The sequence below is a fragment of the Alnus glutinosa genome, chromosome 4 (genome assembly GCF_958979055.1).
Source record: "Alnus glutinosa chromosome 4, dhAlnGlut1.1, whole genome shotgun sequence".
NCBI lineage: Eukaryota > Viridiplantae > Streptophyta > Magnoliopsida > Fagales > Betulaceae > Alnus > Alnus glutinosa.
This window is the reverse complement of record NC_084889.1, coordinates 25,904,536-25,976,624: the sequence shown is the minus strand read 5'-3', so window position 1 is coordinate 25,976,624 and position 72,089 is coordinate 25,904,536. Positions and strand designations below refer to the sequence as shown.

The following is a 72,089-nucleotide window of genomic DNA, read 5'->3' as shown; positions in this document are numbered from 1 at the left end:
CATAAAAGAAAACTAAAATAACAAAAAGAGAGCCAAAAATAAGAATTTTTTCTTTCTATTTTGTTATTTTTTTTAAGAAATGTAGCAACCAAAAACGAAAGTGAACCAAATAAGAGAAATGGAAAAGAAGAAAAAGAGGGAGACGTCCAGACGAGCCGGGAAAGAGTAAAAATTGGGAAAGATAGAGAGTACAATGTGAGAAACACATCAACATCTCCAGATCGAGACTTTGGTTGAGGAGCATATATATAATATTGGCCGTAACTAGTACGACACGATGGCAAAAATCAAATGGGCTGAATATTGACACTTGGACAATTTTCGGGATCAAACAGATTTGAAAGCTAGTGTATTAAAGGAAATGATCAAAAGGGATTATAATATTGAGCTAACTTTGTTGAGCTGCCACCGAGCAAAGAAAATGGCATTAGCAATTCTGTTTGGGAGATATGGTGAGCAGTGTAAACACACAAGGGAATATGCCAATGTAATACTAAAATGGAATCTTGGTAGCTAAACTTATGGACAAAGGGATTAAAAATTCTTCCAAAGGATGCATGTACCGCTGGCAGCTTGTAAGCGGCAATTTTTAGATGGATGTAGGCCCATGATTTGTGTGGATGCTTGTTTTTGGAAGCACAAATTTGGTGGCCAACTATATGCAGTTCTCGATGCAAATGACAACATTTTCCCGATAGCATATGTGGTATGCGAGTGCTGAAACCAGAGACACATGAATGTGGTTTTTGAGTATATTGTTGGAAGATATTGGGTATCTATGGGAGCATATATGGTCATTCATATCTGACAGACAAAAGTTAAAAATTAATGCAATTGTCTTATTACCATTTAAATATGACCAACATTATTTTAACATGTCATTTCTGCTAAGCAAGGGTTACTTGATGCGTTGGAGGATTTGATGCCTACTCTGAAGCACAGATTTTGTGTCAAACATTTGTATGCAAATGTCAACGGTAAAGGGTACAGTGGCAAGCAGTTTGAGGATGCTTTATGGGGTGCAGGTCGGGCAGCTAATGAAAATCAATTCAAGAACTACCTGTTTGTTATTAGTGGTATGAGTGGAGATGTATTTAATTATTTTGAGAAAATAGACCCAAGGATGTAATCAAGGCATGCATTTAGTGTTTCAATGCATGGATTTCGAAAGCAAGAGAGAAGCCTAAGCTAACTTCCATGGAGATGATAAGGTGGCAACTGATGAATAGGTTCAATAAAAAAAGGGCTGAAGTAGCAACCAACTAGCATAATTTGCCCTAAGATTGTGAAAAAAATTGGATAGAAACAAGTCATTAGTAATTGGGTGTATGTATAAGGGTTACTTTTGGTAGCAATGCTTAAATTGTGTAATGGTTACATCTATGTGTTCAAGGGAATTGTTGTAATGTGACATCTATGTGTTCAACTGAAATGGTTGAACTCTTTTGTGTTTGAAAAGTTAATTTAGATGTAAATGTTGTAATAGATGCCTAGACCTTTTATGAATGGATTATGCTGTGAATATTTTGTCTTCAAAGAGAATTAAAATTAAAATTAAAAACCATGATAATAACAAAGTAAACATAAAAAAAGAAAAAAAATCTCTTACCCTAGAGATGTCATTTTCTTTTTCTAGATACTTAATGATTTCCAAGTGATTATCATCTCCCTTTTGCAGGTGCTTAACCCTTTCCACACAACTGTCATTTTCATTCTCCATGTCTTAATCCTTGCCATGCGTCTGTCATTTTCATTCTCCAAGTCCTTAACCTTTGTCGTAAGTTCAGCAAAGATCTTTATACCCCTTGCACAAGTTCGTTTGTCGAGCCATTTGAAAAATTGGCATGCTTCTTTTTTCTGCATGTTGGAGTATAGCATACCAGTCAATAAGATAAGTTAAGAATTCATTCAGAATGGATTAGGCTTCAATATAATGATATTTTCAAACTACTTCAATCATAAAACTGCCAACTCTTGAATCATAGGTGGCGCAACCCCAAAATTGAATGTCAGGGTTTTCTTAGTTTTTTTTAGAAGTCTTCAATGGTGAAGTAAATCACAAAAACATACCGAAGACATCTCACTACAGCCCACCGAAAAAGATCAAGATGATGACTACATTTGCTTCAAAAAGTATAGAAAAATAAAAAATAAAAAAAATAATATTATTCCACAACATCCCCAAAAACTAAATTTATGAACAGGGATTAAGAACATACCTTATATATTCTACAAGAAACTTCATTTCCTTTCAAAACCCGTAGGCAACTTGATGATCCCATTCCATCTTGAGTGCGTCTTCGGTCCGGTCGTGGCAAAAAACCCATGTTTTTTGCCCACCAATGGACGATTGACACATCAGCAAAATACCAAAAAATGAAATTACACTGATCTACAGGATCCCTCTCGGCTGTCACAAAGAAAACCTTGCCCCATCGCCCAAATGACGATCTGCAGCCCCTAAAGAAAAACTCCAGCTGGACGCTACCACCATCGACTGGCCAGACACTATCGCCACTGACTGGCCGGACGCTACCGCCACCAACTGGCCGAACGCTACTGCCACCGACTGGACCAGACCACGCCGCGAACACCCATCTGCAGCCCCAAATCGAGGTCGAAGCTCCACTAATCGTCGCTATACCATGATGGGAGGCCCAGAGGACCCCTTTGGAGAGGCAAGAAGTTGATTGGGAAAGAAGCGCTTTTTGTGATACTAGGATTGAAGAGGTTCAAGGATGACGAAAAGAAGCTTGAGAAGTTCATCAAGTCCCACGTGCTGAGGCTATTGAAGTTGGAGATGATTGCTGTTCTCGGTGAGCTTGAGCGCCAGGAAGAGCTTGATTATTAGTTTGAATTGTGCTATCTATTTCACATTATCATTTGGGTTGCTATTAAATTCTACTTTTGGGTTCTTGATTGGTCACCTTTTTTAACTCTCTCTCCCACTCTACTGAAATGGTCATTTTGTTGCACTGATATGTGAAAGCGATCTTCTTGATGGGGAATTTACTTCATACAATGTGAAAAAGAGTAGTTTTGTATGATAGCCCTTTAAGAAGAGCAGTAGAGTGAGTATGCCTTGCAAGTGTTCGATAAAATGCTTTTAAGGAAATGTCCGCTCTTGGAAACCTCTAACATGCTTTGATTTGATAATGTTCGAGGATTATCTTACTTTCCTAGTAAACTTTTCAAATCACACATTTTTGCTTCTGATTGAATGCCCAATGATTTTTTTTTTTTTTTTTTGGTTTTTGTGGTGGGCTAGGGGGGGGGGGGGGAACAGAGGTAGTTTCTTGTTCTGTAGTTACTGAGGATGCCTAGTTTGATGCTCTGATATTTAGACATAAATGTGTGCTACAGACTAAACATGTGTTTTGAGTACATATGTTATCTGATTAATACTTAATTATGATATTTGAAAATGAAAAACATTAGAGCTTGTATGAGTAGTTATAGTTGAAGAATATTGTTATCCTCTTGCAGGATCGCTAAAATGAGTCCTAATAGTCATGCTGAGAATGAAATGGTAGAAGATAGACATGTCGAGAATGAAATAGTTGAAAATCAAAATGATTTGAAGCAGCCAAATGTCCGCCTTTCTTCATTTAATGGTCCTACGGAACCATGTCTTGGTATGGAATTTGATGAAGTAGAAGATGCCCATGCATGTTATAATGCTTACGCAAGACGAATGGGTTTTAGCATTCGAAAAAATCATTCTCGATTATCAAAAGATAAGTCATTAATTAGGATAGAATATGTTTGTTCAAGAGAAGGATTTCGTCAAAAAAGTTGCGAAGAGAAAATTTGTACAAATTCAGAGCGTCCAGAAACAAGGATAGGATGTAAAGCAATTATGGGTTTAAAGAAAGTGGAGTTAAGGTGGATTGTATGTAAGTTGATAAGTGAACATAATCATGAGCTCCTTTCTCCTAGAAGTACAAATTTGCTTCGTGGACATAGAGTGGTAACACGTGCTCAAAAAAATCTTATAGATACCCTCAATGAGTTCGGTGTACCTCCAAGGAAGATAATGACAGTATTGAGTAAAGAATCTAGTGGAAACCATAATGTTGGTTGTATTGCTAAAGATATTCAAAATTATGTGGGCAATAAAAGAAGATTTCGTTTTAAAGAGGGAGATGCACAAAAAATTTACAACTATTTTCTTGAGAGACAATCCCAAAATCCAGGTTTTGTGTATGCAATCCAAGTAGATGAAAATGGATGCATGGGCAATTGTTTTTGGGCAGATGCTAGATCACGAGCTGCATACCAATATTTTGGAGATGTTACTTTTTATGCAACTTACTTGACAAATTGTTATAAGATGCCTTTTGTTCCTTTTACTGGAGTTAACCATTATCACCAATCTATGATGTTTGGATGTGCTTTGCTTGTAAATGAAACAGCTGAATCTTATGCATGGTTGTTGAAAACATGGCTTAAGGCAATGCTTGGATGTGCTCCTTCTACAATTATCACAGATGATGACAAAGCCATGGCTAAGACAATTGCAAAGGTACTACCAAGTGTCACTCATAGATTGTGTTTGTGGCATATTTTACAAAAAGTTCCAGAACATTTGGCTCATATATATAATAAATATCCATCTTTTCAAGGAGATTTCCATCATTGTATTCATAATACAATCACAATTGAAGAGTTTGAGATGGAATGGAGTGAAATTGTTGGCAAGTATGAGTTGGTAGAGAATGATTGGTTGAAAAAACTTTATATACGACGTGAAAAGTGGGTGCCGGCTTACTTACGAACCACATTTTGTGCCGGCATGTCTACAACTCAACGGAGTGAGAGTATGAATAAGTTTTTTAAAGATTATGTTTGTCCGAGCACAATGGTGAGTGAATTTGTCTATCACTATGAAAAAGACTTAAATGTGCGGTATCTTAAAGAGAAAGAAAAAGATGTGAAGACAAAAACTTCTAGATCGATTTTAAAAACGCTTTACAAGATGGAAGTAGAGGCGGCAAATATTTACAGAAGAGAGTCTTTTTTGATGTTTCAAGAAGAGCTATTTAACAGTCAAAATTACAAATCATCTAAACATCGAGAAGAAGAAGGGACGAAGATATATAGGGTGACCCTTCATGGGAGAGAAAATCCATTTTATGAAGTTGCATTTGAAGCTCTTGAAAAGAAAGCTACTTGTACATGTCATAAGTTTGAATTTGTTGGAATTTTGTGTATGCACATTCTTCAAATTTTTGTGAAGAAGTCTTTGGTGGACTCTATTCCCCAACATTATGTTCTAGAGAGATGGACGATCAATGCCAAGAGTCGCATTATAAATGGCATATCTAGTGGTGATATACAAGTAGAAACACAAAATTCTTCCACCTTGATGGGAAATAGCTTAATGTTGCAATTTTATGAAGTTGTAGAAGTGGGGTGTCAATCAAAAAGAAAATATGAACATCTTGGCATTGGTTTAAAAAAGCTTTATCACGACCTTTTGACAATGAATGATGATAGTGATAAAGATATAAATGATGGTGATGAAGAAAGTGCCGAGGATCTTGTGTTAAATAATCAAGTACTATCAAATCTTACATTTACTTTACAAGATCCTCTACATGTTCGATGCAAAGGAAAACCCAAATCTGTGAGACAAAAAAGTTCAAAAGAAAAGCAAGCAATGAAGAAAAGGGCATGTACCATTTGCAAGAAAACAGGACATGTGAAAACCAATTGCCCTTCACATAAGCAAACAAGGTATTCATTCTTATACATTATGTTATTTACAATAATTTACATTAACATGCATTTTGATTTAATTCGCATTAAAATCTTCTTTTTTATAGGAATATTTTGAATACCAATATGAGGCCAGCTAATTTGGGGTTAATAGATCAACAAAGTTTAGTAGAGGTAAATTTTTATTATAACATATCCTCTATCAAGTAATTTTTTTTTCATTATCTAATCTTCATTATTTGTGAATGATTTACAGTGCTCTTTGCCAACTATGGGGTATCCCTCTACAATTACATTTGACATGTCTCAAGATCTTGTTTGTTCGTCTACTACAATTGATATTGATGCAGATAACGTCAACGCCTATGAAAATCTTTGAAGTTGCTAATCTTTGTGCAGCGTGGTCTTTTTTGTGATGTTGTAATGCACAAAATTTGGTTGTATGTGGCTCTATGTGATTAGTTTTTTAGTTATGAACATCTACGGTAAATGAGTACTAGATGTGCTTTTGTATATGTCTACAATTAAGTTAGTATTTTGGGAAGTTCTTAATGCATTGAAGTTGTAATTTTCAACTAATTTGTGTATATGATAAGAGGTTTTTTGCTATTGATTTTGGTGGAAATTTGCTGAAATTCAAAATTTTATACGTGGCTTTTACTAATTTTACACCAATAACTTGGATGTTCAACAATGATGGTATAATATGGTGGAGAATTGCTGAAATTCAGGGTCTATGCTGTCTGCGTTAGTTGATTAGACAACATAAGCTATTAAGACTAAACAGCACAAAGGCAGTGATAGTGGAGGACCTCACGTCATTAAAATTCTGCTGCAAAGGAAATGGAGAAACATGCGCTGTGTCATCCAATGGAATTGGGAGATTTCCTTGGCATTAGTAGCAGGAGAAATTTGTGGTTCTCCAAGTCCACCACTGAATTCTAATCAAGCCAAGAAGCTATCCTCTAAATAATTTCAATGCAATATTTGAGTTCATTATGTGTTGTTATTGAGCCAAAATCAATTATGTCTTCTCCCACTCATTCAAGTCAAATAATAATTTGTCAAGAGAAATCCCTTAGACCTCTAAATAACATTAAGCTATGTTTGATACAACATTGATTTACAACAAAAATAAGAACACAAGTACAATGTCGATTTACAGCATCAAAAAACATAAGATACCACATACACCTTGGGTACCTGAAATCCCAAGTCACAATAGAATCCAAGAGTGCACATGGCACCCCCATCCAACCTAACAAGGTCACCCCCAACCCAACCTCAACAACCAAAGGAAGGTTCTTAGTGTTCAATGTCCACATCTAATGGAGCCTCCTCACAATTCAATGTCATACTCTTGAAGTATCTCCCAAAAAACAGTGAGCTTCATGGAACAACACCGAAAGGGAGGGCAATGGCATCTCCCTTCTTTTGATTCAGGAAGGACAATTCCTGCTATGCCATTTCCTATAGAAAAGAAAAATTAATGAAGAGCAGGTTAAGATAAAGACTTGAACAAACAAAATCAAATCAGATAAGCAACCTTAGCATTAGCATTACTAACACCCAAAATCCAGCCATCATCCACTTTCCAAAATCCACCAAAAATCAACCCAAGAACTACTGCCCATAAGCATAAATTCCAAAAATTTCCCATCAAGCAAAGCTCCCAACCTATAAATCAAGCCCCCAATTGAACCCATCTGGTTATCCCCAAACAAATCAAAAGGAGGAAATATACTCAAACTTCTAAACACATTGATTCGGCCAAGACCCAAACACTTCCAGAAATTCTATACCCATTCGGTTCTACAAAAACATCAAGGGAATAACCAAAAATCAAAGACTTCAAGAGAACCAACCCAATCGGTCAACATAGAAAAATGCCCTAAAATTTACCCTAAATTCACATCTAGCAAAGCCATAGCAACCCACACCATAATCTAGGTCTATACTCATTTGGTGTTACGAAAATCATGAAAAAAGGCTAGGGATTTTCCTCAAAAACCATCTTCTTGGCCGGAACCCTCTTCTTCTTCTTCTTCTTCTTCTTCGATCTCTCAGTTTCAGTCTCTCTCTCGTGGTGGCTCTCTCTCTCAGAAGATCGGTCTCTCTCCCTCTCATGAGAAAGACAGATCGGTCTCTCTCCCTCTCATGAGAAAGACAGATTGGTCTCTCTCCCTCTTAAGCTTGAGCGCCAGGCCGAGAAAATCATGAGAAAGACACACAGAGAAAATCAAAGAGACAGAGAAATAGACGGAGAGTTACCGGTGTGGGATTTTCTCAGAAGTCCCGGCGTGGGCAGCGGCTTTCGAGCGGCGGGACTGTTCATCTGGCGAAGGCAGCGTTCGTCTCAGAGTCTCAGACGCATCGGGGAGAGAGTATGAGGAGAGTTTCCCAACTTGTAGGCTGTAGCAGACGAAAAAAATCAGGTGTTTAGCATGTATTTGGTTTTTTTTGTTTCAAGCTTACGTGCCAGATTGTCATTGGCAGGCAAAAAAACCCCACTTTTTGCCACGACCGAATTGAAGTTATACTCTTTCATCTTTTTGTGTAATGTCTAAGAAATTAATTAGGTGTTAAAAACATGAATTGGAATAATTAAGTGAGAAATTAGGAAAAATAGATAAAAAAACACCTAGAAACGTTAAGAGGAGAGTTTCTATGTAGTTGTCTGGACAGACCAAAATGTGTGTCAGACGGGACTTGCAGTAAGCCCCGATTTCTACACATGTCCGGACGGGCTTTCTAGGGAGTTCATATTTGAGATTCCATGCACATACGCCTATCTAGACGGACGATTTTCTATTCTAGACCGGCTTTTTAGAAATTTCATATCTGCGATTTCACATACGAGTGTCCCCACAGACCATTTTTTCCTGTCCAGACAAGCCGCGTTTTAAGATATTGGCGAGCTCATTTCTCTAGTTGTTTTCTCTCTCACACGATTTCTCTCTACTTTCTCCTAGGGTTTTGAGCAAAACCCTAGATCCTAGTATATTGAAGCCTCCATACTCAAATCCAACTTCCGAAACGTAATCCTCAAAGCAAGATCTACATTTTCACCGATTGGTTTGAGGTAAATCTGAAATCTTAGTTTTTCCTAGATTTCTGTTGATTTTTTGGGGGTTAAGTCTAATCTCTCGATTTTCTTTAGGTATTGTGTATTTTGAAGTGTTCTACACAATCTTCAAGCATTGGGTATTATTCTTTGTGTCTAACCCCAAAGATTATCTTATAGGTTAGTATTGTTAGTTAATGAGTTGTCAAATGGAACCCTAGAAATTCTATGGGTTTTCCATGGGTTTAGTTCTTGAGCGATTCAAGAACTAAATGGACTTTAGAGTTAGAAATGTTATGTGTTAGAAGTAATGTGTCATCACAATGTATTGTACAATGGTTCATTCTGTGGCTTACGAGGATGATTTCTTCATAGCTGAATTGTCAAGAAGCCAAAGTGAGTATTCTACTCACTGAGAAAAGATATTAAACTTTTGATAATTCTGTTGGTAGAAAGATATAGTATTCTAAATTTGAGCCAATGTTATTTTAGAAGGATATATGCTTATGAATGTTTTCAACACTTTTAATTATGTTGAGAAATGTTTTGAGGATGATTTATGTGTTTTGAGATATGTTTATAAAGTGATGTAATGAGATATGTTTTTATAGGCTTTATGAGAAGTTAAGTTTTCATGGTATGTTTGAAAAGAGTATATGAAGAACATGATGTTATTTGAGTATTACAGTATCAGTGTAAAACTCTTAGGATTCGTCTATGCCAGATGTTCATTTTGAGCTCAATCCATGTAATTGATATTGATAATATAGATGTAAGTGACTTTATATTGCATCTTATCTTATTGTTGGTTGTATTATGTAGGTAGGCCAAGGTGGAAGCTTTGGCGATTTGCTCATACCTTATTACCTATGGTGTGATTCCAGTAGAACAAAGACTTTTTTGGATGGACTAAGTAAAGCTAAGATGAACAATTTTAACTGAAGTGTTTTTTTGTTGTTACTGTGATTGGCTTCATTTTGTTGGACAAAATTACTTCTATGTAATGATGCTTTTATATAGGGATTCAGCTATTCAGAGTTCTTTTAGAAGATTCTACAGAGGCTACAAGTTAGTGAAATCAGATCTCTTGCAGCCGTCCAGACTATATGGTATACTGTCTGGACGCTCAATTGTCCAAAGCATCATCCGTCCGAATGACGAGAACTTTCCGTCCGAACCATCCTCTGTGTAAAGAAGCTTCGAACTGTTTCAGCTTGCATCCGTTCGGACGTTTCAGCAACACATTTGAACGCCACTCAGTGTTTGATCAGCTATGGGTTTTCTTTCCAAAACACAGATATGGGAAGACAGGATGTGAATTCCCGTTTGAATGCGCTCATCCTTAAGGCAAGTCATGCATTCAAAATCAAGACGTCTGGATGGCAGTCTTCATGGTCTGGATGCCCGAGCTTCATATATGGAAATTTCATGCATTAGATCAACCGTTCAGACGATACATCCTATGGTCCGAACAAGCCAAGCCTTGATATGAAAATTGCATGCAGCTAAAGTGCGACCGTTTGGACGACCGGACAACATTGACCAAACGCGACTCTAATTAGGAAAGAATTTCTGCAAATTTTGGAAAGCCGATCGCATAGTTGTCCATTCGAACGCCATTTGCCTTCCATCCGGACGGTGCCTAGGTATTTCAAGCCAGACGCTCATTTGAACCTGCAGCCTATAAATATAGGTCCCTAGGATTGAGAATTGTTTGAATTCGGTATTGAATTCCGTAGTGCTTAGGGAGTTATATTTTAGAGTTATTGTGCTGAGTTAGTCTCTCTTAAGCCTTTGTTGAGCTGAATTGAAGTTTATCTTAAGGGTTGGTCCTAAGGTAAAGGATTCCATTGAAGACCCCTTCAAGTAGGAGACCTGTTGAGAGGCGTTCGTGTTGGGGTTACACGTTAGAGTTCAAGGTATGACCACTACATAAGGTTATGTGAGCGCTACTGCTTTGTAACTAGTCTTGTCTTCTAAATAGTGGATATCCTAGGTTTGTCTGCCCCGGAATGAATTTTCTCTTAATTGAGTTTTTACTTCGTCAACAAAATATCTACTTCCTTTAATTTCGCATTTTAATATTTTGTTGCACACTTTTTGTACACACTTGTTAAAATTAGAAGTCATTTTAATTTTCACTTTTTTTTTATTGAAAATATAAAAAACCAGACTCCAAACAACACCTAGAATGGGGGTTGAATAGGTGTATGACAATATAATGAGAAATTAAAAATTTAATCAACCACAAATAAACAATAACCAAAATATGAAAAGTAATAGAGCAATTAATACAGATACTTGGTGACGAAGTAGTAACTCTTTGAACTTAAAGAAAAAAACCACTACGGGATATTCAAACCAGAAAATCAATCCAATATCGAAGAATCCATGAATTACAAGATGTTAATGCTCACAAAACCTTTGCAGTCGTCATACTCTTGAATTACAACAAGTAACTCACTTGTCTACTTCTCTCCCATAACCTCTAAAGTGTTTTTCTTGATCTGCTTAACTGGTACTTCGGTTTGCTTCAATTCTTCAAGTTTAATGGTTAAACAATAATAAAACTCTAAAAGAGATTTAACATTAATGTTGGAACAGTTTTCAGTCCGGTGACGTGTAGATCTTTGATTCGCCGTGTTCTTCATAATCTACAAGGAATAACAAACAATGCGTCAGAGGGGGGGTCTCCCGACGTCCCCTTTCCGATGCCTAAGTCAGTGGGCTATTTTGGAGAGTATTGAGAGTCGAGAGTTTAGTATATTTTCAGCACATATTCAAAGTATATTTTGTACCTGGGGTAGCAGCTTATTTATAAGCACATAATTCTCAACCGCATTGTTCCACCTTTATGTCATGGGTGAGTGGGACCCTTAGTGGGATGAGATAGAGGTTAAGTGGGAGAGTGGGAGAGTGGGACACTTACTCCTCATGGGATAATGTACTTATCCAATGTGTTCCAAATATAGCCTTCAAGATGTTATAGGACTCTGTTAGGCCCTAATGATTGAGCGGGTCAAGTTTGGGCCAGCAATATCAACTGGGCCCTGGTTCGGGTATTGGCACATTTGCCTAGGGGATGATAATTTCCCTAACAATTAACAATCCAAGTCTAACACTCTCTCTTAGCATACTGAATTCTAGAGTAGAATTCTTAATAAATTCGGGCATGGAAGTCCCTTTTAAATAGACCTTTGAAGAAAACCCAGTTCAAGTTGGAATACGATTTTAGAAAAATTCGCCCAGATTTTCGGTCTTATATTTCGATGCGATTTTGGCATAACAAACGTCCGAATTAAGGAACACTGATTTAAGGAATATGTATTTCCTTTTGTATTAGATTTCCAACGCCACCGATTTGACTGCAACCCAACACTTGAGCCAAAAGTTATGATTAAAATACGGAAACGTGCTCAATTTGGAATTGACAAATCCGATTTTAACTCCACTTAATGAAATTCAAATTTGCTCATTTCCTTGATTGACTAGGCATTTAGGCTTAAAATGTTTAACCACATCTTCTATGTCTTCTAATTTGAGTTGGATTTAGTCTTGGATAAAATTCTTCACCGACTTAACCAGTAGACTAAAACTTTCAGGTTACTACCAAATAAATCTTGACACCGAATTTGCTAATACTAAAAACCTAACATTTATGATTGATTTCTTAATTGGAATATTATTAGTGTCTTTTTATTGTGATTAATGACCTTTAATGACTTTTTTTTGTATGGTCGATGTTTCTAATGATGTAAGGAAGAATTATGCCTCATCAAAGTGAATTAAGTTTCCATTGCTTATAGTGTAACGAACATATTCTGTATTATTCTATTGGTGAATGTATTAACAGGTTATAACAAATTTGGTTATACTGGACTTTGGCCAGTATAAACAAATATTTTGAATTGTTAAACGAAATCACCGTCGTTGGAGTTAAACGCCAAGAAAGAATTATGTTAGTTTTCTCGCATTCAAGAAAGTAATTTCTATTACATCAAAAAAGAAAAAAAAAAAAAAGAAAAAAAAAAAAAGAAAAGAAGAAGTAATATCTAGCATTTAATTCATTTAACATGGGATCAAGATCCTCTCTAGTTGAAATATCCGGCTCTTCTCCAGTTGCTTTCAACCAGAGACAATCCTCGTGCCAAGAATTATACATGCAGTTTTGGCATTTAAAACAAGCAAGAAAGCTACTTATTTTTTGTAGAGATGCATCTAAGAAATTTCTTCTCACTTGTAATTGTAACCTTGTAATATTTCAGGCTTTGGCCATATATTCCCACCGAACCCGGCAAAACTGACCCATGTAATACACGAGTTGTCGGGAAAATTTTTATCTTTATTAAGTTTTTCCTCAGCAATTCGAACACAGTCGTATGTAACGACTTAAAAAAATACTAACTAATTTGCATTAATACTTCGAAAGAACTAATCGAGTTATAATTAAAATCCTCTAAAATAGTTTGTAATATAATGATTAGGGAATGGCAGGTTTGATTTGCACTTGAATCAAACCAATACATAATCTAACTCAGACTACGTGTTTCATAAACCTACAAATCTGAAATCTCGGCTCTTAAATTATTTTAATTGTGAGAATTTACCTTGAAATTAAAATGGCAGGGATTGTATGAAGGAAATTAGATATACAAATACTTCTTTCAAATTGAGTTTGAGATTTCTTTCTATTCAGATTATTAAACTAATATTTGTTTTAAGATTATGTGATTTTCACATCTATTTTTTAGGACAGAAATTTCCTACAATCTAATTTGTAGAAAATTTCATATAAACCATATCGAAAGATTAACATATGTTTATTATGCTTCTCATAGGATAAAAGTAATTCTTACATTCATTTTAAAAAAAATATACATGAGAATCACATACTTTTTAATTCTTTAAATGTAATTTGATTGTTAATTCTTCTCGTATTTCCATTAGGAACTAGTCAGTGTTGTACTCTCCTTATTCGTGGGGAACCTTAATGGTAATGAAATTGGGTATTTTGTTGCTTCTTATATCTCATTTGGAGTGTTATAAAAATATAATTATTTAAAATGGGAAAAAATATATCGTGCCTGATTTTTGCCCCCTTTTTTTTTTTCGAATAAATACACAAATCACTCGAGAATTACCAAAAACAAATTAGAAAATGAAAAGGAATTAAATTCAACAGGAAAATGAAGACAACAACTACGGATGGTAAACATACTTCCATTTGGTCAATGAAAACGGCCCACAGGGAATGATTGCCCATTTGTTTATTTCAATACATGCTGATATTTTGTAAGTAGTTCACATGAAAGGCTGTGACCGGCCTCTAGTAACTCTGTAATTTCGTGTTGAAATTTCTTCAATTTTCACATTCACAAGTGATGGATGGATAGAAGGCACGATGAAGAAGAGAATATGGTTGCATTCTATGAAGCCTCAATGAATGGGTACAAACTTATATTTATAAAGGAAAAAAATTTAATTGATATAAAAAAAGATAAATGAAGCTATTGTGAAATGTATTTGGATATGAAAATAAAAAGTAGTTTTGTTATCTAAATTTAAGAAAAATCAAAGGGAAGCTGTTGTGAATGTCAAGTAAACAACAATAAAATCAAGTAGGGGTGTACAAGCGGTTATAACCGGCGGTTATTGGCTAAAATAGCTAACCGCTAACCGCTTAGCGGTTATTTTATTTTACCAACCGCAACCGCTAACCGCTTAGGCGGAAGCGGTTATTTTTATAACCGCCGGTTAGCGGTTATTTTTATAACCGGTGGTTTAAAACAGCTTTTAAATTCCGGTTTTGGGTCGGGTTTATACCGGTTTTGGGCCGGGTTTAGACCGGTTTTGTGCTATGTTTACACCAGTTTTGGGCCAGGTTTACACTGGTTTTAGGCCGGTTTTTGTACAGATTTTAATTTTTTCAAGAAAAAAATTTAATACTTTTTGGGCCTTTTGTCCTTTGGTACAAAATTAACAAATCTAAATACAAAATTACAAATCCAAAACATAAACATAACCAACTCCAAATCTAATTTTTCAAATCCAAAACCAAAAAATTACAAATCCAAACATATTTTAAATTTCAAAACTAAACAAATCCACATACTCCAAATTCCAAAACCAAACAAATCCAAATAACCAAATACTCAAAGATATTACAAATCCAAAATAACCAAATAATTACAAATCCAAATAACCACAAAGGCACATACTCCAAATTCTAAAACCAAACAAATCCAAATAACCAAAAATTCAAAGACAAAATGAAATGGGAAACCCTAAATCTAAATGATTTAAGATGCATTATATATATATATATATAAGTCAAAACGGCGTCATTTTGGGCATTCAGCAATGCCCAAAACGACGCCCCTATCACAGCATCCGCCAATAATTACCCATTTGCCATCCCAAGTTTATATTTTTTATTTTTTATTTTTATTTTTATTTTATTTTAATATATATATATATATATATATATATATATATATATATATATATATATATATATATATATATATATATATATAAAAGCAGTTAGCGGTTATCGGTTTTAAGCGGTTAGCGGTTTTAAAGCGGTTATAACCGCTCCGTTTGAATACCCCTAAAATCAAGAGTGGTATCCTAAAATTAGGGTAATACTTTGCTTCTCTTAACATTATTTTAATATGAAAATAAAAATCAAAACTAAAATAATAACACATTGAAGGGGAGTTAAATAACTGTATGCCAATATAATGTGAAATTTAAAATTTACCGACCATACAAACATTTACCAAATATGACAAAAGCATTAAAACAATTATCAACACAAGTAATTGGGTGTAAGAAGTGTAAACATTTTGAATGACTCTTTAAAAGTAAAACCATTCCGGGATAGTGAAACCTATAAAATCAATCTATTATAAAAGAATGAAAAATTACAAGATGTTGATACTTACAAAACATTTGCAATTGACACATATAAGAACTAATAATCTAGGAAAAAGATGAGAATAAGAAAGAGATATAGAATTAAGGTAGTTCGGCCTATAACCTACGTTCACACAGCAAAGTTTTTTTTGAAAATATGAGAAAACCCAAGAAAAAAAAAAATTGGCACATAAAGGATATTTGTGAGCATTTTGATTTTGATTCTGATTGAAGATGTAAAAGATTGAGAGAACAAAAAAAAAATAAAATAAAAAATAAAATAAAAATTGCACATGATCAAATCCTGATACTATGTAAGAACTAATAATCTAGGAAAAAGATGAGAACAAGAAAGAGACAAAATTATGGTGCTTTGGCCTATTTCCTACGTTCACACGTCAAAGCGTTTGTTTACCTATATATTTCCTTGATTTATTTGTTTATATATAAGACTCTATTTTTAAATAAAGAGTATGAACATTATAAATCTTTTTTACTTTTACATTAATAATAAGAAATATAATTTATCATCTTATAACTTTTCTCTCTTGAATTTTTGTAATTTTTGTCTCTTGAGTGCTTGTCAATTTATCTCTTGAATGCTAGTAACTCTTTTCTCTTAAGTTCTTGTAACTCTTGTTTCAATAACACACCCTTGTACTAGACAAGTGACCCACTTGTCTACTAACGCAATACTTCTCATAGAACATCTAGAAAATCTTTCTATTTGATCTCCTTTATCAAAACTTTGATAGGCTTTATTTGTTATTGTTGAACGGTTGGAGTTTACAAAAAAAAAAAAACAGTAAGAGAGAGGTAATTGTAAGCACAAAAATATGAGTTTTCTCTCTTCAAACACGAAGGAAAGATCTTTTCTTCTTCTTTTTTTTTTTTCTTTGGGAATATTACCCGCAATCCTTTGCTCCAAAAACCCTTAAATAAATTTGATAAAATTGCCTCAAAATCAGAAAATTGGTTTCCAAAAAGTGCAGATTTATGGTGTTTGTTCGTACGAGATTGCAGATACGTTGCAAACGAGGCATTATGCCAAAAACTCATATGCAAACCCGTCCAGATGAGTTTGCAGTCGAGCAATTTTGTCCACGTTTTTCGTCTTCCCTTTCACGATCCGTCTTGACCTTTAAAAAAAAAATTAAAAAAAAAAAAGAAGAAAACTAGAATTGAATAAGTTTCATGAAATAAAAAATTTTAGAATGGGGAGTTAGGGAAAAGGACGGTTTTTTTTTTTTTTTTTTTTTTTTTTGCAAATACTTAAGAAATAACAGAAGAAGAGCAGTGATACGGAGAAGGAAAATTTTTCGGTTTCATCTAAAAATTTGGCTGTACTGTGACATTCTTGTAATTATAACCAAATTTCCAGATAAATTTCAAAAATTTTTACAGTTCGACGGCCTACTATCTCCCCCACCCTTTCCCTCTTTTGATACTGTTCATGTCAGTATCGTGCTGATACAAGGGTTGAAAATCCTGCCTCTTCAACAAATATATTTTTTAATTTATCCTTCTACAGCAGTGATGAAAAAAACAGCCTAAAAAGTTTTTCCCTCTATGATATTTTACTTCTCTCTCTCTCTCCATTCACTTCCCTCCGAACCCGGCCCAAAAAGTAGACAAAAAATTGAAACTCACTCTTCCTCTACGGTACAACGACGCCCAAAAAGTGTTTTCTACCTCTCTGTCTCCCATCACCCCTCTCCTCAGATCTTTACCCGCCAAATACCCCTGTTTATTTGTTTGCTCGTTTTGCAGAAAGTTTCACCTCTTCTCGGAAATTTCAATTTTAAAAGTCTCCTGCCAAAAGTCTTGCATTCAGATACGGGCATTCGAGTAATGATAGGCAGGGGCCATCTTGCCGGCCCCTGCCCGGCCCTTTCCTACGTGGAAAGGGCCATTTTCAGTTTTAATGTTTTTTTTTTTTAAAAAAAAAAATTAAAAGAAAATTCTGATTTTGAAAACCCATCCCCATCTTCTATACCCATTTCTCTTCCCCAAACCATTTTCCCCCCAAATCTTTCCCTCCCTCTCTCTCGATCTCCATCTCCTCTCCTCAACCCCACCGTGAGCCCGCCACCGTTCAACCACTCACGAGCCTGCCACCGTCGACCACTCACGAGCCAGCCACCGTCGACCACTCACGAGCCCGCCACACCACTGTGCATTCTCCATCTCCGGCCAAAACCCAATCACCGTGCGTTCTCCATCTCCGGTTCGGCCCTGACTATCCAACCACCGTACCGCCACGAGCAGCCCCAGTCGAACCACCACCGCCGACGAGCCAATCCACCGTAAGGTTTTCTTAGTTTTTTTTTTTTATCTTTCCTTTTGATTTTCTCTCTAGATCCGGTATTTTTAGTTGTTTTTGGGTGAGATTTGGCTAAGATTTGGGCTGTGTAAGTGTAGATAATGCATAATTTGTATTCCTTTTGATTTTCTATCAAGATTCTGTTTGGTGGCTATAAATATTGGAATGAGTTTTGTAGTTGCTGGATTTTCTTTGATGTTGTAGTGTTAGTTCCTTTTAAGCATCTCCACCGTGAGCTCCGTTCCCCCAACTCAGCCAGCCGCATCTCTCTGTTTGCTATCTCCACCGTTGACGGAACCAAGGTTAGGTTTCTCTCATTTTTATTTTATTTTTCTGTTTTTTACACAAGGCACGATTTTTTTTTTCTTTACATTTTCTTTGGTCTGGGTTCGTTTTGGTTTGTTGGTGGAAGATGAAATTTTTGAACAAGGATCTAATATTGTGATTGAGTGATTGAACCTGATCAAGGATCTAATTTGATGAGTTTATTATGATTTTTGGGGTCATGGTGCATCACGAATTCACGATGGAGGTGGGAGATTGAGAATGTTAGCATTCTGCATGTGGGTCTGATTTGGGTTCTTTGAATGAATGAATTTTGGTTTATCAAAACTCTATTTGGTTGCACCTAAGTTTTCAACAGAAACTGAGTTGAGAACCATTGATTTTATAGATATAAAGCAATTTTTTTCCTGGATTTCTAAAGCATTGTATTTTTAGCTTCTTGATTAATTGAATGTAGTAGAGAAAAAACTGGTTAATATGAAATGCTGGCTAAGCCGAAAGATGGTTTTTAATTTTGTTGGGTTCTTTGTGTTTAAGAGATGCATGTAGATTTAAAAACTACATTATGATTTGCGGTTGGATTTTTTTAGCTTCTTTTTGCTACGATTTTGGGATTCATGATCCTTATAAGGACAAGGCAATGATGGATGGTAAGAAAGAGTGGTTTCATCTTGCAGTGGGACTCTTATTTTTGGTCATTGGTGTTTCTGTTTTTGCATTCCATATGTTTGATAAAAATTCCATGAGAAAGAGTGGTTTGTGATTTTGTAAGTTTTTTTTTTTATTTTTTTTTTTTCGTTCAAAATAATATTGTGGAATGAGAATGTTGTCACAAAGCTGAATGTGGCATGCTTGAATGGTTTTCTTGTTAACTGGTAATTTTATTATGGGTTTTGTTTCTAGATTCCGAATAATGGTTCATATGGAGCTTCAACTTCATTGGGTGAAACAAGCACTTAGTATGGAGTATGGGGTGAAAGCTCGGGACACCTCGTGAATATTACCATGAGGAACACAGGCAAATTCATTTCCTGGAGTTCAGCAACGTGGAGGAGGGAGAGATGATTACTGAAGGAGATTGCAAATATAACCTTCTCTTAGAAGTTGAGACTAGCAGTATCTTTCCAGAGGTTACATACAACGCCAAAGTGCATGTACTAATAATCTTAACTTGGAAGAACCTTTTTTGTTGTAAAAATCGTGTATCTTGATATGTTTGCATATTGATGTGTGAGGTTAAGTTCTGTAAACATTTTGCATATTGGTGTGTGTGATTAAGTTTTGTAAACTTTTTAAGGCAGGAAAAGTAAATGGAATTCGGTGGGTTGTTGTGTTGATTTGCCAAAGGATCTCTCATTTTATTTGCTGTGTTGCTGATGGTTGGGACAAGATTTTATTTTCCACCATGACATGTTCATTTGTCTTGGTCAACTTCGGTCAGTTTTTCTCTGTTCTTTACCGCATTATTGCAATTTTAATCCTAAGTTAATTACCAATTCTACAGAGCAAGAAGTTGAGCATGGTCAACATACCTTCATCACAGAATAAAATTGATCACAGAAATTTGAATAGCCAAACCATCCAATTAAAAATCCTTGCAGGCCTTTTCATTTTCCTTCTCTGGCAGTGGTAATTATTCGGGCTATAGTTGATGCAGAGGTGCAACTGAAAGGAAATGGTCTTTTGAGTTCGATTGTTCCATTTCTTGTACTAGAATTCTACTCGTATATACATGAAGTTGAAAAGCCCATATTAAGATGAACCTTTGTTATCATGTTTGCCATGTTAAAACATATCCACAACTATGCATAAGTGTTGTTTATTCAAATGGGCCGTTAACAGTTTGTGTGCATTTGTATCCAAATTTGAATGGCATTGCTACTCGGTGGATCTGAAAAAAAAAAAAAAAAAAAAAAAAAAAAAGGAACCACTTTTGCAAGCAAACGCTTTGACAAGCTCGGTAGAAAATTTTGCAAATATCAGACTCCAACATCATCTTCATTGTCGCCACAATCCCCCTACGAAATGCAACACAAAGTTATGAATTAGAAATTTAGTTTAGGTATTCACACCAACAGAAACACAAATTTAACCCACCAAATAAATCATTAAACATCAAGGAACAGGATCATTTATTGAAAACCAAGAAACATGTTCGACTAAATCTATCCATCTTCACGTGTCTCTTAAACCCAAATAACATAACAAACTCGAAAACCGTCTTTCAGCTTAAACAACATTTCATATTAACCAGTTTTTTCTCTACTACATTCAATTAATCAAGAAAAAAAATTACAAAGCTTTAGAAATCTAGGAAAAAAATTGCTTTATATCTATCAAATTAATGGTTCTCTACTCAATTTCTGTTGAAAACTTTGGTGCAACCAAATAGAGTTTTGATAAACCAACATTCATTCATTCAAAAAACCCAAATCAGACCCACATGCAGAATGCTAACATTCTCAATCTCCCACCTCTATCATGAATTCGTGATGCACCATGACCCCAAAAATCATAATAAACTCATCAAATTAGATCCTTGATTAGGTTCAATCACAATATTAGATCATTGGACAAAAAAATCAATATCAAAATCAAAATTAGGATTTCATGCACTCTTTAAAATCAATATCAAAGTAAAACTTTATCAAGGGAAAAAAAAATTGTCCAATCTGCACTTCAACAACCTACTGAACCAGCACAACTAAGATTTGAATCTGAGCATCCAGCATACTAGATGGAAAATTAATAAGAAAAAAAACAAAAAGAGAGCTCTATTCAGGATATATATATACAAAGACAGAAAAGAGTGCTTCTATTACCACATGACTTGTTCCATTCCTCTTCATGCCATTTGGATATTATATTTTGATTCCTTTGGGTTAGTATGGTCAACCCAAATGATCCAAATTATTTGACATTCTGAAAAACATAAAAAGAACCTGTCGACCATTTTCTTTTTTCTGTGCTGCAGGAATCTATTTATTTATTTACTTATTCAAGCCACCCATTTTGGAGTTCCAAATTTGATTCATGGGCGATCCTACTGGTGCATCGACTATAAAATTGGCCAATTGGGTAAAAGGCTGTCCTGTTTCTCATTAAAAAAATAAAAAATAAAAAATAAAATTGCACCAAGTGCATCTATATGCTAGTGGACTAGAAATCTTGTGAAAACCACCCACATGAGGAACAAAAAGCTTAAACAAAAATAAAAGCTATTGCCAACAGTAGCTCCATTGTCACAAGCCTAAGGGCCAAGAAGCTAAAAATATGGCTTTAGAAGAAACAGGTAGGATTATTATATTGATGTGAAAAGGCATGCTGGAGATTCTGATTGTTCAACCATTCATTAGGGAGAAAAAGAGATTCTTAGAAAAAAAAAAAAAAAAAAAAAAGCACCTAAATTCCACACTTTGCTTTAGTTAGTCTAATAGAAGTTATTTCTCCATATGGGAACACTTGACCAGATTCAATCAAATTTATGAACCACCTTTGCAAGTTTCTCACCACAATGAAAACAATGCTGGCCTTGCATACAGAAAAGGGCAGCCGTGCAATTTGTGAGTGTCATACAAGAATGTGGTAATAATAAACTTTTGTACATAACAAGAATAAAAGTGTTTCTCACATTACATATATACAGTTTGAGGATTACACCTATCAGGCAGAAATCACCAGACGTACATTACTGCAAGATGGAAGATGGCATTCTTAAAAACTAATATGCAAATTGATGCCTTTGGGGTGCGCTGGTTTGTTCCAAGGATGATCACAATTACAGTTACATCATCATGATATTTCCTCCTCCTCCCAGCTGGAACATTCATTAAAAAATTAGCATCCTATTTTTGTTAACATCAGTGATTGCATGACTTGCATACAATACCATATCCTTAAATTAATGCTTTGTTGGGCTAATGGGTGCAGCTCACCTGATTCAAATTCAATTACACGCATCACCCACCTCTTTTCCTCCTCCTTTTTTTTTTTTTTTTTTTTAATTCTTTATGGAAAATTAAAATTAATTCCTTATGCAACTTTCTTGTGAACTTCCAGCATACTAGATGGAAAGACCATCAAACAATCAAAAAACCACAAACAATTTCCAACAAATCGGGTACTCACATGCTTCAAGGATTTCAACATCTCCTCTAAGGAGCTTCGGTTACATTACCCCCAAACAATCAAAAAACCACAAACAATCAAACAATATCCAATCAGGCAGCAAGAACCAATACCCATTCAGAGATTGACCCAAACCCAGCATCAACATCCCATTCTGAAACATCATGTTCCATGGGAGTTTTTCGGTTTACAATATTTCACAATCCACATAAACAAACATGTAAGAAGGAATTTTATAACCAGAAACCCAACAGCAAAAAACCACAAATCACAACAAGGAACTAAAAAAAGCAAATCTGAAAACAACTGAAAAAACCAATAAATGGGGGAGATCGGTACCGAAGCCAGAAATGGGGGAAATCTGGGCCGGAAATGGGTCGCCGGAACTGGGGGACCTCGTCGGCGGTCGCTCTGTCGGAGATGAAAGACGGCCGGCGACAGAAGAATGCTGGAGATGGAGAACTATGGTGGCGGGCTCATGCGAAAATGGTCGCCGGAACTGGAAGACGGCCGGAACTGGAAGAACGACGGAGAACGAACGTTGGCCGAAGATGGAGAACGACGGTGGCCGAAGATGGAGAACGAAAGTGGGAAGAAAATGGGTGGATGGAGAGAGGGAGGGAAAATTTGGGGGGAAGCTTGGTGGGAACAAAAATGAGAAAATAGGGGTACTGCTGGTTTTAGTTTCAAATTTTGAAATTTTTAATTTTTTTTTTTTTTTAAAAAAAAAATATTAAAACTGAAATGGCCCTTTCCACGTAGGAAAGGGCCGGGCAGGGGCCGGCAAGATGGCCCCTGCCTATCACTACTCCGGGCATTCATTAATTTTAAAAGTCTACTCACTTCTTCTTAAGTCCCATTCCCCCTCTCGCCCATGTCACGCTCCGACGACTTTTCGCCCCCCAATACATATTATCTAATCAATAGCTAGAGCCCACCCAAATAGCAATTTTAAAAGTCCCATCACACCTCTCACCCACGTCACGCTCCCATGACTTCTCGCCCCCATTCCACATTGTCTAATCAATAGTTAGGTACCACCCATTAATCTACCGAGATACGATATATTTATATAATTTTTGTACGACTTTTTTTCAAATTAATTATTCTATTTACTTTTTTACATAGAGGTGATATATATCCGATAATTAATTTTCTTCTTTTAAAAAAATTGTTGAAATTATATCAACGTTGTACAAAGGTCATAAGCATATCATATCTCTAATCTAATACATTGGTGTAATTTCATAATGTCAAGCTCTCCTTATTTATTGATGAGGAAAACATTAGCATTGCTAAAGAGAGCAATAACACTACTAAGGTATAGGATCTTCTTCATTTTAAATGAATTTGATATTATTTATTTTTTAGTCTTGATTTAAAATTAATGCATCTAACGATGTATATGATATCAATATTGACACATCTTTTAAAAAGTTTAAATAAAATAAAATAATATACACTATTATTGCATTTGAGATCGAGAGAATTATCTTTATCTAGCAAGCGATAGCTTTTTTTTTTTTTTTTTTTTTATATGCTTTTTTTAATGCAAATAAATAAATTACTTTTTTACTTCTCCATTAAAATAAACTAATAGATTTCCTTAACCTTTTTTTATACCATTTAAATATTCTTTAAATAAAATGCTAGGGTAAAAAGAAAATGAAAGAAAAATTATTTAAATATTGTTTCAAATAATATTTAGAGGAAAGAAAAATCATTTTTCTTATATTAAAATAATGTTAAGAAAATTACTTTTGTTTTCCTAAATTTAAGGTTCAATTTTTTATTTCCTTGATGTTTCTTTAGTTTCGAGAACAATAAGAGAATTTGTTCCAAGAGATTTTTTAGGAGTTTTATTTTTTTTTTTTTTTAATTTATGAAAGGGAAAGAATGTTAAAGAAATTGTTTCTAGTGCTCTGAGCAGTTTGACATTCTCTTTTTCCTTTTTCTCTTTTTAAAAAATAAAAATCTTTTATTAACTTCAAAAATAATTTTCTTCAATTTTCTTTTACCAAAAATTTAAGGGCATATTTGGGTAACCATTTTTTTTTATTATATTTTATTATCTTTTAAAAACATGTTTGGCTGGTTTTTTAAAAATCTGAATTTATAAACGGGTTTTATTCAACACGTTTCTCAAACCATTTTTAACCGATTCAAAAAAATTCAACCCAACTCAAATAAATAATAAATTACAAAGAAACCAAATAAAAAAAAGATTAATAATAATAATAATTAAAAAAGAAAAGAAAAAGTGTTTAGGGGTAGTGGCCGGACCACTTCCAAGTGTCCAGGGGTGGATCAGCCATACCCAAACCACTTCCGAGCGATTTTTAAGGGCGCCACAACCACCCCTGTTTGATTTGGAAGTGGCTAAGCCACCAACAAAATTGTAACACCCCAATCTTATATTGGAAAGAGATAAATAGCTTGCATAGGAAGGGAAAATATATATATATATATATATATATATATATATATATATATATATATATATATATATATATATATATATATATATATATATATATATATTTAAAAAAAACCTTGAACTGATAGCCGATTTTAGAATAGTCTCTAAATTTACAAGTGCAGTAATGTAACTTATCAAACTATTAAAATGTGCGAAAAATACCATTTTTTGACGAAATATTCCTACAATATCATTATTTTCTTAAAATTTAAAATAAAAAATGAACAAAAAAACTATTTAAAAAAAAATTAAAGAAATTGTTTTTTTTTTTTAAAAAAAAAAAACTATTAATATAAAACTAAGAAGTTAAAGAAATTAAAATTTTATTTTTTTTTTAAAAAAAAATAATTTTTTTAATTAAATTTTTTTAGTAAGAGTGACAAATGTCATTATTTTATTGGTATCAATGTTGACACTAACAGCATTTATCACGTATTTTGACAAAATTTGACTACAATGATTAAATTATTATTTTTTACCTACTTTAAAGGCCTTTAAATTATTTTTTATTTCACAGTGAGCGATTTATAATTTAGGTTAACTGGATTGATTTTGCATTTATTTTTTTGCTTCTTTTTTTTTTTTAAAAAAAAAAAAACAAAATAATTTAGTTTACTGTTTTTTTAAAATAATAATAAAAAAAAAGTTAAAGAGAATCTGAATATTATAAAAATATTTCAATAAAAGTAACTTTTTGACTTTTTTTTTAACATCTCCATACAAAAGGGAGGGCGATTCGAACTACATAACTCTGTTTTATGAGGTTTGATCTCTAGTCGATTGAACTATCTATTGGGTACAGACTTTTTTGACACACTGTGATAAATTTCTGAGTCATATTAATACATTTGAAAAATTTAGAAGGTTATTTTAAAACCGAATATTAAAGGTCTTGTTTGGCAAGAGAAAACAAATTTTCCCTTCTCCTCTTTACTTATCTAAAAAACAGTTAACTTCAAAACATTCAAACTTTATATCAGATCAATAAATTTTTATTATTATTTAAATACAAAAATTTACTATAATATAAATTTTTTTTTACCTTTATATATAAATTATATTTACTTTATATTACATATATCACTTTTAACAAACATTACTAATTCTCCTATTCTTACCGAACAAAAGGACAAGAGAAATGCTAAAAAACATCCCTTCATCCCCCTTCATGCCCCCTTTTTCATTAAACAAATTGATTTTAATGAAAAAGTAGTCTCTGATGTAACATGAGAGACTACTTTTTTATTAAAATCAATTTATTTAATGAAAATGGAGGATGAGAGGGCGACGAGGGATGCATGTGTAGCACCCCTCAAAGGACAAAGTTCTTTCAAATAAGAATGCATGTCACGCGCAGTGAATGTCTGAATGATTGCCTATTTTGTTTATTTCAATATCCTGCCAGGGCGGTAAAAACCTTCGGAAATTAGCTGTAAAAAACCTACGTGTTTAGCCTTTGTTTTCTTTTCCACATGCACCATAAGTTATATTTTCTAAGCGAAACGCGTAAAACGCGTGGAAAATTCTAAAAAGCTATACCACAAAAATTCAAACAAAAAGCACCACAAAAGGGGGTTCTCAAACAAACCCTTCGAGGGCGTTCTTGTTGAAATTTCTTCAATTCTCACCTTCACAAGGGAAGGATGGAAAAAGAGAATATGGATGCACTCTATGAAGCCTCACGGAATGGGTGTGTGAGCACCTTGAACTCATTGATCCAAAGGGATCCACACATCCTTTATAGAGTTTCATTGACATCTTTCAGTGAAACTCCCTTACACATAACAGCTTTACTTAGTCATCTTGAATTTAGTGAAGTTCTTATCAGCAAGAAACCTACACTTACGAAAGAGGTCGATTCGCTGGGACGAACCCCTCTTCACTTGGCTTCTGCTGAGGGCAACACCGAAATAGTAAAAGCATTGTTGCAAGCAAATACAGATGTTTGCTTAGCTCGTGATCAAGATGAGAGAATTCCTCTCCACTTAGCCTCAAAGAGAGGACGAACAGAGATCATAGAAGAGTTGATTAATGCTCGACGAGAGTCCATCTTGATGAATCTCAATGGAGATAGTGTATTGCACTTGTGTCTTCAATATAATCAATTCGATGCTCTCAAATTGTTAGTGGAATCAGCTAATGGTGATGAATTATTCCTCAACTCCAAAGACCGTGATGGCAACTCCGTATTGCATTTAGCCGTGATGCTCAAGCAAGTGAAGGTGCGTCAACAACTTCTATGGCTATCCACACTTATGAAATTATTTAAGATTTACTACTTGTTTTTCATTCCTTTTTTCGTAAGTTTGTTTGTCTTCATAAAGTATGACAAAAAGATTAAATTGGAAAAAGATATATATATATATATTCTCATAGAATAAGTGAAAAAAATGGAAGAATCACGATGTTTCATGCGGTTCTTCTAAACATCATGCAAGAAGGTAAAGTAGTAAATAACTAAGAAAGATCATTCAATGTGGTTGAATTAAATTTATTTGGTTTTGTTTTTGTGGAAGTGCTTTTAAAGTTTATGATGTTGTTGGATGCATGACACAATAAATTGTTGTGTTTGTGCAGACCATAAAATACTTACTTTCAATACCAAAAATAAAAAGAGAGGCGAATGCCGTGAATATGATTGGTTTCACACCTTTAGATGTCTTAGAGGCATGCAACGCATGTCTAAGAGATTTAAAATGTTTTGAAATCCAAAACATTCTAAAGGAAGCTGGTGTCAAAAGATCGACGGATCTTAATTCTTTCATACCATTGGCACCGAGTGGTACAGGTGTTGATGGAGCACAAAGAGCTCAATTAAGGTTTTGGAGATGGTGGGAGTCCGTTCGTTTGTCATTAAGTAAACACTGGAAGCAACAAGGAAATTGGATAGAGGAAACACGTGGCACATTGATGATAGTGGCCACTGTGATTGCAACCATGACTTTCCAAGCTGGAATCAGCCCACCAGGTGGCGTTTGGCAACAAAACACATCTAACTCCACATAAGGTTCCTACTGTACACAAGGTAATATATGTGAAGCCGGCAAAGCAGTTTTATCTTATTCCAATAGTGATGCCTACCTACGGTTCTTATATTACAATTCCACATCTTTCTCTGGATCTTTGTGCGTCATACTTCTGGTCATTATTGGATTTCCTCTTAGGAGCAGGTCCTTTATTTGGCTCTTGATGTTAGCCATGAATATCTCAATCACGTCCATGGTGTTGACCTATTCAAGTGCAGTGGTTTTGGTGACCCCGGTGCATATTTTAGAAAAAGTTAATGGCTCATGGAACACTACAATATTCTGTATTTATATTGGAGTGATTGGGATTGTTTGTATGATTCACATAATTCGCCTACTCTCATGGATTGTGAAGAAGTTGATTCACAAAATTCGACTACTCTATTGGACAATGAAGAAGTTGTGCGCTTTCATATGCAATTCAACAAGGGATCCAGCAGAAGATCCGGCTAATGTCTAAGAGGGAAACTGTCATGATCGGAAATTCAATTAGATATTTTAGAATAAAAATCCTATCAAGCTAGCCATTGATAAGAAAGAACGTAGGGATAAGGTTTGGGTAACTCATTGTAATATTTAGGTTTAGTGCTACGTTCATTAGTTGTCCTTGGATTCTATTAGGATTATAATTGGGTGATGTCATGCATAAATTAGTGATTTAACGATGAATAAAGCATGGCTTATAGAATTTGGAACTATCTTGTCTCTTTGAATATTTCAACTTTAATTTTATCTATTTTTTCAATTTTTCTTTGTCACACATTGAAAAGCTATGAGTTTTTTTTTAAGTGCTTTATAAGTATTTATCTTGCTCTTATACTAGGCGACTTGGGTGGTTGCCTAAGGCCCCACCTCCCACCCAAAAAAAAGAAAAAAAAGAAGAGAGATAGGTTTGTTAAAAAAAAAAAAAAAAAAAAAAAAGAAAGAAAGAAAGAAAGAAAGAAAGAAAGAAAAGTGGGGGGGCCAATTATATTACAGTACAGGAAAAAAAAAAAAAGAAAGTGAATTATCGCTAAGATTCTATTTGATAAACTCCGGAACTCTCAATTAGAAAAATCAACCGTCATGCTAGGAATAAAACGATTTTCTTAAAAAAAAAAAAAAAAAAAAATTGCGTTATCTCTCTCGTTGGGATCGGAGGATCTAGAACTCCAACAAAAAATAACAACTATAATAAGCTAGGAGCACAAATTTTTTATTTTTTATTTAAAGGAAAACTTATTCTTTGAACATTCACTCCAGCGAATTACCAAAATTACTGCAGTAATTTTGTGCTACCGGAGTAGGAGGCGCATGACCACATCTACAAAGTTCGCCTGCTTGACTGCTAGTCCAACTCTGCATCGTTTTATATTTTTTACGCTTCACTTCAAAAAGTGGTTTTCTTTGCTTTATTTATTTATTTTATTTTTTAATGTTTTGTTTCTACGTTATTGCTATTGCAAGTCAAACAGCCCAATCGTAAATTCAAAAAAAAAAAAAAAAAAGCCATATTATTTTTTATAAAATATTATTATGTTTTTTTCCAATAAAAATTAATAAATTATATTAAGCATATGAGAAAAATACTAATCAATTTGTATAATTAGCCACTCATTACTAATTATTAAAAAAATTTATTCTTTTCTTGTGCAGGTTAAGAGTGTTATAAGGTGAGCCTAGGTTGAATCATGTTCAATTATTCTATTACATAACTTTCTTATTTATAAATATTTTTAATTATAAATTTTTACTAGAAATATGCATTAGATATGAAAAAACATTTAAAAATAAAAGAATAAGAAATTGATGAATATTATAATGAATCTGTAGAGGCAATTTTCTTACTAACAAAATGACGTTAAATCTCAAAAGGGCAAAAAAAAAAAAAAAAATAATTTTAAATTTTAAATAAAAAATTTATTTAATATCTAAATAATACAAAAATGCCTCATCTAAAATATTCTCTTAAGGCCTCACCAAATATAGAGTTGACCTTGTGGGCAGTCACTAGATAAATTAAGAAAATGTTGACTTCAAGGAAGTTGGGCCTCCTAATAAAGCAACTTGTGGGCTAGTTTGACAAACTATTTTCATTCTCTCTCTATTTCTTTTCACTTCTTTTAAAAATATCAAATAAAAAACATTTTAACTTTTTTACACTTTTTTATATCACATTAATAATTTTTTATTATTACTCAAATAAAAAAATCCACTACAAAACAAAATTTTTTTACTTTTCTATAAAACATTCTCAAATTTCATATCACATTAATCACTTTTTACTTTACAATACACAAATATTCTCCAACCCAATTACTTACTAAACAAGACCTGTAATTTTAGAAAAGTATTTGACGATATTTCTTTATTTATCTTGCATTCATTTATACACGTTTGGAAATAAAAGTCCCATAACAATTACAGTTAAGACTCCTACTTGATATTAATGCTCCGTTTGTTTCGGCGTAAAATAATTTCTGGAAAATGATTTCGGTATTTTCTGGTGTTTGGTAGGGGCGAAAATAATGGTCAACCGGAAAATGATTTCTGTTTGACAAAAAATGCTTAATAAATTTCGAAAAATGATTAATGCTTTTTAAAAGCGTAAATCATTTTTTTGTAGATGGTAGATGCAGTCGACTCTCTTTTAAACAACGCAGTCGACCTTTATGTTTAAGCAGTTGACAATTGCCTAATTTCGACAAGTTAGATTCTGACTCCCAGTCGCTGCCGGAATTGGACAAATTAAGCCAGAATCCGGCGACGTCCAGCAGATGTCACCGGATTCCGGGGATACCATGCCAGATTCCGGCCAGACTGGTCGGAATCTGGCCTGAGCAGCCAGATCTCCGGCTATCTCGCCGGATCCGGCTAGAACGCCGGAGATCCAGCCTTCTGGTCGGAATCCTGGACGGATCCGGCCGTCTGGCCGGGATACTGGTCAGAGAGGCCGCATCTAGCCAGAATGCTGGATCACCAGCCAAAACGCCGAATCACCGGCCATCTGGCCGGATCTGGCCTGGATTTGGCTAGAACGGCCAGACCCCTGGCATCTGGCCGGATCTGGCTGTTCTGGCCGAATCTCCGGCCAAACTAGCTAGGACGGCCGGCTTCCGGTCAATTGGCCGGGATCCAGCCGTTTTGTGCCTGATTCCGGCAAAGATCGCCGGAATCTGGCAAAAATGGCCGGATTCCGGCAACTTTTGCCGGAAGTATATGCCGAATATACAAAAATTATTTTTATATTATTTTATATTAATATTTTTTATTTTGTGAATAAAATTTAATTTTTTTAAATGAAAATATAAAAAATATTTGTAATTTTCCGTACGCGCCAAACACCAAAAAATGATTTTGACGAAAAATATTTTTCTGAAAAATGACTTCCCTGAAACTATTTTACAACGAAAATCATTTTACACCGAAACAAACGGAGCATAAGATTAACAATTAATTACTACCAGATATTAGATAATATTCGAATACTTATAATGACTAGACTCCCATAACTAGATAAACTACTAGACACCTACTTGGACAGTAATTTCGGATTGCAAACTCAACTAAAGAAAATAACTAATTAATGAGTGCGTGATGCTTGTCCCTTTTGTTTGGTGTTGCTTCTCACTATTAATGATCAATTCTTCTTTGGAAATGTTATGCAGTGACACGTACGATCTCATTATATCGAATTAGAATCGATTTGGGACTTGTATAATTTCAGGAAGCTAGCATTGCTTCATATGATTGAGGATTGCAGATTCGAAGATTGAGGATTGCAGATTTGATAAATAATATCTTGTTAATCTTCCATTTCGTAATACTTGATCTTTAACATTGTTGCTGTTTATCTATGTGGTTGTTGTAATTTTCAAGAGATCTAACTTCAGTGTTATAGTTTATACTACAACACGTGTAGAAAAAATAAAGGGCTAATTTTAAACGGGCCTGCTCAAATTGTCATTTCCATCCACTTTGCAGTTCATATTAAGTTTTGTGATGATAGAGATCATGGGCGACATCAGCAAACCATGCTGATCACTCTTAAGAGTTTTGAAAAATATTGTACCGTTGATGGTGGGTTTTTAAAGTCTTGCGATTTGAATTGAGATTCGTTGGCCCCAATTTTGTCTGAGTGTTGAACTAGCTTGTTGGTATGTAAGGCAACCATCTAAATTGAATGCTGACTGAGAAATGAACTAATTACAACTTTTCAACCTGATAACCAGGCTTGTCAGACACAATTAGTTTTCGCAGTTTGATCAGCTTCTCTGGCAAGATGACATCGTGAATAGAGCTTGATGTGTGGAATTTCGTTTCATCGCTCCTTCCAGAATTTGCATAAGTAAAAGAATCGATTTGTAACTTGTAGCTACTATTAACATTATCATTTTGAAAATTTTATGAGGCTTTTTTGCATCCTTGTTGAAAAAACCTCACTTCTATTAGATTGGGTGACTTCTCCTCTTAAATTAGGGCCATATTGTAGGGGATATAATATAGTGAGAAAATGCTAGAGGTACTTACACTTTTACAAAGAGAAGTTTACAAATTGACATGGCATTTTATACAAAGACGAAAATGCCCTTCCCTTCACCGGTCCGAAATATCTCTCCAGCACTCTCCTCTCTCGTCGGCCATGCTCCCTCTCTCCAGCGCAGTCACTCTCTCTCTCCCCTCTCATCGGTCAGCCGGATCTTTGACCGGATCCGGCCGAAAACCCACGCTTGGTCGGCGTGGGTTTGAAAAATCCGGCCGAATCTGAGATACGGCCGAAACCTATGCTCAGCCAGATCTGAGATCCGGCCGGATCTCTTGTCGGGATACCCACGCTCTCCAGATCTGGCCGGATCTCACCAGCGGCCAAAGATCTGACCTTCTCGAACCCAGATCCGGTCGAGAATCGATCGTCATTCCCGAACCCAGTTCCGATTGGAAACTCACCCCTATTGCCGACGTTCCCTTACTTCATCCTCGCCAGTCGGATCTATTGGTCGGGCTTCCACTGGGCTAGTCGAGGTCGTGGTTGACTGGTGTGTTGGATTTCCGGCGGTGTTTGGATTCAATAGGAATGAGAAGGGCATTTTTGTCCTATGTATTTACTTATTTATTTATTTGACTATTTTTGCATTAAACTGATGTGGAGCCTCATATAAAGCTCCACATCAGTTTGAAAATTTGTTGGTAAGCTTCTCTTTGTGCCTGTAACAGCTATCAATATAGTGAGCCTTTAATGAGTTAATTAAGTTAGTGTGCCTTTTATTTAATAGGCTTTTTTGTAAATAAATTGGTTTAATTGAGCCTTTTACTTTGTAATATTGTTAAGATATTGGGCTTCATTGTAAGCAAGATAAAGAGTTAAGTAGGGTGCAGATAAGAAGAAAACAAGTGATGATATGACAATAGTAGAAGGCTCTAGAAGATCAGTTGGCAATATTATGTTAGAAATCGATTGGATTTAAAGAAGAACCCAACCAGTAGAGAAGAAAAGAAGAAAAAGAATTATGTCTAAAGTTGTTAGTTGAGATTACCTGAAGATTGAGCAATCTTGAATCTGCTCGTACAATTTCAATACAAGTTTATCTAGTATTTTCTATCATCAATCTATCATCTTCAATCCATATTTCTCTAAATAGCTATTTCAATTGGATTTCCATACACATAATAAAAATTATTGGACTTCTAATTTTAACAAGTGTGTGCAATAGTGTGCAACAAAATATCACAATGTGAAAAATAAAGAGACAGATATCCACTCCGGGCCAGCCAAATCCAGGATATCCACTATTCAAAAGATAAAGCTAGTACATAGATAGTAACACTCACATACCCGATGCAGCGATCGTATTTAGCACTCTTACGTGTAACCCAACACGAACATCTCCCAATCATGTCTCCTACTTGAAGGGGTCTTCAATGGAATCATTTACCTTATGGTCAACCTATAAGATAGACTTCAGTTCAGTATAGCAACAGCACTTGGCAACAGCACTTGGCAACAGCTTTGAGAGTGATCAGATTAGCACAATAACTCTTACAATGTTCTCTCTAAGCTCTATGGAATTTACTACCGAATTCTTACAATCTACATGCTTAGGAGCCTCTAGGCTTCAGAAGACCTAAATCGCGTTTGATTAGGTTTTCTTAGGCGCCGGTTAGGCGGTAGACATACTTCGTCCGGACGGTTGCAGTTGTCTTCCTATATCTGTGTTTTGGAAAGAAATTTCATAGCTGGTCGAACACTGAATGACGTCCGGACGTGTTACTGAGACGTTCGAACGGATGCAAGAACAATTTGAAACTTCTCGACACACAGGAAGGTCCGAATGGAAAGTTCTCGTTGTCCAAACGAATGATGCTTAAAGAGTTGAACGTCCAATCCGAGTGGAATATCATGTCGTAAGGACGGATGCAAAGAAATTGAACTAACTGTTTTGAATTCTTCATAGCCTTATTGAAGCTCAAAACTGAAGTGTAGACTCTGAATAAAAATAATATTCATGTATCATAAGCATCATTACATAGAAGTGATTTTGTCCAATAGAATGTAGCCAATTACAAACCAACAAATTCCCCCTTTGGCCATTTTGAGACAAAAACACTTGCCGGTTTAAAAATACAATCCCGGTCAAAAACAAAAAAAAATATTCTCCCTTTGTATCACAAAATGACAAAGGGTAAAATAGAGTAATAAGAAAAACCACAAAACAATTACTCCCTCTAAATGTCTTAGTAGGACAAGGGTGAACAGAGTAATAATTAACCAAGAGTTATAATGTTTAACAAATTATCTATAAAAGGAAAGATAAATTGTCTCAAAATAAATAAAAACCAAGCACAAAGAAAATAAATCAAGCCGCCTCAGCCATAGGTGTATCATCCTCATCATTACTGCTGGATGGATGATGGTACTTGAGACACTCCTAGATATCTCACTGGCTCTGCTCCACGCTGAGGTTAATAGAGTGAACCTCCTGCTGCATAGAAGTAAAGTCCTGCTACAATGATGAAATCGCCTGCTGCATAGAGCTCATACCCCATGTAGCGATGCCAAAGCCTCAAAAATCTGAGCATAACCGGTATCCTACTATGGAGGTGGCAGAGCAGTCTGAGAGGAGGATGCCATATCAGGTACTACTACATGAATAAGAGGGGGCTGTGGATCATCATCTTGATCGTCTCGCCTTAGCTGGACATTAGACTTCATCAGCGTCTGTTTGCTAATGGGATTCTGGATCTTCATCTTTGACTCTACAGCTACACTGATGCTTGACTGCAAAATGATCTGATTAACTAAGCAGTCAAAGGGGAGACTGGTATTATTCTCATCATGAGCCTTTAGTATCTCTCCCAAAACATGCATGCATAAGCAGAAGGGCAAGCGCAAGCAAATGGCAAAGACAAATTGTGCCCTCTTCAGAATGAGATCACTGCGCCTAGTAATAGGCCAGAGATTGTGCTGGATGATCTTCGCAAGCATGCGGTGCGGGGCAGAAAAGGTATTGATCCTGATGGTAGTGGCATGCTCTTCACCCTGAGGGATAGTATAGAAAAATTCTCTGAGATCATATAGAGAATGAGGCAATACTACCTCATTGCATGGGCTAGCAGATATTTGGAGCACAGGCACCCCAATGAACTGAATAATGATCTGAGGATCAGCAGTGATAACATGCCTTGCAAAGGAGGACTGAAGAACTATCCCGCAGTCATCATCCTGAACTACCTCGAGATGAGCATAAAACTCTCGAACCAGTTTGGTAAGTACAACGCAGGCGCAATTGTGAAGATAGCCTAGTGATATGTCTGAATAATCTCATGAATACTATCTAGTGGAGCCACCATAATATCTGCTCGAACAACATTCCATTCTGCAATGATGGGCCTGTTCATAATTTTGGCTTTGAGGGCTACCAAATCTTCTTTTGTCCTCTGTCAGACTCTGCGCTGAGGACTACCATCAAACACGATTCTGCAATAAAATAACCAACAAGATATGCAAAAATATTCTCGAAAATATTAGGTTCTTGTTAAAAAAATTCAGCATTATAACGACAGTAAAATGGACTTTTCCAAAATTATAACTAGCAAATTACCCAATACAGTCCAAAAGAATGCCAACAGATATAATCCCAACACAACAGATATCTCAAATAAGCAATATTTATCTCAAACAAATTCCACAAAGATTCAATATGCTAATAATTAACAAAACACTGAAAAGAATAAAGACAACTTGAAAAAGTACTTGGAATGGAGAGAAATATGCTCAAATGGACAACATAAGTTGAGATAATGCAAAAACCCGCAAGAAAAACGCACTAGAAGACAAAAAGTACGAAAAAATCGAGTGGAAGCAAATGAGATGCGGCGGCTAGGGTTTGAGCATCAATATAAAACTTATGGGGTCCCCATCTGGATGGATCACTAACCCTTCCGGACGTGCGTTGCCACATAAGCATGCGACAAGCCACACGCGTCTGGACGTGTAACCTTACCAAATTCAGAAGTTTCATCAAACTTTAGAGAACAACCAAAATTGGTTCCATACAGTAAGCTCTTTTCTTTTTCCTCAAAATATTTTAAGTTAGAAACCCTCTCCAAATTTGACCCCAAAATCCTTTACACCATTTTTTTTTTCCTTCTCCCGCTTCTTCACTCTCTTCCTTGGCACCCCTTTTGTTTTCCTTTTCCTTTTCTGTGACCCGCCGATGATCCACGATGATGTCAAGCCTAGTAATATTTTGCTCAACGTTGATTTCAAGGCCAAGATTAGGGATTTTGGCTTGGCGAGGTTGAAGACAGAGAATCTCATGGAGAAGAGGGAGGATGTGGTCGAGTGTGGAGAGGACAACGGGTTGATTTTGGAGGAGACGGAGAGCATGACCATTGGGTTTGATGAGGGTGGTGCTGGGGTGGTTGCTGATCAGTCCCCAGAGGGCTACGTGGTGAGAATCTTGGATTCGAAGGCGTCGCCAGAGAATATGGTAGTGTCGCCGGAAGTTGGGGTCAACAAGGCGAGCGCATCGGACGGGTGCTTCCATAAGTTGAGCATGGATACCGGCAAGGATTTGATCAGAAATGGTACGAAAAAATGGGGGTTCGAGGAGGGATTGGTGGTAGAAATAGGACAATGGAGGTGGGTCTAAGTCTGGGTGAGTGAATTGAAGGACTACATGATGGACTGGATTGGAAGTAAGATAAAGAAGGAGAGGCCCAAGATTGGGTGGATTCCATCCTCGAGCTCGGCAGAGAACGATGGGTTGTTAAAGTGGTTGCTCTCAACACCAATAAAAAATAATATTTAGTTAAAATAGAGAATATTTAGACAATTTGATGTAGGAAGCTTTTTAAAAGTGATAGATAAAATAACAAAAGTAAATTTTTTGACTAAAATGTAAAGAGTTTGTTGGGAATGCTATTACTCTGCTGCTATCAAATCAAAAGGAAGTGTATTCATTAAAAAAATAAAAATAAAAATAAAAAATAAAAAGGTCGTGTCCACCTTTCGCAGTTTACATGGTACCGTGACTACCTTCGTACGTTCAATACTCCTTTTTCTGAACCGTCCGATAGGTAGAGGTACAAATGTGATCGGTCCAGATGCACTGAAAACATTTGCTTTTACTCTGTTACGACCAAATAAATGGGAGTCTTGACTTCATAACCAAATCAAGTTGTAAGTAACCCACGTGACTCTAGTAAGTCTATAAAGTTCTTGATGAATTTTCTTCAATCTTCACCTTCACAAATGAAGGATGGATGAGAATCTGAATATTGCTGCATGACTCTATCAAGCCTCGTGGAATGGGTGTGGGAGCACCTTGATCACATTGATTCAAAGGGATCCATACATTCTTGATAGAATTTTACATCCTTCGGTAAGACTCTTTTACACATATATTAGTCCAGTTGTGGGTTTAGACTCAGATAATCAAACAAGTGGCTTGAGAATAATTTCATTTTATGAGTCAATCTCTGTCAGGTTGATTATAAGAAAAAGAAAAGTGAACCACCACATTGTGGTATTGCTTCAAAAATTGTTCATACTACCGGATTGATTAGTCTGAAAGCTACTGGTACATGCATTTTCATCCTTACAAAATTTATGTCATTGAATTATTAGTGGAATACTCATTTTCATGAGAATGGTTATTCTAAAGACCGGTGTGAAACTAAACAAAAAAAAGCATATTTTATATGGTTAGTTATTTCATTTCGGAATCTATTCCGCATTACCAAAGATGCTCTTTGTCAAGAAATATTCCTACAACCACCAAGAAATGGGCTTATCGAACCTATATAAGCCCATGAAGACACAGGCTCGTAAAGGCAATAAACCAAAGCCCATCAAAATGCAATCACCAATGGTGCTTATGGAGAGTATCTTGGGAATGTCAAATCCCAAGAATGCCGGAAAAAATATACGCATCACGTTATCCAAGAGATAGGTACTCTACAGAGGATCCGGCTTCCATGCGGTAGTTTAAAACTACCACATGGGTGCTGTAGTGGAAAACGATACCGTTTTCCACTAAAAAAATTTGCAAAATTTTTAATAAATTTAAAAATAATAAAAATAATAAAAATTAAAAACAAAAAATATAAAAACCTAAAAAAACTAAAGGGGTGACCGGCGTTGCCCAAGGGGGTGGTTGGAGCCACCCCCTTGGCTGATCTGGGGTGGACAAACCACCCTAGTCGGCTTTGGGGGTGGTCCGGCCACCCCCAAAAGGCCAAAAAACAAAACAAAAAAAAAGTTAGGGGTTTGGGGGGTGGCCGGACCACCCCCAAGGGCCAGGGGATGGTTTCGACCACCTCGTACGGCTGATCTTGGGGTGGCCGAGCCACCCCCAAGGCCTTTGGGGGTGATCCGACCACCCCCAAAATCCAAACTTTTTTTTTTTTTTTTGGTTTCTAGACCTTTTAGGGGTGGCCGGACCACCCCCAAGGGCCTGGGGGTGGTTTTGACCACCCCATACGGCCGATCTGGGGGTGGCTGAAGGCCTTAGGGGGTGATCCGGCCACTAGCCACCCCTAAAACCCAAACCCTTTTTTTTTTTTGTTTTTGTTTTTGGTTTCTAGGCCTTTTAGGGGTGGCCGGACCACCCGCAAGGGCCTGGGGGTGGTTTCGACCACCCCATACGGCCGATCTGGGGGTGGCTCAAGGCCTTTGGAGGTGGTCTGGCCACCCCAAACCCGTAACCTTTTTTGTTTTTTTTTTTGTTTTTTTGTTTTTGGGCTTTTTGGGGGTGGCCTGACCACCCCTAAAGCCGACTAGGGTGGTTCTTCCACCCCAGATCGGCCAAGGGCGTGGCTCTAGCCACCCCCTTGGCCAATAATGGGGTGGCCGGCCACCCCTTTATTTTTTTAGGTGTTTATATTTTTTGTTTTAATTATTATTTTTATAATTTTTAAATTTATTAAAAATTTTGCAAATTTTTTTTAAGTGGAAAACGGTACCGTTTTCCACTACAGTACCCATGCGGTAATTTAAACTACCGCATGGAAGCCGGATCCCTCCTCAGAAGATCTCAACTAATATGATATCACATCCCGATATGTTGGGATGAAGTTCGGGAATGAATCAATTCCGAGATGACTGGAACATCGTGGGAAGCTCTAAATCTCGATATTAGCTCTAATTCTGAAAATCTTGAAATCAGCTCCCACCCAATCCTGAACAGCAGTGAAAGCTTGTAAATTGGCGAGAACCATCATGTATCAATAGATGAATTTTTGTGCTTTACGCTTCATATAAGTTGTTTTCTAGAAACTGACTTAAGCATCGGAGTAGAATCTAGCCAACACTCATAGCAAGTTCCTTTGCTTATGTTTATTATTTTGTAGAAATCAAAGAAAGTGTTGATTAAGGGGTGTACATCACCATACCAAAAACTCTTCTAATTAACCCTCGAGAAGAACATATTTTCAGTGAAAGTAAAGTCAATTATTTCCAGAATACATAGTCGTTGGACCATATTGGATAAGGACTCTCGTAAGGAATGGTCATCGGCAATACTCTTCCAAATGTCTAATTAACTCATCAATCCAATTATTTCCAGCAAACATAGTTGGACCATATTGGACAAGGACTCTCCTACGGAACGGTCATCGGCAATACTCTTCCAAATGTCTAACTCATCAATCTAATTGACAAATTCGAATAAGATCTTTTCCATTTAAAATAAAACTAATAGTATTTATTTTATAACTAAAATTTAAAGTTCGTAAATATAACAGTTTATATGAAGTTAATATTAATAAACTTAAAAAAAAAAAAATTAAATTATGTAAAATTATGTATACCTGGCCTGTACCAAACTTCATGAAATAGAGAGAATCTTGTTGGGATGGATACAGATATTGAGCAAAGTATCGACCCCGACGCTGAGAAGCACATGGGACGAGACTTTAAAGTCTTATTCCGGCCTTTTGTTTTGAATCCAAGGCCTAGCGGGACCTGCTCAATTTATTTCTTGGAATCTCAACATCTACCAAGGTGGGAATGGCTCGTAGGAAGTCCCTTGAACCACAAATGCTTCTGAAAAATCATGTTTGTTTTCTTTTGTTAATTTCCGTTTGTTTTCTTTAAGCCCTTGTCATGCTGCATTGACTTTTCCATCTTAAATTACGTTTGGTATGCAGAATAACTATTAATTTCATATATTAAAAAAAGTGAATAACTTCTATTAAAAATAGAAGAAAGTGAAATAGAATAGTCTTAGAAATAACCATTTACATGGTCCATGAAGAAATTACTATTCCTTAAATTGAGGAATAGCTAGTACTCTAAAATTCATTTTGTGATCAAGGGAATGATTATTTCAAGTGTTTGAGTATATGTATGCGCGCTTTAACACCAAGCTTTTTATTTTTTCTTCTTCCATTATTAATAAGATTATTTATTTTCTTAAGGGAATAATCATTCTGAGAACCAAATGTATTCTTATTATATATAATTTTGTGGTTGAAGTTTCTTCTCTTTTATCGATTTGTTTTCTTCAAGACTCTTCCATGCATGCACCCACCATCCGGTTGACTTGGCCATCTTTCTCTAATTTTTTTATTTTTTTATTTTATTTTATTTTATTATTTTATTTTTTTAAGTTTATTATAAAAGGTAACCCTTTTATGGTAGTTAACATGCAAAGCACCAAGCCCTATTAAGTTTATAATTTCTTTCTGAGGTTCTTCAACTCTCTATGATGGATAGAAGCCATGATGAAGAAGAGAATATGGTTGCACTCTATGAAGCCTCACGGAATGGGTGTGTAAGCACCTTGACCACATTGATCCAAAGGGACGCACGCACCCTTGATAGAGTTTCACTCACATCCTTTAGTGAGACTCCCTTACACTTATCAGCTTTGCATGGCCACTTTGAATTTAGTAAAGTTCTTATCAGCAAGAAACCTACACTTGTGAAAGAGGTGGACTCGTTGGGACGAACCCCTCTTCACCTGGCTTCTGCTGAGGGCCACACTGAGATAGTAAAAGCATTGTTGCAAGCAAATAAAAATATTTGCTTAGCTGTTGAACAATATGAGAGAATTCCTCTCCACTTAGCCACAATGAGAGGACGCATAGAGATCATAAAAGAGTTGGTTATTGCTCGACAAGAGTCCATCCGAGTGAATCTCATTCGAGACAGTGTATTGCATTTGTGTCTCCGATATAATCATTTGGATGCTCTCAAATTGTTAGTGGAATCAGCTAATGGTGATGAATTATTCCTAAACTCCAAAGACCATGATGGTAACTCCATATTGCATTTAGCTGTGATGCTCAAGCAACTGAAGGTGAATCAATGTCTATGGCTATCCACACCTTTGAAATTATTTAAGATTTACTTCTTATTTTTTATTCCTTTCTTTTGTAAGTTTGTTTGTGTTCATAAAGTATATATGACAAAAAATTTAGATTGGAAGATATATATATATATATTCTCGTAGGATAAGTGAAAAAAATGGAAGAATCGTGATGTTTTCATACATGCCCACCAAAAATCACTACAAAAATACATGCAATTCGCTGCGTGTCTACAGTAGTGGTCATTGTAGCCACGCGTCCAAATAACCATGTGTCTTTATGACAACGTGGCTATTTGTGGATCGATCACATATAGCCACGTGTATTAAATACACGCGGCCAAGTGGACACGTGTATTTAATACACGCGTCCACTTGGACACGTGTATTAAAAACATGTGTCCAACTATTTTTATCAAATTAAAATTAATTTAAAAAATGATAATTTTTTATTTGTATATGGCCGCGTGTATTAATACGCGTGTCCATACGGACACGTATATTATTTACACACGTCCAAGTGGACACGAGTATTAATACGCGTGTCCATACGGACACGTATATTATTTACATGCGTCTAAGTGGACACGTGTATAAAATACACGCGTCCATTTGGCCACGTGTATTTATTACACATGGCCACTGTTTTTATCAAATATATATTAATTTAAAAAATGATAATTTTTATTTGTATATGGCCACGTGTATTAATACACGTGGCCAACCGTTTTTAATCAAATAATAATATTTCTATATACATGTATAATGACTCTTTTTATACACTATGCATATAAATCATTGTATTTAGGTTTTTTTTGGAAAAAAAGAAAAAAAAAAAAACTTTAATTTTTTAACTAAATACTTGCATAGTGACACGTACATATTTAGGGTGTACGTGTTTAGTTCCTTATATATGGTATACTTATAAGTAAACCCTAACCCTAATTAATTAAGGTTAACATTTACATTTATGGACATACTGTAAAACTATAATACTAATTTGCATATTGTACTATATACAAAACAAAACCTAATTTGGTGTTATATATATATATATATAAACGGGTTAGAAACTATATACATTTATAATGACTTGTATATACCCTAATCTTGGGGTTTATGACTATATATAGTAAATGCACTATATATATATATTGTACATACACTTAGGGTTAGGGTTTATAGCTATATAGATATATACATATATATATATAGTACATACACTTAGGGTTATGGTTTATAGCTATATATAGTATATACACTTAAGGTTAGGGTTTATAGCTATATATAGTATATACACTTAGGGTTAGGGTTTATAGATATATATAATACATACACTTAGGGTTAGGGTTTATAGCTATATATAGTATATACACTTAGGGTTGAGTTTATGACTATATATAGTACATACACTTAGAGTTAGGGTTTATGGCTATATATAGTACATACATTTAGGGTTAGGGTTTATGTACGTATATAGTACATATACTTACGATTAGGGTTTATGACTATATATAGTATATACACTTAGGGTTTGGGTTTATAGATATATATAGTACATACACTTAGGGTTAGAGTTTATAGATATATATAGTACGTATATACACTTAGGGTTATGGTTTATAGCTATATATAGTATATACATTTAGGGTTTGGGTTTATAACTATATATAGCCATATACACTTAGGAGACAGGGTTTATGGCTATATAAAGTATATGCACTTAGTGTTAGGGTTTATGTACATGTATAGTACATACACTTACGATTAGGGTTTATGACTATATATAGTATATACACTTAGGGTTTGGGTTTATGACTATATATAGTACATACACTTAGAGTTAGGGTTTATGGCTATATATAGTACATACACTTAGGATTAGGGTTTATATACATATATAGTACATACACTTAGGGTTAGGGTTTATGGCTATATATAGTACATACACTTATGGTTTGAGTTTATGACTATATATAGTACATACACTTAGACTTAGGGTTTATGGCTATACATAGTACATACACTTAGGGTTTGGTTTATGTACATATATAGTACATACACTTAAGATTAGAGTTTATGACTATATATAGTATATACACTTAGAGTTTGAGTTTATGATTATATATAGTACATACACTTAGAGTTAGGGTTTATGGCTATATATAGTACATACACTTAGGGTTAGGGTTTATGTACATATATAGTACATATATAAGTACTTATATATATATATATTCAATTTTTTTTATTAAAAATTTACAAATGGCGACGTGTATTAAAATTACACATCGCCATACAAGGACGTGGATTTATACACCTCCCTGATTGGCCACGTGTCTTTAGGACACGTGGCCAAATTTTGGCCAGCTGCACCGCACGGGACGATTCCCGCGCGCCATCTGGCCAATTGCTGTAAACAAAAACCCTAACCCTAAATCCTTAAGAAAAAAAAAAACCCTAACCCTAAACCCTAAACCCTACACTTTCTAAAAATAACAAAAATCCTACACTTTCTAAAACTAACAAAAACCCTAAACTTATAAAAAAAACCCTAAACCAAACACCCTAAACCCTACAACTTGCCTTAAAAAAAAAAATAAAAAAATCCTACACTTTCAAAAACTAACAAAAACCCTAAACTTATAAAAAACCCTAAACCCTTAAGAAAAACCCTAACCCTAAATCCTTAAGAAAAAAAAAACCCTAACCCTAAACCCTACACTTTCTAAAAATAACAAAAATCCTACACTTTCTAAAACTAACAAAAACCCTAAACTTATAAAAACCCTAAACCAAAAACCCTAAACCCTACAATTTGCCTTAAAAAAAAAAAAAAAAAAAAATTCCTACATTTTCAAAAACTAACAAAAACCCTAAACTTATAAAAACCCCTAAACCCTTAAGAAAAACCCTAACCCTAAATCCTTAAGAAAAATAAAAACCCTAACCCTAAACCCTACACTTTCTAAAAATAACAAAAATCCTACACTTTCTAAAACTAACAAAAACCCTAAACTTATAAAAAACCCTAAACCCTAAACCCTAAACCCTACAATTCGCCTTAAAAATAAAAATAAAAAAATTCCTACACTTTCAAAAACTAACAAAAACCCTAAACTTATAAAAAACCCTAAACCCTTAAGAAAAACCCTAACCCTAAATCCTTAAGAAAAAAAAAAACCCTAACCCTGAACCCTGAACCCTAAACCCTACACTTTCTAAAAATAACAAAAATCCTACACTTTCTAAAACTAACAAAAACCCTAAACTTATAAAAAAACCCTAAACCAAACACCCTAAACCCTAAACCCTACAATTTTCCTTAAAAAAAATAAAAATAAAATAAAAATAAATTTCTACACTTTCAAAAACTAACAAAAGCCCTAAACTTATAAAAAACCCAAAACCAAACACCATAAGCCCTAAACCCTAAACCGTAAATCCAAAATAATGAAACCCTAAACTCTAAACCATAAAACAAAACAAAAACCCTACACTTTCTAAAAAAACAAAAACCCAACACTTAAAAAAAATAACAAAAACCCTATACTTTCTAAAAATATCCAAAACCCTAAACCTTTTAAAATCCCCGTGACCCTAACCCTAACCCTAAAACCCTAAACCCTAAAACTTATAAAAAAACCCTTGACCCTAAACAAAATCTCTAAACCCTAAACCTCAAACCCTAAAACAAAAATAAAAGAACCCTAAACCCTAAACCTTAAACTAAAAAACAAAAAACCCTAAACCTTAAATTAAAACAAAAACTCTAATACTTTTTCGGTTACTAATACTTTTTGAAAATAATTTAAAATAATACTCTGAATCAGCCGTTTAAAACAAACAGTAAATTAAAACAAGACCAATGAGCGCGATACTTTTTTAAAAAGTTTATTTATTAGGAATGTAGCCACTTTAATTGCTTAAATAAAATAACTTAATTTCTTTCAGTCTGTTAAATCACATATAGAGATATATGGACAAGTCGTGGATGTCAGCCCGTAGGGGTACGACAAAGTATAACGACGGGTGTAGAGCGTTCGTGGGTTTTGCCGTTCGTAACTGTACGGCCATTGACGGTAAAATTTACTGCCCATGCAAATACTGTCGGAATAACCAGCGGCACACCCCAGATTATGTCCTTGCACACCTGACAGGAGGTAGGGGAATGTGCCCGGGATACAGTTTATGGTATATGCACGGGGAGACTGTACAGAGGGCTATTCTTCCCGGTCAAGGTCCGAGTCATCACAGTATTCCACCTGGGGATTTCGGTAGCACTGAACAGGTTGAATGCACAGAACAAGGCAGAAGTCCGGAATGGGGTGGTGACATGCACGCCATGTTACGTGACGCCTTCGGTGTGCACGAAGAAGGTGAGACCTACAGTACCCAGCGTGAGGAAGTTAATGAAGGAACCTCTGGAGGGGACACGTTGAAGAATCATGAGTTATTAAAGACTGCCGAGAAGCCACTTCACCAATTTACGAAGCATAGTAAATTGAGCGCTACCGTGCACATGTACAACTTGAAGTGCGTTGGAGGTATCAGTAACAATTTTTTCAGATATTCTCGAGCTTATTAGTCAGTTATTGCCTCCTTGCGATGACACATTGCCAGTTAATACGTACGAGGCGAAGAAGTTCCTCAGTTCCATTGGTCTCGGGTATGAGAAGATTCCGGCGTGCCGTAATGATTGTATGTTATTCTGGACAGATAATAAAGACTTAGACTCATGTACCGTATGTGGGGAATCAAAGTGGAGGGCTGATATACATTTAGATCAGGATGGTGAGGTCATATTGTCGAGGAAAAAACGTCCAGTGAAGGTGTTGAGGTGGTTTCCACTAATCCCACGGCTGCAGAGGTTATTCATGTCGGAGCATACGACGCAATATATGAGATGGCATGCAGAAGGCCGCACCAGGGATGCCGTATTGAGGCACCCTGCCGACAGCAAGGCATGGAGATCATTCGACAATGTACATACGGAATTTATGGAAGACAGTAGGAATGTACGGCTTGGATTGACAGCAGATGGATTCAATCCTTTTGGGAATATGAGCACATCCCATAGCACATGGCCCGTGTTGCTTGTACCGTACAATTTGCCTCCTTGGTTATGCATGAAACAGACGTCGTTCATCTTGTCATTGGTTATCCCTGGACCGAGTTCACTTGGTATGGATATTAATGTCTACCTCCAGCCATTGATTGATGAGCTGCTGGAGCTGTGGAATGTAGGGGTACGTACATTAGATGCCTCAAGGACGGAGAATTTCAATATGCGAGCTCAGTTGATGTGGACAATAAACGACTTCCCAGCGTATGCAGATTTATCTGGTTGGCCTAACAGAGGTGTGAAGGCATGTCCTTGCTGTATGCATTCGACACGTTCTAAATACTTGAAAAACGGAAAGAAATTCTGTTATATGGGACACAGGAGATACTTGCCAACTGAACATGTCTGGCGGCTGAACAGAAGAACATTTGATGAGACTGAAGAATGAGAATGCGCTCCAGATGTGCCATTCGGGGACGTAATCCTCCGACAGCTGGACGAGATTGCATTTGGGGATGAGGACGTGGGTAAAAAGAAACGGAAGAAGCTGAAGACGGGTGCACGAAGTTATGATGATGTTGTGTGGAATAAGAAAAGTATTTTCTTCATATTGCCGTAATGGAAGGACAATTTGATTCGTCACAATCTAGACATCATGCACATAGAAAAAAATGTCATGGACAATATACTTGGCACTATTTTGGACATCATTGAGAAAAAGAAGGACAATTTGGCAGCTCGGCTGGACTTGCAGGAAATGGGGTTGAGACCCAAATTGCAACCGTTCATAGCCACAAATGGTAAAACATATATGCCCCCAGCTTGTCACACGATGTCTAGGGAGGACAAAGAAAACTTTCTAAAGGTTATTCGAAATGTCAGGGTTCCGGACGGATATGCTTCGAACATTTCACGGTGTGTTCGGCTAAAGGAACGTACAATTTCGGGGTTGAAGAGCGATGATAGCCATATACTGATGCATCAGCTTTTACCCATTGCATTGCACCAGTCACTGCCAGATAAAGTGGTTAGACCTCTTGTTGAGTTGTTTGCATTTTTCAGAGCATATGCTCAACACAGCTTACACAAGATGACATGGATCGACTGCAGGGTGACGTCTGTACCACTCTGTGCAAGCTGGAACAGGTATTCCCTCCAGGGTTTTTTACCAGCATGGTCCACTTGGTTGTGCATCTTGTGCGCGAGTGTAAACTCGGCGGACCCGTGCAATATAGGTGGATGTACCCAGCAAAGAGGTAACATTTTCATAATTTTACATAACCCTAAATTAGTTGATGTTATCGGTTCCCTAAATCTTAAAAACCCAATTGATGTGCATGTATGTTGATGTGTGTTTTAATGAGTACTCGCAAGTGCACGAATCGTTTTGCAATATAGCGTTATGCAAGTGCGAGGTCGATCCCACAGGGAATTGTGTTGTGAAAAATAATCTCTATTCAAACTAATCCTATTTTAACCTAGTTCCAAATTTAGGAATTTTTAACAAAAGAAAACATAAACAAAATTATTGAAAATAAAGGGGTCTAGGGTTTTGGAATCCACACTCACCAAATCACAACAACCTAATCTCATGCTCATCACACATATTTTAAGGTTTTCAAATGCAAATCTTAGGTATGTTCTACTTTTGCTTCAAAAATTGTTTAAATCATTCAATGAATCCATTCTTCCACAAATCACAAAAGATATCTAGTTTCAACTAAATCATCAAATGTATCCATAGAATGAAACACAATGAAAATCCAACATACATGAAAACTCAAGCCATCAATTTAATGAAACTATATCAAATCATCACTTGTATCCGGAAATCACAAGAGATATCCAATAATAATCTCAAAAATCGAAGTAGAACCATGAGAAATCAAAGCCCATAAACTCAAATAGCATAAACAAGCAATGAAACTCAGTTTCTATTCAATGGTGAGGTTTCATCCTCAACCCAAGACGAAAGTTTAGTTATACATCACTAAAGAAAACGTAAATGAACAAGAAGAATCAATAAAAACATAAATAAACTTACAAAGGAATGTGGTTCTAGGTGAAAATCACCCAAGAACCCTAAGCTAGGTCAAAATCGGCTCTTTGGGGCGCCTAGACGGTCTCTGCCGCGGCTCCTCATATTGTGAAAATGAGAAAAAGACGTATTTATAGAGTTAGCTAGGGTTTTTGTCCCACAAAAATTCGATCGATCTACTTTTTCAGCACTTCCGAAAATCCAGCTTTCTATGTATTTTGACTTGAAAATTGTCATTTTTCTCTTATTACCCTGCAAAAACGCAAAAACACTAAAACTAACCAAAACATCAGAAAGAACAAAGCTAAAGGTTTAACTAATGTAAATTAAGGGGTCCAAATATACACTTTTTGGCACTCATCATATGTACACCAGGAGCCTTGGGGGTTTCAAGTCTAATGTGCGCAATAATGCGGCTCCTGGGGGGTGCATTGCGGAGGGTTACAGAGCAACCGGGCTAGTCAAGTTCTGTTCGAGGTATCTGGATAATGCACCAACCTCCCACAACAGACCTCAGAGAAATCCTGATGGTTCCAAGGGTGCAGGAACGCGAGTTAGCCTAACCCGGTTGACAATGCACCAGATTCATCGTTATATTATGTTCAACTCCGAAGAGTTCATCCATTTGCGGATGTAAGTAGTGTTTTGATATTTAAACTGGTGGCTTAAAATTATTAATATATCAGGGGTGTTTACATAATTATATTTGCTGAATGTAAGATGCACAAAGACGCGCTTAGAAGATTATGCACTAGGGGTCGCATCACGGATGCTCTTATTGAAGCCCAACATCCTGAGCAGTTCTGTGAATGGTACCGTGTATATGTAAGGAAGTAGTGGTATTTTCTAAAATCCTATTTATGCGTATGCGTATGGCTATACGATTTTAAGATAGAGTTTATTAATATACCATAATTAACTAATGTGGTTTTCCATTGTTGGAAAAAACACATAGGTCGATGCCCTGGACGATCAACGAAGGGATGAATTGGGACAGAAATTGGTTATGCGTTGTAGAGAACTGAAGGAGACAGCAATCAAGTATAATAGGTACGTCGTAAATGGAAAGCTGTTCCGCAAGCTTGCTCATGATGTGGGAAGGAGGACTCAGAACAGCGGTGTATGTGTGCTAACTATTGAGGGTGAAACGTATTACGGGCTGTTAACTGATATAGTTGAGGTCGAGTACTACGACAGGACTACGTACGTCCTATTCAAGTGCAATTGGGCGGACCCTACGATGGACAGAGGATTCAGAATAGACGATTATGGCCTAGTGTTTGTCAACTTCAATTAGCTCGTCCACAGTGGAGAATAGATTACTGACGAGCCTTACGTGCTTACATTTCAGGTAGACCAAGTATTTTACGTCGAAGATGGAAGGAACCAAAATTGGGTCTGTGCCATGAGGACCAAACCGCGCAACGTGTACAACGTTGGTCAGGGGGAATGGAGTAATGATGCAGGTACAACTTATCATGAGTGTGTACCTCTCGTATTAGCCCCTGCTGACCAACATGTTATAAATGACGAATTCGAACACGACAGGCCCGACATTGAGGCGATTGAAGCTCCCGTTTTACAATGATTGTCATATTCATTGTTGGTACAATTCGCTTAAACTCTCTCTCTCTCTCTCTCTCTCTCTCTCTCTCTCTCTCTCTCTCTCTCTCTATATATATATATATATATATATATATATATATTTTTATTTGTAACATATAGTAAGTAATAAATATTATAATTGTATAAATTGCATAAGTATTAAAGTGGTTATTTGTATGTTCATGAGTTAGGGAATATAAAATTCAAATTTTAATTAATTTTTCTATGTTTGTTCGCAGGTATATACCTATGGACCAGAGACCCCCTGCTTGTGCACATCGGGCACCATGCCTACCCGTGGCCCCCACGACCACGCCCGGGCACCCTATGACCACACCGACAGCTCCGGCGCCGATATATACTGGGGCGTGGCCGCACCATCCAGGTGGTTTGTATAAACCGTTGATGCCGGGTATGGTGGGCACGACCACGTCAGCTCACATACTCCATATTCTCTGCCACCGACGTTCTCGCAGATGGGGATCACCTTACCAGGTCATGTGGATCGATGGTATGTGCGAGATGGTCATGCGCTCACCTCACATTTGTATAATGTGGGGTACTACCAGTACCCTTTTAATGGACCTAGGCTGTGCGGATCGGACAGTGAGACACAGAATGACAGGTTCCCGATGCCACAGTCAGGGGAGATGCAGATGCCAGTTGCTGGGCTGGGACCGTTGCTGGCACCGGCTGTGGCAGAGAGACATGGCCCGGGGCCTGGGGAGAGCCAGGTGCCGGTTTCTCGGGAGAGCCAGGTGCCGGTTTATGGGGAGAGCCAGGTGCCGCATTCTGGGGAGAGCCAGGTGCCGCTTTCTGGTGAGAGTCAAGTGCCAGATACGGGGGAGAGCCAGATGCCCCATGAGGGGGACGGTGCGATGTTGGATCTTGAGCAGTTGGCCCCCGATAGCCCCCAAGATATGATTTCAGATGATGATCAGCAGCCTCCCCCAACGGATGGGGTTGGCGAGGAGCATGTAGGCGACCCAGCCACCCATCAAATACAGACTGATCAGATTCGGTTGATGGGTAAGTACATATTTATACATTATTGAAACTCATATTATGTTACCAATAATTTTAATATCGATCATTGGAAAAATTATAAATTGAAATAAATCATTTATTAATATAATTTATTTTTTTACTTGAAAAACAATTAAATGTTTTATTTTTTTTGGTTAGGGTACAACCCGGACAGGAGCATCTACTATGAGGTGATTAGGGACCTCGAGAGGAATTGGGTGCTCCCAAGGGGGAAGAAGATTGTATTGCAGTACAATGCTGCAACACAACCTGTAGGACGAGCATGCAATCTTTTCCGGCGTGCTACGGGCCTATTCATTAGGAGTGAGTCGCACATTTGTATGCGGGACGAATGGGCGAGGGTAGATAAGGCAATTAAGAACGCTATGTGGAACGCGCTGATGGTATGTTTCTGAATTTAATTTATTTGGGTATTTAAATTGAACTTAAGATTAAATTTTAATTTGTTAAACTTTTAAAATTAATGCTTTAATTGAATGTGTAGGCGGAGTTTTATTTACCCCCATCCGTAGACGAGCGCAAGGCACGGCACGAAGCGTGGTCTGATATTGGCCGTAAGCACCGCTCGTGGAAGTCGAAGTTTAAAAACCAAGCTGGGTATTCGAGACGGTGACACGCCTGAGCTCATACGTGCTAGAGTGCCGGAGAAACTTTTCGAGAAGCATGACGTAGCAGATGTGAAGTTCCTGCTGAGCGATTGGTGCAGTGAGCAAAAAAGGTAGGTAGATCTTTGATTATTGTTTATATTATCAAATTGGAGCTCATTTTTAATAACAGTTCATTTAATTTTATTACTACTTTAAGTGTGTCAATGCTTACATTTTTATGAAATGTTCAATGCGTAGGCGACTTGTGAACGGATGAAGCGGCTTCGAGAGCAGAATGACCTTCCTCATTGTCTGGGCTCCAAAAGTTATGCTAAATTTAATCACGATGAGGTATAAACAGATGTAAGTATATGTTTTTCATATTTGTTGCTTGTTTTTTTTTTTTTGTTAACACTATTTTCTACACTACGTTATATATTTCAACTTGATGACGACAGGCAAGTACATCTGGCACGCCCCCCACTCGTGCCGAGTCGTTCGTGAAGACGCACACAAGGAAGGACAGCACTTACTTGAATGAACGTACACGGGTCCTATGCGTATGCTACTGGTCTATTTTTATAAAATTTCTAAGTTATGCGTGTGTTATGACATTATTTAATACATGTATACTTTATGTTGACGACGTACAGGAGAGGATTACGCAGGGTTTATCCAGTGATCCTACCGCCACGCAGAGTGTCTCAGGAGACACGGTGCGTTCGGCACCGAATGATGTGTACGAGCAGGCGGTTGGGAGGCCTGAGTATGCGGGGAGGGTTCGGCAGGTTGGGCCGAATGTCACTCCAGTTTGTGGGACGTGTTTCTCTTACAGGTCTAGCTCATAGGGGGCTCCATCAGAGGGCACTTCCTGGGCTTTGGCTAAACATGCCCGGGAGGTGGCGGATTTGCGGGCGGAGCTACGTGCCGAGAGAGAGAGAGAAATGACACCCTCGAGCAGCGCATGCGACAGTTCGAGGCATTCATGTCCTCTATGGGAGTATCACCTGGCACAGTAGGTGCTCAGCAGTCTTCACCTGCAAACGTAGGTAGCACGTCGTCTGTTAGTAGTGCATCTGCAGGTATGCTTCGTATTGTGTCTAAATTTAGTTTCATTACTTGTTTAAATTTGCATTTAATATTATATATTAATTGTTTTTATTACTTGTTAGGTAATGCGACAACGATTGGTACGTTGTCGCCTACAGGACGACGGCTGAGCCAGCACTCCCCTATCACTACACCATCCCCTGCTACACCATACTGTGCGCAGCAATCGCCGGTTGGGGAGTACACACCTGGGACGATACCTCCTGATCCGCCGGGGCATGCTCCAAATTTGTAGATATTTTGTGTAATTATTTTTTAGTTAGTAATTATTTTTGTAAATATTTTTGGTTTGTAAAGATTTGTGTAAATAACAAATATGTTATTAATTATTAATTTGTGTAATTTCATTTTGTGATATTTTGGGGTGAAATATATTTTGCGATATTTTTGTCCGAAAATAACAAAATAAATAATAATAATAATAATAATGAAATTAAAAAATTAATTAACCCACCAATATTTTTTTAGAAAAAAGAGAAATTAAAAAACAAATTTTAAAAAGAATTAAATTAAATTAAATTATAATTAAATCAATAAATTAAATATAATTAAATTATTTTTTTTAAAAAAAAATCATTCTGCCACGTGTAATTAAAATACACGTGGCAGGCTGCCTGCCGCGTGTATTGAGACACACGTGTCCATCCGACCACGTGTATCTGAATTACACGCGGTAGACTGTGTGCCACGTGTATTTAGATACACGTGTCCATCCGTATTTGAATACAGGTGTCTGACTGTTAGACACGTGTAATTAATACACGCGGCTGACTGTCAGACACGTGTATTCCAGTACACGCGGCACAGTAGCCGCGTGTAATAAAATACATGCGGCAAACTGTGCATTTCATTACACCATGATCTGACGCGTGTCGATACGCGTCTACTTGCACGCGGCTAGCGGTTCGCCACGTGTACAGTGTCCGTACACGTGGCGAACTACACGTGGCAATTTGCTACTTTTTTTGTAGTGAATAGAAAGATCCATTTGTTTCATGCAGTTCTTCTAAACATCATGCAAAAAGGTTAAATTAAATTTATTTGGTTTTGTTTTTGTGGACACGCTTTTAGAGTTTATAGTGTTGTTGGATGACACAATAGATTGTTGTATTTGTGCAGGCCATAAAATACTTACTTTCAGTGTCAAAAATAAAAAGAGAGGCTAATTGCATGAACATCATTGGTTACACACCTTTAGATGTCTTAGAGGCATGTAACGCTTGTCCAAGAGATTTTAAATGTTTTAAAATCCAAACATTCTAAAGGAAGCTAGTGTCAAAAGATCAACGGATGTAAATTCTTCCCTACCACTGGCACCGAGTGGTACAAGTGTTGATGGAGCACAACGAGCTCAATCAAGGTTTAGGAGATGGTGGGGGTGCGTTTGTTTGTCATTAGATAAATATTGGAAGCATAAGGAAAATTGGAAGGAGGAAACACATGGCACATTGATGGTAGTGGCCACTGTGATTGCAACCATGGCTTTCCAAGCTGGGATCAGCCCACCAGGTGGCGTTTGGCAACAAAATACATCCAACTCCACAGAAGGTTCCAACTATAAGCAAAGTACTATATGTGAAGCCGGCAGAGAAATTTCATCTTATTCCTATCCTGATGACTACCTTTGGTTCTTATATTTCAATACCACATCTTTCTTAGCATCTTTGTGTGTCATACTTTTGGTCATTATTGGATTTCCTCTTAGGAGCAAGTTATTTATTTGGCTCTTGACGTCAGCCATGAATATCTCAGTCGCGTCCATGATATTGACCTATTCAAAAGCAGTGGCTTTGGTAACTCCGGTGCATATTTTAGATAAAGTTAATGGCCCGTGGAACATTATAGTATTATGTATTTATATAGGAGTGATTGTGCTTGTTTGTATGATTCACATAATTCGCCTACTCTCATGGATTGTGAAGAAGATGCGCAACTTGATACGAAAGTCAACAAGGGGTCCAGCAGAAGACTCGACTAATGTCTAAGAGGAAAACTGACATGATCAGAGTTTCAGATAGATATTTTAGAATAAAAATCTTATCAAGTTGTTGATAAGAAAGAAGTTGTTAGGGGTAAGGTTTGGGTAATCTCATTGTAATCTCTGTCTTTAGGTTTATTGCTAAGTTTTCATTGGTCATTGAATTCTATTAGGATTATTGGGTGATGTTATGTATAAATCAGTGGCCATGGTTTAATCGATATGATGAATAAAGCATGTTGAAATTCTCTCAATAAATTATGGTTGAAGGATACCTGGCTCTTTTAAGGTAGTCAGAATTTTGTCTTAAAGTTATTTTGATGAGTTAGATGGTCAATATAGGGTCCAATTATACCCACAAAAGAGAACATATATCTATATAAAAAGGGATGGTGCTATTTCCTCTCATTACAATTTACAAGTCCCAAAACAGAAAGAAGCAGTTAGTTTTTTTTTTTTTTTTTTTTTTTTAAAAAAAAAAAAAAAATTTAAAAGCGAGAAAGGACGATTAGTGTAGTTACCTCCTAGAGTATGATCATCGAGGTTCCCACCTGCTATGGAATGTTTGGTTTGAACCATAGCTACTGCCTTGGAAGGCGAGTCTGTCACTACAGCCACTAAAGTGCAAGTTGATAAAGATCTTTCTTAGTAGCATCTAGTTCGCGGACTACTACTGCAAGTGGGCTCGAACCAGTGACCACTAGGAAAAATGGAGGGGGAGAGTTAAACCCTATCCCCGCCTGTTGCTTTACCAACTCAACTACCACTTTCGTGGTACAATAGAAGCAATTGAATCTCACGTGTGAACCTCTATATGAAGGAAGCCAGTCCATAGAATACCATTTCAGTAATTCGACCACTTCACACTACTAAAAAATATGTATATATCATTATTACCATCTTTGAAAGTATATATTATAGTTCAGAGTCCTTATATACGTATTTGTGTTATATATCTATTTGATGGTATGGTTTTTGGGCACAAGTGAGGGGCTTCAGTCCAAGGTGATTCTCCAATGTATGGAGCTACGTGGTTTAAAGAAAAATCAGAAACTCACCAAAAAGTGATAATCGTAGAGCTCACTGAAACCTGAGTAATGTTAGAAGTTTCGCAATCCTTTTGCATCCGTAAAATAATTATTTGACTTTTAAAATTATTATTGAGCTTTTAATTAATCATTATTAAATTTTGATCAAATGATAATTTTAAAAGCCACTTAATTATTGGAGGGACACAAAAATAGCTCATAGAATTACTCCTAAAAACCCACCTCTTACTCATATACTCTTTTGAATTTTACGAAATTAAATCTGAAGTATTCAAAAAACCTACAATACATATTTAATGACACTTAAGCTAAATCTATACCTTTTAAGCCCACAAGCAGCAAGGGAACCACTGAAAAAAGATTTTCTGGTGGGACTAATAATTAGCTAGCAGTGGCTCTTTAATATGTAAGGTTTTTTTTAGGATAAAAGATCCCTTCCAATATATAAAAAGAGACAAAACGGTCTAATGTTTAAGGTTACAACAACTCCTTAATAAACTAAGTCAGAGGCAAGAAGTGGAGTTTCTTTCACATATGCAAAGTCTGACTCAGATCATAATAGACCATGCACAGCTACTAAAATAAACCTAGACAACAACAGAATAATGCCTCTACGTTACATGAATACCTATAAAGACCTAGGAGAGGACACACATTCTGAACTAAAAGTACCTTTTGCAGTCCAAGTTTGAACTAAAACAACAGAGCAGGCTGCATTAGTAAACTAATAATATACAAACAAAACAAAAAACATAAAATAAAAACAAGAAACCCAAACAGCAAAGGATCAGTAGGGACACCAGATTCGTCGTTGAAAACTGCCACAATCTATGGTGGGGAAAGGCTGGTGGAGCGCAAGTGATGTGTGTGTCACGCACCGGTGCATGAGCGGCGGATGGGACCACTACAACTATCGGTTGGCTCGGAGGACGCAGGCAAAGAGGGGAAGCTGGGGATCTCTGTGTTGAGGATAAAGACCTCAAGAGAGGCGGAAGCTTCGGTAAAGGGGAAAGAAAAAGGAAGGGGGGGGGGGGGGGTGATGGCTCATGGCTCATGGGTTGTGTTTCCTACTTTCAGTTTCTGTCTACCTTTGCTTTTGATGATTGTAATGTGTGTGGGGCTCAGAACGTGCATGCCGTTGCTTTTGCAAATTAGTCTTTCATTATCCTTTTTCCTCGAGGTGTTTTTATAGAGTAATTTTACAAGTTTTTCTGGTGTCCCTCTAATAATGAGGTGATTTTTAAAATTATCATTTGATCAAAATTCGATAATGATCAATCACAAGCTCAATGGTGATTTTAAAAGACACATCATTATTAGATGGACACAAAATTGGCTTCTAGACTTCTAGGATACAATCTTTTGTGCTTTAGTGGTCCTTTGCTAGATTTGAAACCTTAAATTAGGGTTGTATAAGCTAATACGGTTATTGGTAATATTTGTATTTACATAATATGGTTATTACTTTTAAGTATTCATATCCGCATAATTATTGCGATTATTGAATGCAGGTATTATCTGTTATCCGCATATCAGGTAATAGGTCTATTTTATCTTTCGAGTATCTATTATGGCCTATTTGAAACGATTTTGAAAATAATTTAGGTTTATTTTTAGTGTTTAATTAGATCCTTTTTCTTTTTTTCTTTTTTTTTTCTTTTTTTTTTTAAGCTCTAGTGTTTTAGATGAAATCAAATAATCCATATCTTGATTTCACATTCTAACTTCAAAATACCAAAGAAAATAAAAATACCCCATGATGGGTTTATCCAAAAAAATATACAAATTACAAAGTGTGGATATTACATGCATATATGAAGGTAAGCATTGTACACACTAGAAATGGGATGTAACTGTTGTCCACATCTAATTTGACATCTAAAGAATCATCCATGTACTTTAATTTGTGAGAAGTTCTTTCAGCATAAACACGTTGTTTGGTTCTGGAAGGGAGACGAGACAACGTACGGGAAAGTGGAGTGGGGGAAGAAAGAGAGAGAGGGGGGGGGGGGGGGGGGGGGGGGGGGGGGGGGGGGGGGGTGTGGTGGGTTAGGCTCACTAACTTGGACTTTGATTATCACTAGTAAAATCAATACCATCATAATAATTTATTTGTTCCCTCCCTTTAATCTTTTTCACATTTGGAAGTGGAACATATTAAGACTATATATATAAGGTCATAAACTCTTTTCTTGCATAAATAGTTGGTAATTGGTTATTACTTTGTATGGCTATTCAAATTAAGATCATTTTTTTTTAATTATTTATTAAAATTAAAATCTTTAAAATAAAATCCTACAAAGATAAAAATCTTTTTTTTTTTAAAAAAAAAATCCCCAACGGTAGCACCCATCACTGGCCACCCCTAGTCAGGGCCAACTCTTCCACTCGGTAACTTAAGCGGTCGCCTAATGCCCTAAGTGGAAGAAGGCCCCATAAATCAGGTTTCTAAACATGGAAAAAGGCCCCTAAGAAACATTTGTCAAAATAATAATAATAATAAGGCCCAAATATATTTTACAACAATTTTGAAAAAAAAAAGAAGAAGAGTACAACGATTTCCAAAACAAATAGTGTATTAAAACTCTCATAAAAACTCCCACAGAAAAATCAACTTCATGTTAGGAACACAACAATTAAAATAAAAAAATAAAAAAAAAAGGAAAGAAAAAAGAAGTGCATTATCTCACCATTTGGAAGACTCTAGAACTCCCACAGAAAAAATCAATCTTATTCTCTAAAGTCCAACAAATTACAAATTAAAAACATTCTTTGAATGCTCTACAATTTCCTAGGGCAGCTAGGAGCTCATCTGCTTGGAACTATGGCTATGGGCATGGCTGTTCTTTTTTGATAGATAAGTATAGAATGCCTTTTACCTGTTAGACAAAACGCTAACGTGAAGGCAGAAATAGGACAAACGTGTGGTTGTGGAACAACCAATTTTTTTTTTCATCAACAAAGTGTGGCTGTGTTCCTCGGATTTTTTTGGGGTCATTGTAAATTTGTAATAGTAAATTCATCATTTTGAGCTCTACTTTTTTCTTTGTTTATCATGATTTTAATACCTTAGAAACCGATTGTATAGGTTTTAAAAATTCCGGTTCTACATAATTAATACAAATTAATTTTAATTAAATAAAATTAATGGCTCCATGCGCCAGGAAGTTCAAACACACCCTGGCACAGGGGCATCTCCTGGCGCATGCCCATGCGCCAGGGAGTGTTTGAACTTCCTGGCACATGCATGCGCCAGGGAAAAAAACACACCCTGGCGCATGGGCATGCGCCAGGCCGGGGGTGCAACAAATTCAACAATGCGCAAGGAACTATTTCCTGGCGCAAGTTCGTTCATTACTGGCACAAGAATTTCTGCCTGGATATTCTGGCATGCATATATGATATATGCCAGTAATTGTGATTTTCCAGACACTGCATTGGTGGTATTTAAAATTGCCACTAATCAAATGCCAGGAGCATATTTCCTGGCATTTATTCATACATTCCTGGCATTTAAAAAATGCCAGCAATGCACAATTTTTTTTTTGTAGTGAATTACAGCCTTAGGCCCCAAAATAGCTTGAGTTAGCCTTGCCCCTAGTAGTTGTCAACCGGTGGCCAGCGGTTCTCCCTTGAGGAATTTTCGTTAACAAAATTTTCGTACAAATTGACTGGTTATAAAAGTTCTTACAACTTGACCTTTAAAATAGAATATGTGTCATTTTAGTATATAAGAAGCATATGTTTTGTTTTTTTATTGATTGATGTTATTAAAAAGTATGTTTGAAGCACATGCAATTAAAAAATATTTATAACTATACTCTTCTAAATTTATACAGTAATAATATACAATCATATGTACTTATTATGATTACAATTATCATATTTGTACATAGTAAATTACCCTTTAAACCCTAAAAGCTAATCAAATTATGATATATATATATATATATATATATATATATATATATATATATATATATATATGTATTATTAAATTGACCTTTAAATTAAATAACACCATGATAAAGAGTAAAGGTAAAAGGGCTTATTTAATTAATAAAATTGTGTTAAGTTTACTAAACTACCCTTATATTAGAAGGATCTGAAGAAAAATTTAGAAGGGCAAATTTGTAATTGTGACACAACCCTACAATTTTTACACCGGCGCCAACCCCTTTTTACCGCCCGCCTCTCCCTCCCACCCTCATACTTCATTTCCCAATTTAATTGAAGGACCCTAAACATCTTCCTCAATTAATTGGACACAACCACGACATGCCCTCCATTTCACTCCACCTTGTGCACTGGTTATTTCTTCTTAATATGATTACAATCAATATATTATATGTGTTTCCAACCCTTTTTAGCTTTATATTTATATATTCTTTAGCATATGATGAGGTTGTAGACGTGGAGTAATATTTAATATTATATATTGGACAAGTATTTACCTTTCATCTAATAAAAGTATTGATGTGGTGTGATTTCCCTTTTGTCTATAATATTTGGCGGATGAAATTGAATATTTTGGTTTTAAGAATCAAGTCACAAAAACTTTTGGCGGATACAAAGTGGATATTTGTCCAAGTCCAATAGCATTACTATGTACATGTGATCCTCTTGATCCTTATATATTTTCTAGCTCAGCATCATTGATAAAAATCAATTTCTTGGAGTCATCCAGAGAAAGTCGACTAATAAACCAATTAGCTTGTGTAGAGCGCAATTTTAAATTGTTTTCTAATTTTTTAACATTTTTACTTTCTATTCGTGCCATTCACTTTTCTCTTTCGTGCTTCACTTTTCCTCTCTTCTTTCCCGTTTCATTATTTTTCCTCTTCACATTTCACTCTCGCTCTCTTAATTTTCTATTTCTCTCTAGCTCTTTGGCTATAAGGCACGCAGCACGCTCCAGCTCCAGCTCTGTTCATATGAACAAATCTCTCTCTCCCTTCGATTTCTCCTCTTTCCATAGCTCTTCGATTTTCTACTCTTTCACGCTTCACTTTTCCTCTTCGATTTTCTCCTTTAAATTTCTGTAAATTGATGATTAGCAAACTGGTTTGTGATTTGTAGGATTTGGAGGGGAACCCATGAACCCATACAGCACAAGGTACGGCAACTTGCTTCGGTTCCTCTCTGTCTCTCCTCCTCTCCCTCTCTCTCTCTCTCTCTCTCTACATTTACAGACCTCATGTCTCTTAAATTGTTTGATGTAGGCTTCTTGGGTGTGCTTTGTTTTTGCATAGAAAATTCATTCCAACAAAAGTTTTCATCAAAACACAGTTTTTTAATTTTTTAACGAAAGATCTGAGTATTTTATTGATAAAAAATCACGAGCATAAAATTCTTACATCACAAAACACGAAGCTCTACAAAATTATAGCGCCACATGCTATGAGGTTACAAGATCATAGATACAAACAAAATTTTTACAATAAAGTACTATCTATGATTTTTATCTTCTGCTAACCCTTATACAAAAATAATTAAAAAGTATATTTACTCCGAACAGACTAGATCTAAGACAAGGATAGCCAAATATCCTAGAAAAATTTATTTAAACCGGTCGTAAGAGATAATATCTCACACCAAACTATCTTAGCCGTTAGGGATAAACTCTCACACCTAACTAACTTTTGTCACATAGATCGTTCACGATGGCAGATTTATGGAGAAGAATGTTGGCGTGAGTTATCATAAGAGGAGATTATGAGATCAAGCTTCTATCTTTAAATCCCATAATATTAGGATTAGTTATCAAAGGAACACACGATACTATCCATAAAGTTTGTATGAGTTAGAGTTAGAATTGGACTCTCTTGTTATGAGTTAGAGTTAGAATTGGACTCTCTTGTTGTTATATATACGTAGTTAATCTCTGTAAACAATACAATGAAATAAAACAGAAATTTTTCCATGAATTGTGACATGGTATCAGAGCAGGTTATGATCTTGTGCCTTACCTTCTGTTCTATCACTACACCTTAACCACATTTCATCCCTTCCCTGCCAACAATGGCTGATCCTGAACCATCCCAATCCACCCATATCCTCACCGAGTTAACCACCAAAATGGACGAAGTCTTGACCAAAGCTTCGACTCAGACCCAGATCACCGACACCTCTACTGCATCGATCGGCATCAAGTTGAACGGTACCAACTATGCTCTTTGGTCCCAAGTTGTCGAGATGTATATCTCTGGCAAGGACAAGTTGGGATATATCAATGGAGATGTTCATCAACCTCCATCGACCGATCCATCCTTCCGTAAATGGCGCACGGACAACGCCATTGTCAAGGGGTGGCTGATTAATTCTATGGACCCGGCATTGATTGGGAATTTCATCCGCTTCCCGACTGCAAAACTAGTGTGGGACTCCATTGCTACGACATATTTTGACGGCAGTGATACCTCTCAGGTATATGACCTCCGGCGACGCGTGACCCGCTTGAGGCAAGCGGGTGGATCCTTGGTAAAATACTTCACCGACCTTCAGGGCTTATGGCGTGAGATAGATTTTCGTCGGCCAAACCCAATGGAGTGCGTGGTCGATATTCAGCATTATAATGACTTGATCCAAGAAGACCGGGTATACGTTTTCCTGGATGGCCTTGATGATCGACTTGACAAGATCAGGGGTGATATCCTCCAGATGCGTCCGTTCCCTACAATTGAACAAACTTACGCGCACGTCCGCAGGGAATCAGTCCGGCAAGCCGTCATGATCTCCGGTGACTCCACGGACACTCCAGGGGCTGTTCTGGCAGCAAAAGGCGTCAAGCATGGGCAGAGTAACCCATCCTCATCACGGGTCCTATCTCTGAACAATGGGAAATCCGGCAATCCCAAGACCCGAGCTTCCTCTGACGGGTTGAAGTGCTCCCACTGTGGAAACCAGAAACATACCCGGGAAACATGCTTCAAATTGCATGGGTACCCGGAATGGTGGAATGACCTCCAGGCCCGTAAACGCCGAGATGTCACTGGCTTTGATGGAGGACTGGGCCAGGCGGCAGTGGCTATGGCAGAAACACGAGCGGCAGTGACTGGAGAATTGGACCAGGCGGCGGTGGCTATGACAGAAGCTCGGCTGTCTCTCTCGACACCTGCCGAGACTTCCCTCACAGACTCAGGTACTTGTAATAGAGATGAATTTTGTGACCCACGTGATGACAGGTCTGGGTTTTCTGCCCTGTGTAGTCTCCTCCCACGTGATGACAGGCCTGCGGTGTGTAGTCCTCCACGTAATGACAAATCTGAACCTTGTAGCTCTTCACGTGATGATGACAGCAAGGCTTGGGTCATTGACTCTGGAGCATCAGACCACATGACCTTTGACCCAGCAGACTTCACAGAAAAATCCCAGCCACAACGCACGTGCATTGCCAATGCTAATGGGGTTTTGTCTCCGGTCACTGGGGCCGGCACTGTACATTTGTCTCCTACTTTATCCCTAACTCATACACTGCTTGTTCCCTCTCTGTCCCATAAGCTGCTATCTGTCAGTCAAGTTACTGCAGCCTTGAACTGTGTTGTCCTAATGTACTCTACGTTTTGTTTGCTTCAGGATATTCTTACCAAGGAGATCATTTGGCGTGGTACTAAGAGGGGTGGGCTCTACTATGTGGATGATTTTAGTATGGGACGGGCAAATCACATATATCATCCACTTGACAATAAAGAACGACAGCTTTGGCTTTGGCATCGTCGGTTAGGACATCCGTCCTTTGGTTATATGAAGCATTTATTTCCTAGTTTGATTTCGAGTATATCAATATTTGATTTCAAATGTGAAACTTGCATTAGGGCTAAAAGTCATAAAGCCTCTTATCCGTTGAGTTTGAATAAAAGTATGGTACCTTTTGATTTAATTCACTCAGATGTTTGGGGCCCTGCCCCGGTTCCCACAGCATCTGGTATTCGTTGGTTTGTAATATTTATTGATGATTGTACTCGTATGACCTGGCTCTATTTGTTGAAACATAAAGATGAAGTCCTAAGTGTTTTTCAGTTGTTCCATACTATGGTTCAAACTCAGTTCTCTGCTAAGGTTAAGATTCTCAGAACAGATAACGGTGGGGAGTTTGTAAATCACCAGTTTCAAGCCTATTTCAAGAGCCATGGGCTTATTCATGAAACTTCCTGCCCACAAACGCCTCAGCAAAACGGCGTGGCTGAGTGGAAAAATCGTCATATTCTTGAAACAGCTCGGGCTCTTCTCATTGGAGCTCACGTGCCCAGTAGACATTGGGGTGATGCTGTTGCCACAGCTGTGCATCTCCTCAATCGGATGCCCTCCAAAGTCTTAAATTTTACGACTCCACTACAGACTCTCTCGACCTATGTACCCTTACCATCGATGTTGATGCTTCCTCCTCGAATTTTTGGGTGTGTTGCTTTTGTCCACCTCCATAAAAATCAGCGCACGAAACTAGACCCTTGTGCAGTCCGCTGCCTATTTTTGGGATATGCCGTACACCAAAAAGGTTATCGATGCTATGATCCAGTTCATCGGCGTACGTATGTGACTATGGACGTCACTTTTTTGGAGTCCGAGCCATTCTTTCCTTCTCCCTTATCCAATTCTCCTCTTCAGGGGGAGACTAATGCCGAAGCGCCGAATTGGCTAAGTTTTGACTGGGCAAGACCTAATGACACAGAAATCCAAGACAATACGAGAGAGCCAGAAATCCACGAAGAGTCATTACAGGCAGGATTAGATATGTCTTCCGGAATTGAGACAGGTCCCAGAGAAGTTTCTACACCACTAGAACCAGAGGCAACAAATGACAACCCCCACTCCTCAGTACCGGAAGACCCATCTCCTAAGAATATCCCTGAGGTAAATCCTACTATACCCTCAAACTCTAATGATATGGGTATTCCTGTTGGCTATACATTACCTTTCAGGCATAATCGTGGCAAGCCACCAAGTAGATATTCCCCAGAGACTGGAGGACGAAGCTCAAAGTATCCAATTGCCAACTATGTGTCCACGAAAAGGCTTTCTGAACCACTCAAGACATTCCTCCAGGAACTCTCATCATGCCATCCTCCTACTAACATTTATGAAGCTTTGAAAGACTCCAAGTGGACTCAGGCTGTAAAGGAAGAAATGGAGGCACTACTTAAAAATGAAACATGGATTCTTGTTCCGCTACCAAAAGGAAAGAAGACAGTAGGGTGTAAATGGGTATTCTCCATCAAACACAAAGCAGATGGCTCAATCGACAGATACAAAGCAAGGCTAGTAGCTAAAGGATACACACAAACGTACGGGATAGATTATCAAGAGACGTTTTCACCCGTAGCCAAATTGAACACGGTAAGAGTTCTGTTATCTCTTGCAGTGAACCGTGATTGGCAGCTACACCAGTTTGATGTAAAAAATGCATTTCTCCATGGTGACCTTGAGGAGGAAGTCTACATGGATGTTCCACCAGGATACAAAGCAAAGTCCGAGACCAAGGTGGTGTGCAAACTGCAACGAGCACTATATGGGTTAAAACAGTCACCAAGAGCATGGTTTGGGAGATTCAATGTGGCAATGAAAAAATATGGTTACAAACCGAGTAACTCAGACCATACATTATTCTTAAAACATCTACTGGGGAAGGTCACAGCCTTAATAATTTATGTAGACGACATGATTATCACAGGAGATGATTCAGAAGAAATATCAAGACTTCAAAAGCAGTTGGCGACTGAATTTGAAATGAAGAACCTAGGTGGACTCAAATATTTTTTGGGAATTGAGGTGGCTAGATCAAAGCAAGGTATATTTTTATCTCAACGAAAATATATCCTAGACTTGTTGTCAGAAGTAGGACTATTGGAATGTAAGCCGGCAGATACACCAATTGTCCAAAACCACAAGCTTGGAGAATACTTGAACCAGACACCAACAAATAAGGAGAGATATCAGAGGTTAGTGGGGAAGCTCATTTATCTCTCACATACTCGCCCAGACATTGCCTACGCTGTGAGTATAGTAAGCCAATTTATGCATTGCCCAAGCAAGGAACATATGGAAGCGATGATTAGGATCCTTCGATACTTGAAGTCATCTCCAGGGAAAGGACTTATGTTCTCGAAGAATGATCATCTTAGAGTTGAGGGCTATACAGATGCAGATTGGGCTGGAAATATTTCAGACAGGAAATCCACGTCGGGGTACTTTATGTTTGTTGGCAGAAACCTTGTGACGTGGAGAAGTAAAAAACAGAATGTGGTGGCGTTATCTAGTGCTGAAGCCGAGTTTCGAGGGATGGCCAAGGGTTTGTGTGAACTCCTATGGCTTAAAAGACTGTTAACAGAAATCGGGTTTGCCCCAAATTATGAGATGGATCTTTTTTGTGATAACAAGGCTGCAATTGATATCTCACACAATCCTGTGCAACATGATCGAACCAAACATGTGGAGGTGGACAGACATTTCATTAAACAAAACCTTGAAACCAAAACTATTCGGTTTCCCTTTGTTAAGTCCGAGAACCAATTGGCAGACGTACTCACAAAGGCAGTTTGTAGCAGAGATTTTTACAACTCACTTGACAAGTTGGGCATTCGAGATATATACGCACCAACTTGAGGGGGAGTGTTGGCGTGAGTTATCATAAGAGAAGATTATGAGATCAAGCTTCTATCTTTAAATCCCATAATATTAGGATTAGTTATCAAAGGAACACACGATACTATCCATAAAGTTTGTATGAGTTAGAGTTAGAATTGGACTCTCTTGTTATGAGTTAGAGTTAGAATTGGACTCTTTTGTTGTTATATATACGTAGTTAATCTCTGTAAACAATACAATGAAATAAAACAGAAATTTTTCCATGAATTGTGACTAACTTTTGTCACATAGATCGTTCACGATGGCAGATTTATGGAGAAGAAAACTCTTATTGAAAGCAAAAATGCAACCAGCAAATAGCAACAGCAACCATGGATGAGATGAACGGCATAACACGGAGGTAAATGGACGGATGCATAGTGAAGATGCTAAAATTGCTAATATGGTCGGAGTACACTTGCAAACAAAAGAAAAAACTAGAATGGGAGGGAGAGGGTAGGAACGAGGAGAAGAAAGGGAAAGGGAGAGGAGGAGGGAGCAGACGCTCCCTCCTCCTATCAGATCTGTTTTCTATGAGTTTCTTATTGTTCAAAACTTAAGTTACACCGGGCATCAATGGCATTGAATTTAAATGAAAATTTGGCATTAGTAGTTGAAGCAGCGTAGTCTAGTAGGTCGCATATTTAATAAGTACACAATTCACAACTCTTCTACATGGTAAACCACCATTTTTACTAAAAGTTTAAGCTTATAGAAAGAGGTAAATTTAATTATTTAATCAATACTTTAACACTCCTCCTCACGTATGGGCTCAAACTCCCTTTTAATAGGTGAGACCCAATACATAGAATATTTAATTGAAATGGAAGGTAAATGAAGGAGACAGTATTCGAACTTAAGACTATGTTAAATTACCATTTATTCCAAAAGTATATTGAAGAAAATTCACTCTAAGGGAGTTTCTTATTGAAAAACTGAGAATAAGAACGTAAATTAGCGGTAAAGCTAAGGGAAAAATACGCTTTACCCCTTCAAAGTTGGACTCATTTTTCGATCTTGCCTCTAATGTCCAATGTTTCAAAAGTGGCAATCAACCCTCCCCCACCCCCGTAAAGTTTCAACTATTGGCAAGTTTGCTCATCCGTTAGACATTTCTGTCTTTTCTTACAAAAAATTGCGCACAAAAAATAAAAAAAGATAAATAAAAATAAAAATTAGGATAGCAGAAACCACCCCCAAGTGGACAAATGGGGGTGGTTTCGGCCACCCCTTTTATTTTTTATTTTTTGTATTGTCCCATTTTCGACATCATCCTCTAAAAACCAACGTGCGACGCACGTTGATCATTTTCCATCAAAGGCGGCAAAAATTGCTTAAGGATGGGCCAACTTGCCAACAATTGAAACTTCGGGAAGGCTAATTATATACCACTTTTAAACATTAAAGGCAAGATCGAAAAAGTGGTTCAACTTAGGGGGTAAGGTATATTCTCCCCATTAATCGACATGGATTTATTTCAAATCATAATTGCCTCCACCACAATCATTATTTTGTGACTCTTGTAATTCGGATAAGTGTTTGTTTGGTTTAATAGTTTCAAAATGTGGAATTTGAAAAAATGACAATTTTAAAACGGAATAAAAAAAAAAAATGCATTTAAGTGTTTGTTAAATTCATGATTCAGCCTTTAAAATCGTGTATTTTAAAAAATACACTCCCTTATCTACTATCGAAAACGTAAATTTTTTCACATTTTTAAACCATCATTTTTTTCAAACAGCACACTTTCCACAATTTTGTTTCAAAAAACATGTCTTTGACCTGCAAAATCGTAGGAACAAAAGAGACTCTAAGCCATCCCCGAGATGTATAAACATGCAATCCTTGACAATCTTTAGCAACCCAACACAAAAATAACTATAATTAGCTGAGACAATACTCTCAATGCAAGGAAATTAAATACAGTTAATCTGTTCTCCTTAAATAATTCAAGCATAGTGGAAACCCATTCAGATATTAGAAAATACAAAAGACTTTATTTGCGATGCTTCTATAAGAAATATTAAAAGTATTTTGAAGAAAAAAATATCTGATGATCCCTTAACAAGCCATACCATTCTCAGGCCATTCATATGCATACATCCATTCGGACCATTCCCCTAAGAAAGAAGTGTTAAAGGATAGAAATTCTTTGTGATAAATGTTGATTTTTATTTCATAAATCAAGGGATTTAGATGATTTGATAAATGTAGATTAAGGGGTTTTTTAACCTAATTTGAAGGGATATGTTTGTATTTGAAATTATTCAAATCACATGTAAAGCTCTATAAATAGAGCCTTGTACTAAAATCAAATATCAATGAAACATATAGCCTATAAGGCTTTAACATGTAGGTGTAGTCCATAGGCCGAACCACCCTAATCGCTGTGTTTTCTCTCTTTCCTTTATCTATTTTTATTTTATTATCAATTTCTATAAGAAGATCCAATGGTGGAGGACGAAAAGAAATCTAGTCCTCCCAAAAAACTGAGCAGCTAAAAATAGAAATGTGTTATTTGTACACAAATTGTGCGTACACACGTATACAAATATCATTAACCAAACAAATAACTGATATTAGCACCATTTACTCGAAAGATTCTCTATTCTTTATTCACCTTCAAGGGTAAAAGCCACCTACAACACATAAATGAACGGACATAAATTTGGTTTTAATTGGGTTCGATGAATTTCTTTTAAGCCAATCTATAAAATTGTTGGGTCATTTGAGTATGTGAGAAGCACATCATTTTTTAATAAAACTATACTATTGAAAATCATGTGCTTCTCACATGCTAATTAATAAATAACAGATTTCTCACATATTTAGGGACACATAGTAGTCTTATAAATTGGGTTGAAAAAAATTCCTCCAACGCCGTTGAAGGAAATTTATGTCCGTTCATTTATATGTTGTGGTTGGGCTTTGGAGGAAATTTCTGTCCTAAATGAAGAGGAAGTCAAAAAGCATAGCCCATTCCATGGGTTATCACAAAGCAAATCTGGCATATTCCTTTTTCTTTTTTCTTTTTTTTTTTTCCATAAATAATTTAATTTCGATATAAGTACAAAGGGCCGCAACCTAATTACACAAGAAGTATTCCAGAAAAATCCCTAATTAAAGAAAAATAATACAAGTTCACAAAATCCGAAAAACTAGAAAAGCGAAGACTATTATAGACCGCCATCCAAGCATAAAGAAATTTAAAAATGACTGCTTTTAACTATACTAGCTCATAACTCGTGCAATGTGTGGGATTATTAATTATAATTTAATTTTGAAATAGAGACACATAGTAATTTTATAAATTGGGTTGAAAAAAATTTCTCCAACGCCGTTAAAGGAAATTTATATCCGTTCATTTAATTTATATGTTGTGGTTGGGCTTTGGAGGAAATTTATGTCCTAAATGAAGAGGAAGTCAAAAAGCATAGCCCATTCCATGGGTCATCACAAAGCAAATCTGTCATATTCCTTTTTTCTTTTTTTTCTTTTTTTTTTTTCCATAAACAATTTAATTTCGATATAAGTACAATGGGCCGCAACCTAATTACACAAAAAGTATACCAGAAAGATCCCTAATTAAAGAAAAATAATACTAGTTCAAAAAATCCGAAAAACTAGAAAAGCGAAGACTATTATAGACCACCATCAAAGCATAAAGAAATTTAAAAATGACTGCTTTTAACTATACTAGCTCATAACCCACGCAATGCGCGGGATTATTCATTATAATTTAATTTTGAAACTTAAAAAAACATCTCCATTGTACATAAAACATTGTATGTATATATAAATTATATAAAATTTTACTATCAAAAGAACCATAAATTTAAAACATTTAAAATATTCCCAGATGTGTAGTTTAAAATGGAAAAAAGTGTAAAGAGAAAAAAGTAGTAAGAGAAAAACTGATTATCAAAGCATTAATAGTAGAATTAAAAGTAAGAATCTCTGATATTATTAATGTGATACATATTACGTTTGTTAATTTTATTTTTGTTAATGTGTACCACGTAGGATTTCTTGTACAAAGTATGTGCAAAAAACATTTCTTTAAATTAAAACATGTTAAAATCTTTTTTCCCATAGGTGTAGTTTATAATGAAAATGAGTATGAAGAATAATAGCAAGAATAAAACTATGATTTTGATTACCAAAGCATAAAATAGAAAATTAGCATAAATTTTTAATATCATCGGTGTGAAAATTCTCACTGCTTAGTGCTATAATGACACTTAAAGCAATACTGCAAAAAAAAGTCTTTATTTTGGTCTCATGAAGATTCACACTCATGATCTTTTTTCATTAAAAGCACAATAAATTTATTAAAATCATGACAAAACCGGTTCAACCTTTAAAATTCACCGATTTCTTACTTAAAAGACCGGTTCAGTGTTTAAAAATCATGGGTTCACTCCACGTGTCACAATTCTAGGCCAACTCTAAGTTAGAACTCGGCTTTTATATATATATATATATGATAAGGGAAAGTTTTTAATTTAAGATTTTTAACAAAAAATTCACACCACTTAATACTAAAATGCAAAAAAGTCTTTATTTTGGTCTCATGAATATTCATACCTATAATCTTTTCATTAAAGCAAAATAAATTTATCAAAATCACGATAAAACCAGTTCAATCTTTAAAATTCTCCGATTTTTTACTCAAAAAACCGGTTCCATGTTTAAAAATGATGGGTTCACGCCACGTGTCACAATTCTAGGCCAATTCTAAGTTAGAACTCGACTTATATATATATATATATATATGATATGATTACCTTCCCTCACAGTCTTCGAAACTCCTCACATTCCAACCCCAACAAATTAAATATAACCAGCTGATCATTTTTATTCGAAGAGAGAAAAAAGGATTATACCATGCATCTCTTTCTTGAAAGAGGGGGATGCATTGACTTGAAAATCAAGAACTATATCATATGTTTCACTTATCCAGCACAGTTTTGCGGACCAAAAGAATAGCAGAACTAGATACGTACCAACTTTCAGGGTACCAAGTTAAGCGCTACAAATTCTTTGAAGATCTGATGATTGTAATATACCATCCATTTAAAGAGGGGAAAATGTCACTATTAAACACATCACTAGATAGTTCAACTTTTTGAACAGCACCCAAAGTCTACTTCTACCAACTCAGAATGCAAAACTGAGCAACTCAACAAAATATCTGACAACAAACATACAATCAAGAGCAATGTCTGAGGAAATTATACAATCGAAGAAGAA

General features: G+C 36.3%; 2 protein-coding genes, 2 long non-coding RNA genes and 2 pseudogenes across 4 annotated transcripts in view; 4 read left to right on the top strand and 2 right to left on the bottom strand.

The window, feature by feature from the left end:
• Window positions 1–3,496: 3,496 nt before the first annotated feature.
• Window positions 3,497–5,633, top strand: LOC133866238 (protein FAR1-RELATED SEQUENCE 5-like). The gene is made up of 2 exons (XM_062302774.1): window positions 3,497–5,545; window positions 5,592–5,633. The coding sequence occupies exons 1-2, from the start codon at window positions 3,497–3,499 to the stop codon at window positions 5,631–5,633; spliced, it is 2,091 nt and encodes a 696-aa protein (XP_062158758.1).
• A 14,416-nt stretch (window positions 5,634–20,049) lies between these two features.
• LOC133865321 (uncharacterized) lies at window positions 20,050–23,198 on the bottom strand. The gene is made up of 2 exons (XR_009899692.1): window positions 22,779–23,198; window positions 20,050–20,329 (listed from the first exon to the last, which is right to left on the bottom strand). It is a non-coding gene; the product is annotated as an uncharacterized LOC133865321 (long non-coding RNA).
• Window positions 23,199–26,482: 3,284 nt separating this feature from the next.
• LOC133866681 (ankyrin repeat-containing protein BDA1-like) lies at window positions 26,483–28,642 on the top strand (annotated as a pseudogene).
• Window positions 28,643–36,637: 7,995 nt separating this feature from the next.
• Window positions 36,638–37,075, top strand: LOC133866237 (receptor-like serine/threonine-protein kinase At2g45590). The gene has a single exon (XM_062302773.1). The coding sequence runs from the start codon at window positions 36,638–36,640 to the stop codon at window positions 37,073–37,075; it is 438 nt and encodes a 145-aa protein (XP_062158757.1).
• A 4,056-nt stretch (window positions 37,076–41,131) lies between these two features.
• LOC133866235 (ankyrin repeat-containing protein At5g02620-like) lies at window positions 41,132–55,174 on the top strand (annotated as a pseudogene).
• Window positions 55,175–72,034: 16,860 nt separating this feature from the next.
• Window positions 72,035–72,089, bottom strand: part of LOC133865617 (uncharacterized) — a 4,253-nt gene continuing 4,198 nt past the window's right edge. Inside the window, exon 3 of the long non-coding RNA XR_009899782.1 lies at window positions 72,035–72,089. This exon is cut by the window's right edge and continues 163 nt beyond it. This is a non-coding gene — a long non-coding RNA (uncharacterized LOC133865617).

Excerpts from the sequence above, each read along its gene's own strand:
- LOC133866237 (XM_062302773.1), top strand. The coding sequence starts at position 36,638 with ATGATCCACGATGATGTCAAGCCTAGTAATATTTTGCTCAACGTTGAT.
- LOC133866238 (XM_062302774.1), top strand. The coding sequence starts at position 3,497 with ATGAGTCCTAATAGTCATGCTGAGAATGAAATGGTAGAAGATAGACAT. Across the intron at positions 5,546-5,591 it reads AAGAAAGTGCCGAGGATCTT|ATCCTCTACATGTTCGATGC; the intron begins GTGTTAAATAAT and ends TTACTTTACAAG.